General features: G+C 36.9%; 6 protein-coding genes and 1 long non-coding RNA gene across 11 annotated transcripts; 6 read left to right on the top strand and 1 right to left on the bottom strand.

The window, feature by feature from the left end:
• Window positions 1-9,546: 9,546 nt before the first annotated feature.
• Window positions 9,547-11,953, top strand: LOC120272114 (receptor-like protein EIX2). Of its 2 annotated transcripts, XM_039278862.1 has the most exons (3): window positions 9,547-11,463; window positions 11,540-11,610; window positions 11,786-11,810. In XM_039278862.1, the coding sequence occupies exons 1-2, from the start codon at window positions 9,624-9,626 to the stop codon at window positions 11,563-11,565; spliced, it is 1,866 nt and encodes a 621-aa protein (XP_039134796.1). In that variant the 5' UTR covers window positions 9,547-9,623; the 3' UTR covers window positions 11,566-11,610; window positions 11,786-11,810. The 2 variants fall into 2 exon arrangements, with proteins under 2 accessions (XP_039134796.1, XP_039134795.1); XM_039278861.1 differs by having other exon boundaries at window positions 9,547-11,610; window positions 11,786-11,953.
• A 1,093-nt stretch (window positions 11,954-13,046) lies between these two features.
• On the top strand, window positions 13,047-16,261 carry LOC120272116. 2 transcript variants are annotated; one of them, XR_005540156.1, is made up of 5 exons: window positions 13,047-13,325; window positions 13,491-13,647; window positions 13,831-13,894; window positions 14,181-14,262; window positions 15,619-16,261. It is a non-coding gene; the product is annotated as an uncharacterized LOC120272116 (long non-coding RNA). The 2 variants fall into 2 exon arrangements; XR_005540155.1 differs by lacking the exon at window positions 15,619-16,261 and having other exon boundaries at window positions 13,048-13,325; window positions 14,181-14,469.
• Window positions 16,262-18,785: 2,524 nt separating this feature from the next.
• Window positions 18,786-20,489, top strand: LOC120272115 (ABC transporter F family member 3-like). Of its 3 annotated transcripts, none has more exons than XM_039278865.1 (2): window positions 18,786-19,854; window positions 20,027-20,489. In XM_039278865.1, the coding sequence occupies exons 1-2, from the start codon at window positions 19,648-19,650 to the stop codon at window positions 20,078-20,080; spliced, it is 261 nt and encodes an 86-aa protein (XP_039134799.1). In that variant the 5' UTR covers window positions 18,786-19,647; the 3' UTR covers window positions 20,081-20,489. The 3 variants fall into 3 exon arrangements, with proteins under 3 accessions (XP_039134799.1, XP_039134798.1, XP_039134797.1); XM_039278864.1 differs by having other exon boundaries at window positions 19,974-20,489; XM_039278863.1 differs by having other exon boundaries at window positions 19,966-20,489.
• A 6,360-nt stretch (window positions 20,490-26,849) lies between these two features.
• On the top strand, window positions 26,850-27,617 carry LOC120271757. The gene has a single exon (XM_039278434.1). It carries the CDS (start codon window positions 26,850-26,852, stop codon window positions 27,615-27,617), a length of 768 nt encoding a protein of 255 aa, XP_039134368.1.
• A 278-nt stretch (window positions 27,618-27,895) lies between these two features.
• LOC120271756 lies at window positions 27,896-28,645 on the top strand. The gene has a single exon (XM_039278433.1). It carries the CDS (start codon window positions 27,896-27,898, stop codon window positions 28,643-28,645), a length of 750 nt encoding a protein of 249 aa, XP_039134367.1.
• A 3,676-nt stretch (window positions 28,646-32,321) lies between these two features.
• On the top strand, window positions 32,322-36,080 carry LOC120272112 (receptor-like protein EIX1). The gene is made up of 2 exons (XM_039278858.1): window positions 32,322-34,581; window positions 34,804-36,080. The coding sequence occupies exons 1-2, from the start codon at window positions 32,499-32,501 to the stop codon at window positions 35,919-35,921; spliced, it is 3,201 nt and encodes a 1,066-aa protein (XP_039134792.1). The 5' UTR covers window positions 32,322-32,498; the 3' UTR covers window positions 35,922-36,080.
• Window positions 36,081-50,443: 14,363 nt separating this feature from the next.
• LOC120272113 (receptor-like protein EIX2) lies at window positions 50,444-53,379 on the bottom strand. The gene is made up of 2 exons (XM_039278859.1): window positions 50,691-53,379; window positions 50,444-50,586 (listed from the first exon to the last, which is right to left on the bottom strand). The coding sequence occupies exons 1-2, from the start codon at window positions 53,344-53,346 to the stop codon at window positions 50,573-50,575; spliced, it is 2,670 nt and encodes an 889-aa protein (XP_039134793.1). The 5' UTR covers window positions 53,347-53,379; the 3' UTR covers window positions 50,444-50,572.
• Window positions 53,380-63,582: the final 10,203 nt, after the last annotated feature.

Below are 63,582 nucleotides of genomic sequence, written 5' to 3'. Positions count from 1 at the left end.
ACAAAATTTCTCACATTAGTAGATTCTATAATTTGAGCATGCTTGCTTATGCATTAATTTTGTTGTTTGAAAATAATTGGTTTTTTCATTTATTTATTTTTTAATAATATGGATAAACCACGAATTTATTAAAAGAAAAGAAACACAATAAATAGGCAGAAAACCGAACAGACAAAAAAATAAACAACTCAAACAAACAAGTAGAGAGAACAGAATAAACCAATAGGAAACAAAAAGAGCAAGCACTATAAGGAACACAACAAAGAGCAACAGTCACCAGAGGTGATTCATGCCTATAAGAAACACTGCAAAAGAAAGGGACAACACATGAGTAAAGGACAACTGAAAATTTCTTTATAAATAATTGATTTCTTTATATAGTGCATTTTACGTTAACATGTTGGACAATACTGATGCCTAATATTATGCTTTACTTTGAGTTTAATTAATATGATTTAGCAAAATGAGAATTTGTGAATATTTATGATTATTTTTAGTATTATTTTTCATTTTAAATATAAATACTTTTCTCTAGATTCATATATATATATATACTGAGTTTGGACATTATTAAAAGATTTTTTCTTAAATAAATAGATTTTAGAGTGATTTCTTCATTATGATTTACTTTGGTTAGAAAAGAAATAATTTTAAAAATATTAAATAATCAAAGTAATTATTTAAGTTAATTTCAAAAAAAAAATTCAATAAATTGTGGATTATCTACTTTATTAAAAAAAAAGTTAATCTCAAAAAATTTATTTTAAAATAACTTTCATCAAAATTGATAATTCCACCTTAACTATTAAATACAGCCTCAATATTTTATGTTTGCAAATCGTTAATTCTAGTAAAGGCTTAACTCAAAAGCTCATTCCAGTGCCATTTAATATAAATGATCCTCTTTGATGATTATTTTCAAAGTATCACCATTATCTTTTATTTTTATTTTGTTGGGATGTTCTAATGCCTTTAGTTATCTATCTCCACTTCTAGTAAACTATTTTTGCTGTAAATCTTTTACACTCTTTTTATTTTCAATAAATATGGTTTATTCATATATTTTTCTAATAAAAAAAAGTTTTTGCTTTCTTATTATTATTTTTTTTTATTTTTTTATTTTTGAAAAGGTGGATAAACTACATGCATTAAAATAAAGAAACCAAAAGGTACAATAACCCATCCACTAGCTGTGGAAACAAAAGACGAGAGAAAAGAAAAAAGAGGAACAACAGGTCTCCTCCTGACCCAAACAGTACACAAGAGCTACTCCTCACCGCCTACTTGATCCACATCAATCGTGGGGGTGACCTCCACCCCCTCAGAGAGAGGTTCAGCGAACTCTAAGCTGCGCCTGATGGAGGAGATAGGATCAGCAAGCTTCACTCTCAAACCTTCAGGAGCTGCAGAGAACCAAGATAACATCAAATGAGCAGTCTTCATCATGACAGCAAGGGGATTATCACATTTCTCAGCAAATATATAATCGTTTCGCGTAAGCCAAATAGACCACACAAAAGCTTTAACAACCCAATCCCTAAACACCCGAACCGCTGGGCGTAAGGCAGATCTCCAGTCGCTCCACAAGAGAGCCATCGACAGGGGAAGCGCTGGTAACTGAAGGAACCTACTGATGTACGACCAGACCTCCCGTGAGAACTGACACTTTAAGAAAAGATGGTCTACCGATTCTACATCAGAATGACATAACACACCTGTGTCTGTCGGTAGCCTATTACATCTATGCCTAGCAAGGTTTTCCAGAGAGAGAATCTTGTTCTTCCAATCTAGCCTGTTAAAGATGTTAACCTTCCTTGGGCAGGGACCTTCCCAGAAGGAGTTTGCAAGGGGGCACTGTAGTCCTCCCTCATTCAAGAGGCAATAGAAGGACTTGATAGAGAAGGACCCGTTGGCCGTCAGTCCCAAAACCTTTAAGTCACTATCACTCCTCGTCGCCAAGTTTAGGCTAGAGATACGCTGCTCAACCTCGGGTAATTCACGAATGGCGGTCTCTCAAGTAACAAAGCCAACTCCCGAACCGTTCCATTAGGCAAAGGAGACACAAGGAATTCTTCTGGTCAGATGTACATCGGCGCAAAGGAGACGCAAGGAATTCTTATTTTGTTTTGCTTTATCTTGTATTATTTTGCTAGGCTAAAACTGCCTCCTCCTTATGTAGCAAGTTTGTTATTTCTCCTTTTTTTTTTATAAATAAATAAATAAATAACAAACTCTAACCAAAGTTTATTTTCTTTGATTATTATTTATTTATTCTCTTACAAGCCGGAATCGACTCAACAATCAACATGAACCTGGAGGAGGTTTAACCAAGTGTCAAGCGTTGCGACACAACCAGCTAATTAACTGGTCAGCCAATTAGGTTCAAACCCAACCGCGCTCGTTTGCCAGCCAAACCGGCTCATAAAGCCAATCGCATCTCCTCGAGCTTCTAAAGCCTCGTTGAGCTATCGCTGCAGCGGAGGAGCCGGAGAAGAGGCGCGGCGATGGCGGAGGTTGCGAGTTCGGTGGTGCACGAGGTGCTAGCCCGTTGGATGGTGGACGTTGATAAGCCCATCATCGAATTACATTATCAACGTTCCTAGGCGGCGAGGGACTTCGACTTCGGCGTCGATGGCGATGGTGCTTTCGAGGCCGTCGATGACCTCCTCGTTGATTCCGGCTGTGTCGAGGACTACGAACAAGGCCGATTGGTATATCCTTGCCCATCTTGGATCTTGACTCTTAATTTTTCGAGATTCGTGATTTTTGATTTCCCTCGAAAATTTAATTTTTTTCCCTCTTGAATTACGTATTAGGGTTTTAGAAATCCAAGAATTGGAGGTTTAATTTCGTTTTGGCTGTTTGGATATGTAGCTTTGGGACAAAATTTCAGAGAAGTTTGGCAAACATGGGTTGGTGTAGCTTAGTTTTGCTATATGTTCACGCCTGTTGTCAAGACATGCTGTAGTTTCTACACGTTAGAGGAGAATGAAAGATGGAATACTTTACAAGTGGTGCTATAATAAGGTGCTTTGATTTTTTCTGCCGAGAAAATTTTGCACAATGTTCTGTTATTTGCCCTTGCCGCTGATGTTCTGAGCGCTATGTTCTTCCACGCTCTCAAATCCAAAGTCTTGGTGGGTGTTCCCTTGAATCATACCGATAACACTTGTCACTTCCAATATGCTGACGACCTTCTAATTTTCTCTACTGGAGGACAAGAAGATCTTTATATCATTAAACTAATCCTGTATCTTTATGAGGGATCCTCTGGCTTAACCATTAATTATTCGAAAAGCTGCCTGTACTCCTCTAACTACGGCTTCCAACCTCATCATTCCTCAGCTAGAATCCTAAACTGCTCTCGAAGCTGTCTCCCAATCACCTACTTAGGAGTGCCTCTTTTACGGTCGTGAGACCCAAGCGAAATATTTGGGCAAAACTCATTGACATGATTCAGCTCTAGACTCACTTCTTGGAAAGCAAATTACTTATCACTTGGTGGGACGCTTAACACTCATTAACTCTGTCCTCTCTCACTTTCACATTTCTTTGGATGTCGGGTTTTTAAGCTCCCCGCTTGGGTGATTAAAGAAATTGATAAAAATCCGGAGAGATTTTTCTTTGGAAAGGCCCCGATCCGGGGACCCAAAGGAGTCGATTGATAGCACTGGAGCAGGGATCACTAGACCGCGGGAAATGGGAGGCTGGGGAATCCTTAACCTTCAGACCTTCAACAACGCTTTACTTGGAAAGTGGTGGTGGAAATTATCTTGCAATCCTAATAGCAGTTGGGTCAAAATCATCCACGCTAATTATTCTATAAGTGACATTAATGGAATTCTATCTCACATTCCACCCAGAAATAAATCATTTTTTTGGGCAGGAGTGACCTCCACTTTACTCTCCTTCCGATCATGTATCACGAAAACTATCAGAAGTGGCTCTAACACTTCACTTTGGTCTGATCGTTGGCACGCTGGACTTCTACTTAAAGATTGTTGGCCCGATCTCTACAATGATTGTACTGTCCCTTGGATTACCATCGAGCGATTCTCGGGTTTCTAAACAACCACGAGCTTTTATTTCCCACATCCACCCCGATATGTTATCTCGCTCTTCTTGAAATTATCACTGATTGCTCCCATATTCAAGATGATACTCACACTTGGACCCTTGAAAAAAAGTGGCACGTTCACGGTCAAATCATTTTATAAATTTCTCATTGATGGTGGAATACGCAGTCCGCTTTACTCCCTTTTCTGGAAAAATCGTTGCCCAAGCAAAATCACTCTTTTCTGCTGGCTTGCTGGGGAGGACAAAATCCTCACTCTCACTAATCTTTTCAAGAAAGGTTACAATTTTTCAAAAACTCCACCGATACCGTGTCCTTTGCCACAATGCCTGCGAGAATCTTCATCATCTCTTCATCGATTGTGTTTTCTCCAAACGCATCTGGGCATTTTTTTCTCAAATTTTAGATTCAAACTCTCTTCCACAGACAATTCCTTTGCTCTGGACCAATTGGATACCATCCTTAGTCCCTCAGCAATGAATCCTCCGGGACCTCACTTCCCGTGCAATCTTGTGGAATATTTGGCTTGAAAGAAACAATCGCATCTTCGAGTTGATTTGCATCATCGCATCTCAATATTATCTATAAAAGCTGCTAATATGCTTCTTTCTTGGTTCTCTACAGTGGCGATAGGCATCAACTAAATCTCATTGAAGCATCACGAGAAAAATCAAAGCGCTCACTCAACTTCTACGGTAGCTAGAGCCTCAAATCCCTACGGGCGATTCCGACCACAGCTGACTCGGGGAGTAGTTGCTCCTTCTACTTTTCTTGGCAGGGCTCGAGATGCCGACGGTGTCTTCCGCTGCTTAGACTTTTTCTACTTTTTCAGCTTCTCGTTTTATTTCCTGTACTTTTGTCCCCTCACTTCTGGTGAGAGGATTTAACTCTTTGTACTTTCGCCTTTCCTTTCAATATATCAGTGGTTTATCCACTTCTCTTCAAAAATGATGTTAGATCGTTATTTTTAGCTTTTTATTTTTATATAATACATGTATTGTGAAGCTTACATTTTATCTATTGTTTTCTTCGCAGGCATTTGATAATAAATTCCGTTATAATGCTAAACACACCTCTCTTATCCAGTCGAGAATAAAAGGTTTTGTCCCTGTCAACTTGTTTCCATTCTACTAAAATAATTGCATTTGATGGTGCTGACTATATAATCTATTTTTGATTATAATCAAGCAAATTTTAGCCATGTTGATCAGAATGGATGGTTTCCTTTGGTACCAATTCATTCAAATATTGAATAAATTTGTCTTTCTAATAATGCATATGTGTGTGTACAGAATGAGATTAAGGAATTACTTGCTTGGATCTTGTTTTTATTCAGGCATTGGCACATATGGTCATGTAGATGAAATCATCAATGTTCCACAGTGTACCTTCTACTTGCCTTGAGTTCATCTTCCTTATTATGGGAAATGATTTTCTTTATTGATTACTTTATAAATTTCTTATCAAAAATCCAGTATTTGGTTAAACATCACATCATTTTCTTTTGCAGCAACAAATTTGAATTCCTCACCCTGATGAGCAACCTGGTCCGCTTATTATAAGTTTCAGGTTTGATTCTATGTGTTGAAAATGCAAATTTATTCTTTATCACTTCCTCCAGAAGATATTTATGTGCATTGTTACTAGGGCATCCACCAGTCTTGTCATAATTTAGCCAATTAGATTTTTTTTGTTTCGTTTCCAATTACATGAAAAGAAGAGAAACTACTAAGTATTTGAAAACGGATTGTCTTATCTGCGAATAAATTGTTATTCAAACTTCTAATTGAAGTGACTTTTTTACATTGAATTGGTGGGCCTCTGAGCAAGTAACTTCTTCTGCTTTCTTTCTTCTTGTTCATTGATATTATTTGCATGCTTATGGTTGAACTTGAAATTCTTTTTTCTGCTTACTCAATGTCTCTAACTAAGTGCTGATTTGAACTTGGTTGTTACCTCCTATTTGTTTGCAGTGATGCATCATTCGGTTATCCGGGGGAGCCTACCTTGTTTAAGAATTTGAATTTTGGAATAGATCTAGACAGTCGACAGTTGAATATCGAGTACGTATAAGGTATATAGTTTACTTTATTTAAATGTAAAACCGTAAGTTGTACAAGATTTTTAATTTCAATTCCTTTGCCAAAAATATTCACATGTTATCTGTTTGGCTATGTGATACATTAGAATAGTGCCACGGAGTATTGAAGCATCTATCATATTAGGATCTACTGATTGTGGTTCTTATGTTGTGTTCTTATATATATATTCTTACATTCATGTAAAAACTCAAAATGAAAGAAATAAACCTAAAACAAAAATCCGAAATTAGTTGGAAGTGGTTTTACAATATTTACAATGCAGAGGAGTAGCAAACTCTTTTGAGTAAATGCATACATGAGATTTGGTGTAATTATTGTTTCAAAGGCCTAGTGTTGGCAATAAATGGATTTACAAAATTAAAACTTGTATTGATAACTCCATTAACCAATACAAAGCTCGACTTGTTGCTAGATGCTTTACACAAGAATATGGGATTAATTACGAGAAGTTTTGGCTCCTGGTGCTCGCTTCACTTCTATTAATACAATAATACCTTTTTGACAGCAGTAACTAGAGGACATTAGTGGCAACTCTACTAAATGAATGTCAAAATTGCTTCACTATGCAACCTTCCCATTAAGTTGATCATCCCTCTCAACCATTGTGTCAACTTCAAAGGGCATTATATAGACTTTAACAAACACCCAGTGCTTCGTTGGCTGAATGTAGCTCACTACTGCCAGTCTTGGTTTTTCTTCTAGTTCAGATGATCATGCCTTGTTCATTTGACATATTTCAACAGGGACAACTTTCTTGTTTTCGTGTATGAATAATATTGGTCATTATAGGAGATGACTTTGCATTCATTCACATGCTAAAATAAATTTTTTATCGAAAGTTTGAGACGAAAGACTTGGGCAAATTAAACTATTTATTGGGCTTTGAGGTTACTAAAGTGGAAGACAACCATCTACTTTCACAAGCTATTGTAGTCTTTGAAGTTACAATTAAATCTAAAATAAAATTCCAAACTTACCGTTCTGACTAAATTTCTTGATAATATTTTGAGTTAAAGAAAAATATACTAAATGTATATATGCTAATTTTTATTTAACTTTTTTTTGGGAAATTTAACTCTTGTTTATTTTTAATGAAATATACAAACCAAGGTCACTCTGCTTATGCTAGTTTGCTTGTCCCTCGAAAATTAGTATCTTTACCTAGTTAATATGGGATAACAAGATGTTAACGATTAAAAACCTTGCAGGGCAAATATCTTGAGTGGGTACGGTACTATAGGTAATTTTCACTTTAAGCATCAACTTCAATTTGTATCATTTCAGTTGCTCAATTTCAATTTGTATTCATAGGGAAGGCACCAAGGGGTTTTCAGGATGAATTTGATGATGTCACTGTCGGAATTACTTCGTCAACGACAATTCGTTGCCTCATATGCTGACATGTACATGCCACGTCATCAACAATGTCAATGTGGCCACCTATTATATACACATATACATTATTGATTTGCATAATAGGTGGCCACGTGGGTATTATCAATGATGTGGCATGTATTTGTCAATAAATGACGAGGCAATTCTAGCAGTCACATTATCAAATTCCTCCCATAAACTCCTTGGTACCCTTCCAGTGAAATTAAGTTGAACTTAGGTAACTAAAATGATACAAATTGAAGTTAGATACTCAAATTGAAAATTGGCCATAGTACGGAAGTCGCTCAAGATATTTATCCAAAATTTGCAACTAGGAAAAGTATCAAGCTCCCAATTGCCGCATGCAATTTGAGCCACATGGTGTATAAAACCGTGGATCATCTTTTTTTTAATATCCTTTTGCCGATTGTATTTGGAACCACTCCGGGTGCATACTAGGGCTTTCCCAAATGGCGAGCACCTTTCGGGACCTTTGAGGCTCATGGAGATGCAATGCCATGGCCCTGCAAAAAGCAACGTGGACATATCCTATATAGGGCCATTATACGGCTCTACCACCATTGTCAATCCTCTTTAAAATTAATAATCTATTTCTATTATGGATGCTTGTAGCTCCCCTTTCAAAGAAAGCTAAACTAGCTCAGTGAAGTGAAGTTTAATCTTTCTGTGATCCCATCAAGATGATATAGGAGATCTTGGAGAGTGCGGGAACTCAAGGATCTATCTAACTCAGTAGTCTGAGTCGGGCGTGGTGTTTGGTGTTTCCTCCCCACTTTTTATCTTCACATTTTCTTTTCTTTTCTTTTCTTTTTCTTTATTTATTTATTTATTTTTTTGAAAAATTTCTTTTTTCTTTATCAGCGTACGTCTATATTTCTTTACTTTTAATTTAATAACCAATTTTTGTAAATAAATTGCATAAATCCACACAAAAGTTCTTGAGTCTAATCTAAATTTTTTTTTTTTTTGGCCCTTTTAGTGTTTTCACAAAATATTTTACAATTGACACAATTATATGACGTGTGTATATATAAATATTAAAAAATGGATAAACAACCCCACAAGGAAAAAAAAAGAAAAAAACTTATATATTTTTTTATTGAAATATATGTATACACATATATTTACGTTGAAAACTAATGATTAGGAGGGACCAGGAGATTCCAACAATAGAAGGTAGTTGATGTTATATGTTTTGTGCAATGTTTAGTGGATCTTGTTAAAGAGTTAAAATATTGTTTTTTTCAATGTGCTGTGAAACGACGACTCATATGATGGTTTGGGGTCACTGGGGTGATGCACGTGAGGAAAGTGTGAAATTAAACCTAGTTAAAGTTTCACACCAAATACCAAGGACTTAGAAGTTGTTAGTGACCTCGTGAAATTTGAGTTCGCTGAACTTTCACGTTTTTTGATTTTATAAAAAAGCAAAATTGTGGAAGTAGAGGTTTTGACAATTCCAGCTTCCCACCACTTTGATCCTCATGATTTTTTTTTTTTCAATTAAAAGAAATATAAACAAGTAATTGATTCGAACTCTCAATCAACAACTTAAAAGAAAATAATAACCCGGAATCCTTTTTGATAAACCAAACGCCTTTTAGAATCCAAATCTCAATATTCAGTCTAATGCTATTACTTAATTTTCCCAATAAATTGAGGATGCTTTAGACTTGCATCACACTCCCATTTCCATGACTTTGTGACTCACTTTGGTAAAGCGAACACGCCTTGAAAGATTTTTTCCAATTTCCATCATTAGATGACTTTGTGACTTACTTCACTTTTTAAGCAAACACTTTTTGCTAATGCTTCGTTCACATGGAGGAAAAACAGTAAATTAAAATAGTAATTAGCCTTATTTATACCCCAACTTAGTTTCCATCATTAGATAGAGATAGAAAAGAAAAGCTCATTAATTATCTTAACAAAACCAAATATCACAAGTAGAAATGGGTGGTGCCATGTATATGTTGCTACTACTCGTAATACTAGTGTTAGTAGAACTCATTAGTAGATCATCATGCACTGCTTGCATAGAGAGTGAGAGAATGGCCCTTCTTGATTTCAAGAAACACATCCAAGATCCTGACAACAAGCTGTCATCTTGGGTGATGGGACAAGACTGCTGCTCATGGGAAGGAGTCCATTGTGACAACCTCACTGGCAACATTCTTGCACTGGAACTCAGGGGTCCGGATCCAATGTCATGCAAGTCTTATTACCTGCATTACTTGCAGCTGAGAGGTGAGATCTCTCCATCTTTGCTTCAACTTCAACATTTGAATCATCTTGACTTGAGTGCCAACTTCTTCCATGGAGAACATATTCCATCATTCATCAGCCACTTCAAAGAGTTGAAGTACCTCAATCTCTCTTATTCTGGATTTCATGGACTCATTCCTGCTAATTTTGGAAATCTCTCCAGTTTGCACACTCTTGATCTCTCATATAATGATGGAGTTTATGTTGATGATCCTGCTCATAATTGGCTTTCTCATCTTTCTTCACTGCAACACCTTGTTGTGAGTGGTGTCACCTTTAGGAGTAACTCATCAAGTAGCTTGTTTCTAGCCCTGAACAAGCTTCCTTCCATAAAGGAGATGCGTTTGTCTGGATGTCGGCTTGGAAGCATTCCACTTTTCATTCCCCATCTCAACTTCTCGTCTCTCTCCATTCTTGATCTCTCTTACAACTCCATCAATTTTTCAGTGCCTTCCTTCCTGGTCAACCTAAAGAGCCTTCAATATCTAGACATCAGTTACAATTATTTTATTAACATCGGACATGATTATGAATGGCTTTCTAATCTCACTTCATTGCAACACTTGGATATGAGTGGTGTCAACTTGAGCAGCATGTCAATTAGCTTGTTCCTAACTCTCAACAAGCTTCCTTTCATAAATGAGCTGCATTTGTCTGAGTGTGTGATAGAAAAGCTTCCTCTTTCCATTCCTCATCTCAACTTCTCATCTCTGTCTGTTCTTGACCTCTCTGACAACCATATCAATTTCTCGGGGATTTCCTGGTTGTTCAACATCAAGAGCCTACAATCTCTAGACCTCAGAGACAATCTTTTTTATCACCCCACCTTCAACCCTTTTCCAAGAGTGATTAATGAGTTTTTTATGACACTACCTCCCAATGAGATAAGCATGCCTGAAAGCATAGGCAGTCTTTGCAGCTTGCAAACACTAAACCTATCTGAGTTGAATATCAACAAGAGACTTGTTGAACTTGTAGGCGTTTTCTCTGGCTGTCTTAAGAATAGTCTTACTCAGTTACGATTAAGTTCCGCTAATCTTAAAGGAGATATACCAAACTGGATCTGGGAGATGAAGAATCTCAAGTTTCTTGATCTCTCATACAACTCACTTTCTGGTTCTGTTCCTTCATCCCCAGCAAAGCTTTCACAGCTGGAATATATAAATCTTGCTTATAATCAGCTGAGTGGTACTATATCCGAAGAACACTTCACTCCACTTGAGAAACTAGAAACCCTTGATATTTCTCATAATTCACTGGTTTTCAATGTGAGTTCTAACTGGGTTCCTCCTTTTCTTCTCAACAAATTAAGAATCAGCTCTTGCTCAGTTGGTCCAGAATTTCCAACATGGCTCCAGACACAGCACAAGTTGAATGCACTTGATCTGTCCCAAAATGGAATCTCAAGCACAGTACCTGACTGGTTTTGGAACTTGACTACTCACAACCTTATTTACTTAGATCTTTCCAATAATCAAATTCGGGGGATGATACCCGAATTCTTAACTTTCATTCACATTGAACACTTTGATCTTTCTTCTAATTTGTTTTCAGGTCCTTTACCAGATCTCCACATGCATAGCCCGACCCTCTCTGGCATATATCTTTCTAATAACTCCTTTTCAGGTCCTATCTCTCGAATTATAGTAAATAATCATTTTTATCTTGAAATCTCAATTTCAATGAACAAATTAAATGGCAGTGTTCCTGATTGGTTGTGTCAAATAAAGAAGATACGTACAAGCATTGATTTCTCCAAAAACCATTTATCAGGTGAGCTCCCTGACTGTTGGTCAAATTCATCCCTACTATCATATATAAATTTGGCATACAACAATATAACTGGAGGTGTACCAAATTCAATATGCCATCTTCCTTCTCTAAAATCACTATTCTTGAGCCACAATAAATTGTCTGGTGAGTTCCCTAATTCCCTGAAAAACTGCAGTCAATTGGTCGCACTTGATCTCATGCACAACAACTTCACTGGAAGCATACCAAACTGGATAGGAGGACACCTACCATCATTAATGTTTCTCATGTTAAAAGGGAATGCCTTTGTTAATAACATCCCACAAGAAATTTCTCAACTCAAGTATTTGCAAATACTTGATTTGTCAAGCAATCATCTCTCATGCCCTATTTCAAAATGTTTGAGCAACTTGACTGCCATGCAAATATTTCTAGAGGCTTATTATTGGGTACCTGATGTGCTTCAACATGGAGAAACTATGTTATTAAGTCTTAGGGGAAGAGAAGATGAATATGGTGACTTTGGTAGTGTATATACAAAATATATTGATCTTTCCAATAATGAGTTAACAGGGAACATCCCTAGGCAGTTTGTATGATCTTCAAAGTTTAAACCTTTCTGGAAATTATTTAGAGGGTGAGATTCCTGACAAATTAGGCAAAATGCGGCAACTGGAAGCACTAGACTTTTCAAGAAACAAACTTTCAGGAAGCATACCTACGACTTTAACATGTTAGACAACACTTATGCCTAAATGCTTCTTGTTGAATTTTTTTTGTTTTACTTTAAGTAGAATTAATACTTAACGTGATTGAGCAAAATAAGAATTTCTAAATATTTATTATTATTATTATTATTATTATTATTATTATTATTATTTAGTATTATTTTCATTTAAAGATAAATATTTTTTATTAATACAAATAATTTATTCATTTAAAAAATAAATAAATATTTTTTTTCTAGATTTGTAGATCTCTTTTTGTGTGAGTTTGGATATTATCAAAAGATACGATTTTTGAGTAGGCAGATATTAGAATTTGGTAAATAGTGTTTTCTTTCATCACTGTTTATGTTTATTAAATTATATGTATATTTTAAATATAAAATAACTAAAGTTACGTTAATTTTTTTTTATTGAAAAAATTGATAAACCATTTCAAATTAAAGCAAACTCCGAGTTAAAAAAGCAATGTTCATTAGCTGTGGAACAACAATAATAAACTCCAAAAAAACAAAGGATCTCCTGAAAGCCCAGAAAAATTATTTCAAAATGAAATCAGTCACATTTATTTATTTATTTACTCTCTTCCAAACTTGATTCGACTCAACATAAATTGGAAATCTAACAAAGTCTCAACGTTGCGACACAACCAGCTAACTAACTGAGTTAACCAATTAGATTCGAACCCAACCGTGTTCATTTGCCAACCAAACCGGTTCATAAGTACCCAATCGCCATCTCCTGGGGCTTCTAAAGCCTTATCGAGCCATCGCCGCAAAGGAGAAGCCGGAGAAGAGGAGCGGCGATGGATGGCGGTAGCGAGCTCAGTGGTGCACGAGGTGCTAGGCTGTCGAGCTATGGACGTCGATAAGCCCATCATCGAACTACATTATCAACGTCCTCGCTGACGACGATTTCGACTTCGGCGTCGATGGCGATGGCGTTTTGGAGGCCGTCGGTGACCTCCTCGTTGATTCCGGCTGTGTCGAGGACTATGAAGAAACTCAATTGGTATATCCTTAGCCGTCTTGGATCTTGACTCTTGATTTTCAATATTCATGATTTTGATTTCCTACTGAAAATTATCCCCATTTTTTTCTTTTGAATTCTGTATTAGGGTTTTGTGAAATCTAAGAATTGGAGGTTTAATTTCGTTTTGGTTGTTTGGATATGTAGCTTTGGGACAAAATTTTGGAGAAGTTGGGCAAACATGGGTTGGTGTGGCTTTGCTTTGCTATATGTTCACATCTCTTGTGGGAAGACATGGTATAGTTTCTACCCTTATTAGAGGACAATGAAAGATGGACTGCTTTACAAGGGGTGCTATAATAAGGTGCTTTGATTTTTTCTGAGGAGAAAGTATTGCATAATGTCTTGTTATTTTCCCTTATGATAATGAAAGACTTGATTTTTGGCGATTCATTAGTTTTGAAATGATGTTCGTCGTTATTTTAGCTTTTGTTTATATAATACATGTATTTTGAAGCTAACATTTTGTCTATTGTTTTCTTCACAGGCATTTGATAATAAATTCCGTTATGATGCTAAACATACCTCTCTTGTCCAGTCGAGAATGAAAGGTTTCATCCCTGTCAACTTGTTTCCATTCTACTAATTAAAATAATTGCATTTGATGGTGCTGACTATATAATCTATTCTTGATTATAATCAAGCAAATTTTAACTGAAGTGACTTTTTTACACTGAATTGGTGGGCCTTTGAGCTAGTAACTTCTTCTGCTTTCTTTTTTCTTGTTCATTGATATTGTTTGCTTGCTTATGGTTGAACTAGAAATTCTTTTTCCTGCTTACTCAATGTCTTGAGGTGCTGGTTTGAACTTGATTGTTACTTTTGATTTGTTTGTAGTGATGCATCATTCGGTTATCCGGGGGAGCCTACCTTGTTTAAGAATTTGAATTTTGGAATAATCTAGACAGTTGAATAGCTTGTAAGTATAAGGTTTACAGTTTACTTATTTAAATATAAAACTGTAAGTTGTGCAAGATTTTGTTTTTCAATTCCTTTGCCAAAAATATTCACATGTTATCTGTTCGGCTATGTGATACATTAGAATAGTGCCATGGAGTATTGAAGCATCTATCATATTAGGATCTACTGATAGTAGTTCTTCTATATATATATATATTCTTACATTCATGTAAAAACTCAAAAAAGGAAGAAATAAACCTAAAACAAAAATCTGAAATTAGTTGGAAGTGGCTTTACAAAATTTACAATGCAGTGGAGTTGCAAACTCTTTTGAGTAAAAGCATACATGAGATTTGGTGTAATTACTGTTTCAAAAGCCTACTGTTGGCAATAAATGGATTTACAAAATTAAAACTTGTTTTGATAACTCCATTAACCAATACAAAGCTTGACTTGTTGCTAGATGCTTTACACAAGAATATGGGATTAATTAAGAGAAGTTTTGGCTCCTTGTGCTGGCTTCACTTCTATTAATACCTTTTTGACCGCAGTAACCAGAGGACATTAGTGGCAACTCTACTAAATGAATGTAAAAAATGCTTGACTTGATTGATGCCGTCTATATGCAACCTTCCCATGAAGTTGATCATCCCCCTCAACCATTGTGTCAACTTCAAAGGGCATTATATAGACTTTAACAAACACCCAGTGCTTCATTGGCTGAATTTAGCTCACTATTGCTAATCTTGGTTTTTCTTCTAGTTCATATGATCATGTCTTGTTCATTTGACATACTTCAACCGGGACAACTTTCTTGTTTTCGTGTATGAATAATATTAGTCATTATAGGAGATGACTTTGCATTCATTCACATGCTAAAATAATTTTTTATCGAAAGTTTGAGAGGAAAGACTTGGGAAAATTAAACTAGTTATTAGGCTTTGAAGTTCTAAAGTGGAAGACAACCATCTACTTTTACAAGCTAATGCAGTCTTTGAAGTTACAATTAAATCTAAAACAAAAATTCAAACTTACAATTCTAACTAAATTTCTTGATATTATTTTGCGTTAAAAGATAAATATACTAATATATATATGTTAATTTTTATTTTTACTTTTTTTTGGGGAAATTGAACCCTTTGTTTGTTTTTAATGAAATGTACAAACCAAGGTCACTCCACTTATGCGGAAGTTTGCTTGTCCCTCGAAAATTAGTATAATTACCTAGTTAATATGGGATAACAAGATGTGAAAGATCGATAATCTTGCAAGGTAAATATTTTAAGTGGGTACAGTACTATAGCTAATTTTCACTTTGAGCGTCAAACTTGAATTTATATCATTTCAATTACCCAATTTCAATTTGGGTTCGCAGGCAAGCTACCAAGCAGTTTCCAGGATGAATTTGATAATGTAGCTGCCGGAATTACTTTGTCAACAACAATTCGGTTTCTTATATGCTGACATGTACATACTGCGCCATCAACAATATCAATGTGGCCACCTATTATATACGCATGGACATTATTGATTTGCATAATAGGTGGCCACATGGGCATCGTCAATGATGTGGTATGTATTTGTCAATAGATGATAAGGCAATTCTAGCAGCCATATCATCAAATTCCTTCTAGAAACTCCTTAGACCCTCCTAGTGAAATCAAATTGAACTTGGGTAATCAAAATGATACAAATTGAAATTTGATACCCAAAGTGAAAATTAGCCACTCACTTAAGATATTTACCCAAACCTTGCAACTAGGAGAAGTATCAAGCTCCCAACTGCCACATGCAATTTGAGCCACATGGCATATAAAACCGTGGATTATCTCTTTTTTCAATATCCTTTTGCCGAGGGTATTTGGAACCACTCCAGGTGTATACTAGGGCTTGTGAAAATGCTGAGCACCTTTTTGCGCGGGCAGGGAAGGGGGGTTGAACGTCCTATTTAGGGCCATTTTACGTGTCTACTGCCATTCTCAATCCTCTTTAAAATTAATAATCTATTCTATTATGTATGGTTGTAGCTCCGGGGTCAAAGAGAGCTAAGCTGGAGGAGTTAGCTAGCTTGGGGTGAAGTTAAGTTTAGACTTTATGTGATCCCATCAAGGTGAAATGGGGGATCTTGGAGAATGCGGGAACTCATAAGGATTTAGCTAACTCAATAGTTTGAGTTGGGGGTGGTGCCGTCTGAGGTGAATGATGTTGATCTTAGTCATGACGGCCATGGATCTTTATTTGGTGTTTTGTAGTGTTTCCTCTAATTTTTTTTTGTTGAATTACATAAATACACACAGTTTTTGTGTGGTTTATCTATTTTTTTTAAATTGTATAAATCCACACAAAAGTTTTTGAGTTTAATCTAAAGATTATTTTTTGGCCTTTTTAATGTTTTCACAAAATATTCAATACAATTGGCATAATTGATAAACCACATATATTAGAAAAAAGATAAAAATGATGTATATAATTTTTTATGATTATATATATATTTTGGCTGAAAACTACTGATTAGGAGGGACCAAGATATTCCAATAATAGAAGGTTGCAAGATGCTATACGTTTTGTGGTAAAGAATTAAAATATTGTTTTTTCAATGGGCTGTGGGTAGTTGGGTCTTGGACGTGAAAAAAATGGGAAATTAAATCTAGTTTCACACCAAGACCTACCATGGTGTTTGGTTGAACACGGAAAGGATTTTGGCAATTCCAGCTTCCCACCTCTTTTGTCAAGTTAAAGATTTTCTTTTTCATTTATTTTTTTTAATTTTTTTATCTTTTGAAAAAGACGTCAAGTTAAAGTGACCCCCTCATGATTTTTTTTAATAAAAAAATATAAACAAGTCATTGATTCGAAACCCCAAATCAATAACTTAAAAGAAAATAATAACCCGGAACCAAGGATTTAAAAATCGGACCGGTTGGTGAACCGGTTAGCCAACCGGTTCGTGTTTCAACCGGTCCAACCGGTTCGACCGGCCGGTTCAATGATTTCTATTTTTTTAATTTTTTTTAAATAAATAAATTAAGAAAAATAACAATAATATTTCATAAAATTATAAAAAAATCCAAAAAAATCAGAAAAAATAGGAAAATAGTAATTTAATAAATATAACTATAAAATTAAAATTGTATTTCTTTTACTAGCGCACAAGTCACAAATCACAAGCCCTGCATGAATTTTATTTTTAAGATATAAGTATATAACAAGTCTATACTCTACAAGACTCAAGACAAGACTACAATAAAAAACAAGACCAACAAGTAACAAACAAGCCCACCACTACCACAAGGCACAAGCTTGAAGAATTCACAACTTTCACTTTTATATAAAATTTAATTTCTCAACATGAACATACATAGTTATATACAAAAATACTACAAATCTTCAAAGTACAAATAACAAAGCACCAAACAAGTCCACAAGTATCAATTGATTCAATTCACAACTTTAACGTAATAAAATTCAAATTTTCCAATATTAATAAAACATAAACCACCAAATAAATTCAAAGTTCAATTTTTTTAAAAAAAAACGGTTGGTCTGGTTGAACTGACTCACCGGTTCCCAGTCTGACAACGGTTCATGACCGATTCAATTAGAACTCGGTTCACTATATACAAATGAACCGGACTGACGGCCGGTTCCCGGTTCAACCAGTTCAACCAGTTCAACCGGCCGATCTGGTCCGGCCCGATTTTTAAATCATTGCCCGAATCCTTCTTTGATAAACCAAACGCCTTTAATTTCCCCTAATAAATTGAGGATGCTTAACACTTGCATCACACTCCCATTTCCATGACTTTGTGACTCACTGGTCAAGCGAACCCTAACTTAGTTTCCATCATTAGATAGAGATAGAAAAGAAAAGCTCATCATCTTCGCTAAACCGTCACAAGCAGCAATGAGCGGTGCCATTCGTATGCTGCCACTACTCGTAATACTAGTATTAGTAGAACTCATTAGTAGATCATCATGCACTGCTTGCATAGAGAGAGAGAGAGAATGGCCCTTCTTGACTTCAAGAAGCACATAAAAGATCCAAACAACAAGCTGTCATCTTGGGTGATTGGACAAGACTGCTGCTCACGGGAAGGAGTCCATTGTGACAACCTCACTGGTAGGGATGGCAAAACCCGATCCGCCCCGAAGTTCCCGCTCCGATCCGCCCCGATTTTGAGCGGGGTGGGGCAGGTTTGGTATTTGCTTGCCCAGCCCCGTCCCGATAATAATTTAATTTATTATAAATATTATATAATGTATAGGGTAAATGAATTTTTCTTTTAATTTTTAATAAATTTCTTATGAGTTGTTTTTAAAAATATGTGTTTTATAAAATAAATCTATTTTATAAATGTTTTTAAGAATTTTAAATACTTATTTATAACTATAAGCAAGGCGGGAGATTAACGGAAAACAAAAAACGGGACGAGAATAGTGCCCTGCTAGTGCCCGCCCCGGCCCCGCCTCCGCCGGTGGCCCGCTTATTACCATGCGGGGTGGGGATGGTAGAGGCATGCCCCGCCCCCGCCCCGTCCCATTGCCATCCCTACTCACCGGCAACATTGTTGGACTGCAACTCAGGGGTCCGTATCCGTGGTTAGACGAGTCTTTTTACTTGCATTACTCGCAGCTGAGAGGTGAGATCTCTCCATCTTTGCTTCAACTTCAACATTTGAATCATCTTGACTTGAGTTGCAACTTCTTCAATGGAACAAGTATTCCATCATTCATCAGTTAGTTCGAGGAGTTGAGGTACCTCAATCTCTCTAATTCTCACTTTGGTGGACTAATTCCTGCTAATTTTGGAAATCTCTCCGGTTTGCACACTCTTGACCTCTCATATAATGATGGAGTTTATGTTGATGATCCTGCGCATCAATGGCTTTCTCATCTTTCTTCACTGCAACACCTTGTTGTGAGTGGTGTCATCTTTGGCAGTAACTCATCAAGCAGCTTGTTTCTAGCCCTGAACAAGCTTCCTTCCATAAAGGAGATACGTTTGTCTGGTTGTGGGCTTGATAGCATTCCTCTTTTCATTCCCCATCTCAACCTCTCATCTCTCTCCATCCTTGATCTGTATGGAAACTCCATCGATTTTTCAGTGCCTTCCTTCCTGGTCAACCTAAAAACCCTTCAATATCTAGACATCAGTTACAATTATTTTGATATCATCGAGCATGATTATCAATGGCTTTCTAATCTCACTTCATTACAACACTTGGATATGACTAATATCAACTTGAGCAGCATCTCAAGTAGCTTGTTCCAATTAGGTTCGAACCCAATTGCGCCCGTTTGCCAGCCAAACCCGGTTCATAAAGCCAACCGCACCTCCTCGAGCTTCTAATAAAGCCTCGTTGAGCTATCGCGGCAATGGAGGAGCCGGAGAAGAGGCGCATTAATGGCGGAGGTTGCGAGCTCGGTGGTGCACGAGGTGCTGGCCCGTCAGATGGTGGAGGTTGATAAGGCCCATCATCCAACTACATTTTCAACTTCCCTAGCTGACGAGGACTTCGACTTCGGCGTCGATGGCAATGGCGCTTTCGAGGCAGTCGATGACCTCCTTGTTGATTCCATCTGCGTAGAGGACTACGAAGAAGGCCGATTGGTAATATCCCTGGCCATCTTGGATCTTGACTCTTGATTTTCAGGATTTTTGTTTTGGTTTCATACTGAAAATTTAATTTTTTTTCTTTGCTTTCTTTGAATTTTGTGTTAGGGTTATAGAAATCCAAGAATTGGAGGAGGTTTAATTTCGTTTTGGTTGTTTGGATATGTAGCTTTGGGGCAAAATTTCGGAGAGGTTTGGCAAACATGGGTTGGTTTGGTGTTAGCTTTGCTTTGCTATATGTTCACATCTCTTGTGGGAAGACATGGTATAGTTTCTACCCTTATTAGAGGACAATGAAAGATGGACTACTTTACAAGTATTCCTATAATATTTTCCCTTGTGACAATTAAAGATTTGATTTTGGGGATACACTAGTTTTGAAGTGATGCTCATGATTATTTTAGCTTGTGTTTATATAATACATGTGCTTTGAAGGTAACATTTTGCCTATCGTTTTCTTCACAGGAATTTATTGATAAATTCTGTTATTATGCTAAGCGCGCCTCTCTTGTCCAGTCTAGAATAAAGGTTCCATCGTTATCAACTTGCTTCTATTCTACTAAAATAATTACACTAGATGGTGCTTGAGTACATACTCTATTCTCGATTATAATCAACCAAATTTTAGCTATTTTGGACTGAATGGGTGATTTCCTTTGGTAATAGTTCAGTTTTACTTTTACCATGGGATAAATTTGTCTTTCTAATTTGCATATGTGTGAGCTGAGAAAGATACTTGTTTGTATTTTGTTTTTATTTAGGCATTAGACTGAATGGGTCATGTAGATGAAATCATCAATGATCCACAGTATACCTCCTGCTTGCCTTGAGTTCATCTTCCTTGTTATGGGAAATGATTCTTTATTGATTATTTTATAAATTTCTTTATCAAAAATCCACTTTGCTTTGTTAAACATTGCATCATTCTCTTCTGCAGCAACAAATTTGAATTCCCCACACTTGATAATTGACCTGATCTGCCCATAATAAGTTTCAAGTTTTGATTCTAAATGCTTGAAATGCAAATTTATTCTTTTCTCACTTCCTGCAGAAGAGGTATATTCACGTGCATAGTTCCCTCTAGTCTTGTTGTAATTTAGCCGATTGGATTTTTTTTTTCATTTCTAATAACTTGATTAGAAGGCAAACTACTAAGTTTTTGAAAAGGGATTGTCTTATATGTGAATAAACATGTTATTCAAACTTCTAATTGCAGTGACTTTTTTACGTCAATCAGGTGGCCCTCTGAGCTAGTAACTTTTTCTTCTTTCTTTCTCCTTCTTTTTGAATTGTTCGTCAATATTATTTGCTTGCTTATGATTGAACTAGAAATTCCTTTGTCTGCTTACTCAATTTCTCTAACTAAATGCTGATTTGAACTTGATTGCTACCTTCCATTTGTTTGCAGTGATGCATCTATCAGTTATCCAGGAGGGCCTTACTTGTTTAAGAATTTGAATTTTGGAAAAGACATAGACAGTTGAATAGCTAGTAAGTATAAGAATTCGAATTTTGGAATACTTTGTTTAAGAATTCAAATTTTGGAATAGACGTAGATAGTTGAATAGCTAGTAGTTTTACTTATTTAAATATAAACCCATTAGTTGTCCAAGATTTTGTTTTTTAATTCCTTTGCCAAAACATTTGCATGTTGTCTCTTTATGCTATTTGGTAAATTAGATTTGTGCCATGGAGTATTCAAGCATATATCATACTAGCTAGGATCTACTAATTGTGGTTCTTATATTGTGATTACTTTATAATTTTGACTTCAGTTATTGTCATCAGTTTAGCTATTTTGCAGTTAAATTCTGTTTTTTGATTACCAGTCCATGTCAATCTACTTCGTCCTCTAGTTCTTGGCCTATAAAAAGTTCATTAGGCCTGTATTGTTGCGTAGCTACTGTACTGAAGCTCATTAGGGTCTGAAGCTCATTAGGGTTAGTATCTATCTCTCAGATATTCCCATGTGTTGGACCAGGCAACAACAATGACACTCTTCAATGGAAAATTGAAAAATCAGGTCAATGAATGTAACTCATTGCAAAAAAAAAAAAAGCCAATGAATTTTTGTTATATATATATATATAAAAAAAAAGAGGTTTTATTATCTGTGATAGTAGTGAAATATTCGAAGCAAGAAACTTTTATTACTGAGGAACAATACACGAAATATATAATGGAGAAAGACCACAAGAAAAGACAAGCAATTGTGATTTGAGGTCAAGTCAAGAGGAATTATTATGAGGGATAGTTGGATGTTAAGATCACTATTTCAAATCAAGAAATATATAATGGAAAAAGACTACAAGAAAAGACAAGTAATTATGATTCCGGGTCACAATACACGAAATATATAATGGAGAAAGACCACAAGAAAAGACAAACAATACACGAAATATATAATGGAGAAAGACCACAAGAAAAGACAAGCAATTGTGATTTGAGGTCAAGTCAAGAGGAATTATTATGAGGGATAGTTGGATGTTAAGATCACTATTTCAAATCAAGAAATATATAATGGAAAAAGACTACAAGAAAAGACAAGTAATTATGATTCCGGGTCAAGTCAAGAGAGGAATTATTATGAGGGACGGTTGGATGTTAAGATCACTCTCTAATTAATGGTTTGTTTGAATCCATATTTAGTCTATATTTGTTTTAATAAAGAAAATAAAGAAAAAAAATTAGGATGCCAAGTTGTTCGGCATCTCTTCTTTGTAAGAAAACTCTCCTCTATATATTTTTTTTTTAAAAAAATTATAATTGAAATACTCTCCATTAAATAATAAAATTATTCCAAACAATAATTTCAACTTTTTGTTTTATTTATTGGCTCAAAATGAATAATCAAAGTCCATGTAAGGATTAATAATTTTCCATTGTTGAGGAAGCAAACCATATGAAAGGAAAACTAAGGCATATGCAGGAAGAAAAACTTTTTTTAATTGATTTTTTTTTTGTAATATGTATTGGTTAATCTCATTCCATCATATTCATTGTTATTTTTTTTAATATTTAATCTCTTTCAAAAACATTGGAGTTTTATTCAGAGAGATCTATTTCAAATCTGCAGTGACTTTTATGATGGCACTTTAAACTTTGAACGCCTCAACTGGGTTCACATTGCTCTTATAGCCAAAACCAAATCCCCAACTGAAGTTTTCGAATTCGGACCCATCAGCCTTTATCAATTCCACTTGCAAAAATCATTTCCAAAAATCCTTGCATCTAGATTAAGCCAAAAGGTTGGCTTATTAGTGGATTATTCTCAATCCGGATTCATTAAGGGTAGATGTATCGCTGATAATATTATTCTCTGCTCAGGAAGTGATTTTCAATCTTCAAAAAGGAAAAATTCTCTGCCACGCTCTTAAAGTCGATTTCGCTAAAGCCTTTGACTCCTTGGACTGGAATTTTCTACTTGAGATTCTAGAAGCTAGAGGCTTTGGTAATCGTTGGATCTCATGGATACACACTATTCTCAAATCTGCCAAAACTCAAATTCTCATTAATGGTACTACTCAGGGTTTCATTCGCTGCAAAAGAGGCCTAAGACAAGGGGATCCTCTCTCTCCTCTTCTTTTTGCCTTAGCGGCTGATACCCTTAGTGCAATGTTCTACCACGCGATTCATTCCAAAGTTCTGATTGGGGTACAACTTGACCATTCTAACAGCATTTGCCATTTACAATATGCTGATGATCTTATCATTTCTCGGGGGGTGGACATGAAGACCTTAAAATTGTTAAATTAATTCTTTACCTATTTGAAGGCTGCTCCGGTCTCTCTATCAACTTCTCAAAAAGCTGTCTTTACTCCACCTTTTTCGGTTTTCAACCGAATCCCTCCTCTGCAAGAATTCTTAATTGCAATAGAGATTGTCTTCCCATCACTTACCTAGGGGTACCCCTCTCTGGTAAACGCCCTAGAAGAGCTGACTGGGCGATGCTGATTGATTCTGTTCGGTCTCGGCTCACTCAATGGAAAGCAATTTACCTCTCTTTGGGGGGTCGCTTAACTCTTATCAACTCTGTGTTATCTTCCATCCCAGTTTATTGGATGTCAGTTTTCAAACTTCCTACCTGGGTCATACATGATATTGACAAAATCAGGAGAGACTTTCTTTGGAAAGGCCCGGACCTGGGATCTAAGGGGTTAAGATTAATTGCTTGGAACAGAATTTGTCGACCCAGAAGCATGGGTGGCTGGGGCATCCTTAATCTTCAGGAATTCAATAAAGCCTTACTTGGCAAATGGTGGTGGAAATTCATTACTGCACCAGAATCATGCTGGTCCATGATCATTAAAGCCAATTATTTTTACAGTGACTCCCCAACCTTTCTTTTCTCACAACCCCCCAGAAATAAATCGTTCTTTTGGGCGGGAATTAATACCATACTTCATTCATTCCGTTCCTGCCTAACCAAATCAATTGGCAATGGTGAAAAAACTCTATTCTGGTTTGATAGATGGTTAGAGGGCAGGTCACCTAGAAACGTTTATGATTCTCTCTTTCTGGACTGTCCTTACCCTTGGATTACCTTAAAACAATTTATTCTTATTATCAACTCCCAGGGTAATCTCTTTAGATCAGCCACTACAAATGATATCATCAGACTTCTAAATTCTTTACCGGATTGTTCCAATGATAATGATGACTCTTACTTCCGGGTCATTAGAAAAGAATGGAACTTTCACGATCAAATCTTTTTTTACAATTTTTCTAATTGATGGAGGACTTCTTAATCAACTTTATTCCAATTTCTGGAAAACTAAGTCTCCTAGCAAAATCACCTTATTCTGTTGGCTTGCCCGGGATAACAAAAATTCTAACTCTTGAGAACCTATTCAAAAAGGATGCAACCCTTCCGCTAGCGACACTTGTACCCTTTTGCCATAATAACATCGAATCAGGTGGACCACCTTTTTCTTACATCAGATTCTACTCTGAGCGAATTTGGTCATTCTTCAAATGTTTATTCGACATCGAAATTCTACCCTCCTCAAGATATAACATTTGGACCAATTGATTCCCTCATTAATTCTTCCCTCGAAATATTCTGGGACCTCTGTTCCCGAGCCATCTTCTGGAATATCTGGCTGGAACGCAACAACCGTATTTTTAACCAAAAATATTCACAAACTTCTGTTACAATTTATAATACTGGCTAATATGATTCTTTCTGGATTACTGCAGATTCGACTCCCACTCTTTGATTGACTCGGAGGGTTCTCGAAGATCAAGCGTTCCTTAAACTTCCTCGGCCCCGGATCCTCCTGCTGCGACTGGTGATCGGGCGCCGATCGATCTGTGGGAGTAGTCCGCTTCCTCCTTCTCTCGTCGGCCTGTGCCTCCTTATGGTTGACTTCGCCGGCTTCAGATTGCTCCTCTTTTATCTTTCTTTTTGTTTTCCTTGTATTCTGTTATTCTCATCACTGGTGAGGATAACAGACTTCTGCTTAGCTCCTATGCTTGTTGTACTTTCTTTTGTACTTTGTTGTTTTCAGTTTGCTCTTTTTCAATAAATTTGTGGTTTATCCACTTTATTCAAAAAAAAATAAAAATAATATTTAAGTAAAAATTATGACATCATTACTTGTTAGCAAACACTATTTACTCAAATTTTAATCATTTGACTTGGGTTATGTCCTAATTGAGTGTAATAATTTGATATAATTCAAATCACTAACAATTCACAATACTCAGAGGTCAAAATATAACCATCTCAATTGGTGCAAATACATTTCAGGTTCTTGCATGGTTTTTTTTCTTTGATATTTCTTTTGTGATATATGAAAAGCCATTTATGCATGAATTACTCCTTTTAATTGAAAGACAAATAAAAAACCATCTCTCTTTATGACATTAGAATTGGCATACTCGTATAAGAACGAGATCAAGATCAAAAAAGAGATGACAAGCATAAGCTAGGAAAAATTTATTTATTTATTTATTTATTATTATTTTTTTTTGGAAGAGGAGCAGGGCGAACCCACTAGAGACCCCAGGGACGTGCACAAGCCTCGGTGGAACAAGTGAGGACGGGGCCGTGCTCACGTGGACGCTGGAACCATTCGTACACAACCACTATTCACAACTCCCAGAAATGTACCCTCAGCCGAGAATCGAACTCTCACCACTTGGTGAGAGCTCTATCGGTGATCCATGTACCAATAGACCCGAAGGTCGTTGGCAAAAAATTTATTCTATTGTGAAATATGAAAAAGCCACATATCCATCTCTGATTGAAAGTTGAATAAAACACTGTTGCTCCTGTTGACGGTGGAATTGATATGGTCGTGAGAGAGATGGCAAGCATGAGCTTGGAAAAGTCTATTGATTTGGAGTCATACCCCCAAATTTTCTTTGATAGGCAATTAATTTGGCATAGATTTATGTAGCAACTAATTCCACAAGGAAGAAAAAAATTGTCATTATTATGAGGTACAATTGGATACTATTCCTAGTCAAGTCAAGAGAGGAATCATTATGAGGGACGGTTGGATGTTAAGACCACTCTCTCAAATCAAAGATCGACTAAAATTCTTGGTTGATCTATATTTTTTTATTTATGGCTCAAAATGAAAAATCAAAGTCCATTTAAAGACTAGCAATTTTTCATTGTTGAGGAACCGAACCATATTTTATATATGTAAGGAAAACTAAAACATATGTAGGAAGCAAAACTTTTTTTAAAATTGAATTTTTTTTTTTTATATGTATTGATTAATCTTATTCCACCATAGTTAGTATCATTGTTTTATTTTATTTTTTTTTATGAGAGTGAATAAATCATGAAATTTAAGTAAAAATTATGACATTATTACTTATTATCAAACACTATTTTACTCAAATTGTAATCATTTGACTTGGCTTATGTCCTAATTGAGTGTCATAATTTAATGTAATTCAAATCACTAACAATTCACAGTTCTCTGAGGTCAAAACATAACCATCTCAATTGGTCCAAAAATATTTCAGGCCTTTGCATGGCTTATGGCTCTCCTGAAGGATATGTCAGATACCAGCGTGGTTTGCGTCAAGGGGACCCCCTGTCGCTGCTGCTCTTTGTTCTTGTGGCTGACGTGCTCAGCTCTATGTTCAACCATGCTCTTACTTCACACATTCTGTATGGGGTCCCGCTTGGTAATTTTGGAAATGTTTGCCATCTGCAATACGCAGATGATCTGATCATTTTATCAGCAGGAGGGACCGAGGACCTTAAGATTATTAAGTTAATCCTATTTATCTACAAAGATATATCTGGTTTGGCGATTAACCTCCACAAAACTTGCTTGTTCTCTACCGGTTTTGGATCCCTGCCCAGCCAATCTTCCCTGGGCACGCTTAATTGTGCTGCTAGCACCCTCCCGATCACATATCTGGGGGTACCGATTGCTGGTAGAAGGCCGCGATATCAGGACTGGGAGGTTCTCATCCACAAAGTCAAGGATAGGCTCACCTCTTGGAAGGCCAATTACCTGTCACTGGGGGGCAGGCTCATTCTCATTAATTCCGTTTTGTCGGCGTTACCCACTTACTGGATGTCGATCTTTCGTCTCCCTAAGTGGGTGGTCAAACGTATTGACGGCCTAAGAAGAGATTTCTTGTGGAAGGGTCCTGATCTGGATAGGCCTAAATGCGTCTGGTCAACTGGCTTAGACTGTGTCTCCCTAGGAATCAAGGGGGCTGGGGGATCATCAATCTTGCCGAGTTCAATGGTGCTCTTCTCGGGAAATGGTGGTGGAAAATCTTAAAGGTTGATTCCTGGTGTGGGTCGGCGCCCATTCTATTCAATTATTTCCAACAACATCCGAGGTGGAACCTTTGGGTACCCCGCCATCGCCGGAGCTCTTTCTTTTGGCAAGGCCTTCTCCCGTCGTTGGAAGTTTTCAAAGCCTGCCTTCGCTCCCACGTCAAGGATGGACTCACCACACTCTTTTGGTTGGATAATTGGCACGATGGTTGTGCCCCTAAATACCGCTGGGCTGAAGCTTTCCACTCGACTATCTCCCCTTTTGTGACTGTTTGGGAGATGCTCTTGGATCTCCCCACAGGCTCTTTGGGAGACGATCCCTATTTGGCTGAGCTTAGTACTAGCTTCCGCTCTGCGTCTGGGGATCTTCCTGACCTCAAAGTCTGGAAGCTTACTGCTGATGGCTCTTTCACTGTCAAGTCTTTCTACAATTTCCTTATCGACAGGGGACTGAGATGCAGTATCACCCCGAGGATCTTTAAACGCTTCATCCCACGAAAAATTGCTGCTTTTGCATGGTTGGTTGGGGAAAGGAAAATCCTCACGCTTGACACGCTTTTTGCCCGTGGTTGCAACAAGCTGCCCACTGCAACCTGCCTCCTTTGTTGCTCGGATACTGAGTCAATCGATCATTTGTTTTTTAGGTGCCCCTTGGCGAGGGATATATGGGATCGTCTTGCTAGCATTTTTTCTTTCCCATGTATTCCCTCTTCCTGCTCGGACCTCTGGGATGACTGGTACCGCGAGCTTAGCCCTCGGCTCACTTTGTCATGCTCTTTGATTGCTAGAGTGTTTTTGTGGCAAATTTGGCTTGCTAGAAATAACTGTATTTTCAACTCAGTTTTTATTCCTTGGCATGCTTTGTTTTTGAAAATTTGTCATATGTATATCTCTTGGATTCCAGTGGTCCCTGCTAGGGATTTGCACAGGCTTGAGGAGTCTATTGCTGCGGTTCGGCGCTGCATCCAGTTCCCAGGCCCCCCTCACGAGGAGATGGAGCCCGATAGGCACGAGGAGTCCTCTGGCTAGTGGTCCACTATGGTGCTGAGTCTTGGAGGAGTCCCTCTCTCCTCCCCCTATGTCTCGGTGTGTCCTTTCGGTCCATGTTGGACTATTGTTTTCCTGCCTGTTTGTGTCTTTTTGTTTCCACTTATAGTGGATGATTTGTTTGTTTTTGTGTTTTGAACTTGCTTTTTTTGATTAATGCATTGTGGTTTATCCACTTTATCAAAAAAAAAAAAGAAAGACAAATAAAAAAAAAACATCTCTCTTTTTGACGTTAGAATTGGCGTAGCCATATAAGATCGAGATCAAGATCAAAAAGGGATGAGAAGCATAAGCAAGGAAAAATGTATTCTTTTGTGAAATATGAGAAAACCACGTGTCCATAAACTAATATTCTCTTTAATTGAAAACTGAATAAAAGGTGAAACTGATATTGTCATGAGAGAGATGACAAGCATGAGCTTGAAAAAGTATATTGATTTGGAGTCATATCCCCAAAATTTCTTTGATATGCAATTAATTTGACATAGATTTATGTAGCAACTAAATTTCACAGGGAAGAAAACTATAGCCATTATTATGAGGTACAATTGCATATTATTCCAAGTCAAGTGACAAGTCAAGAGAGGAATTATTATGAGGATGTTAAGATCACTCTCTCAAATTAAAGATTGGCTAAAATTCTTAGTTGGTCTAAATTTTTTTTAAAACAAATTTAAAAAAAAAAATGTTAAGTTGTTTGGCATCTCTTCCCGTAAAAAACCCTCCTCTATAATTTAAACTCATAAAAAGAAATACTCTCCGTTAAATAATAAAATTATTCAAAACTAAAATTTTAACTTTTTTTTTTTTTTGACAAATTAGCGACAAGCACCTTTTTATCCCAATGAGAGGTTTCGAACTCGAGACATTCCAAACACAAGTTAGGTAGGAAACCACCATGCTATGCTTTGGTTTTTTTAACTTTATTTTTATATATGGGATCAAAATGAATAAAGTAAATTCATTTAAGGGTAGCAATTTTTCATAGTTGAGGAAAAAACATATTTTATATATGAAAGGAAAACTAAAACATATGTAGAAAGGAAAACTTTTTTAATTGAATTATATATATATATTTTTTTTGTTTTTTTGAAAAAGTGGATAAACCACAATTCATAAATAGAAATTGAATTATATATATATTGGTTAAATCTCATTCCACCATAAACCATTATTATGGTTTTATTTTACTTTTTTAAATGCGAGTGAATAATTCATGAAATTTAAGGAAAATTATGATTTTCAAATTACTAACAATTCACAATACTGTGGGGGTAAAACATAGCCATCTCAGATTCTCAATTGGTCCAAATACATTTTAGGCCTTTGCTTGGCTTTTTTTCTTTTTCTTTTTTTGATAAAAAGTGGATAAACCACTACTTTATTGAAAAAGAAAAAGCGAGCTTTCGAAAAGTACAACTCACAAGGTAAACAAAGTAAAGAGTTCTCACCAGCGGTGAAGAACTCAGAAAAGAAAATACAAGTAAACAAATAACGCAGCTGGGAAAGCGAAGAGATCCGTCTCGAGTCACGGGGACGGTCCGAGTGCAGGGAAAGAGTAGATTACTCCCCGAATCAATGGAGTGTCAAGATTGCCGGTGTTATCTCGCGGTCCGTCTGCGCTCGAAAGTCGAGGGGAGCGCTTTTATCTTCTTGAGGCTTCATTCGGTTCTTTGGTGGGGTAAAGAAGTCAGAGAAATCCAAGCAAGCAACATATTAATGATTTTTGAGTAATACTTTAGGAAAAAGGTAATGCAGAGTGTTTTGAAAGATGCGGTCGTTCGCTCCGACCCAAATATTCCGGATAATTGCTCTAGAGAGTAAGTCCCACAACAATCTAATGGTTGAATGTAATGAAGGTAACCATAAGGTCCAGATGCTTGAAAACTGTGGGAGGTAGAGATTGAAGATCAAGAGTGTTGGAGAAGTAGGACCAAAAAGCAGGGAAGAATAGACACGATCTAAAAAGAGATGATCCACGCTTTCGAAATTCTTGTGGCAAAGAGTGCAAGTATCTCGATGGCGTTTGGGTTACATCCCTTCTTAAAGAGATTAGTGAGTGTGTGAATTTTATTGTCCCAAACAAGCCAGCAAAAAAGAGTAATTTTACTTGGACAAAGAGTTTTCCAAAATTTAGAATACAGTGGACTGCGCATTCCACCATCAATTAAAAAATTATAGAATGATTTAACAGTGAAAATACCATTCTTTTCCAAGGTCCAAGTAATGGAATCATCCTGATCATGAGAACAAACTGGAATTAAGTTTAAGATAGTAGACAAATCATCACGTGTTGCGGAATGAAAATAACTTTCAGCAGAGTTGCTAAGGAGCGAGAATTGTCTAAGGGAAATCCAAGGTTGGGAACAGTCATTGAATAGTGTTTGCCAGAGATCCTTAAGTACTTGTCCCCCCGTCCATCGATCATGCCAAAGAAGAGTATCCTTTCCATTTCTAACAGTTTTGGAAATACATGATCTAAAAGATATTAGGGTAGTGATGACACCGGCCCAAAAAAAGGATTTGTTTCTAGGAGGAGTGTGAAACAAAGTTCCAGGTAAAGTGATGGAGTAGTTGGATCTGATGATTTTAGCCCAACACGAGTTAGGGTTAGAAATAAACTTCCACCACCATTTTCCAAGGAGAGCTTTGTTGAATTCGGCAAGATTGAGAATTCCCCAACCTCCCAAGAGACGAGGCCGACAGATTCGATTCCAAGCGACCAGTCTAGCTCCTTTAGAGTTCAAGTCTGGTCCTTTCCAAAGGAAGTCCCTACGAGTCTTATCAATTTCCTTAATTACCCAAGCAGGTAGTTTGAAGACTGTCATCCAGTAAACAGGTATTGTGGATAAGACAGAATTGATAAGGGTTAGACGACCACCAAGGGAGAGATAAGTAGATTTCCAAGTGGGGAGTCTCGCTCGGACAGTCTGGATAAGTCATAGGTGCATGAATTATTCTTTTTAATTGAAAACCAAGTAAAAAACCATCTCTCCTTTTCACGTTAGAATTGACATGGTCAGATGAGATTGAGGTCAGGATAAAAATAAATGAAGAGTGTAAACTAGGAAAAGTCTATTCTTTTGTGAAATATGAAAAAGTCACTGTGTATAACTTAGTTAAGTGCAGTAATTTCATTTAATTCTTATTAAAAAATAATTTTGATCTAATTTAAGTCAATTCTAACTCAAATATGTCCAAATTTGACCTTGATTCAAGGTGGTACATGGCATGCCTCTTTTTTCTGGGCATATCTCTTTCCTCATTGTGGAAAAATTTGTGCCCCGAAGACTTTTTTTTTTTTTTTTGATAAAAGTAGATAAACCACAAATTTATTGAAAATAAAACATTGCGAAAAAATACAGTAGAAGTACAGAAACTCTCACCAGAGGTGAGGTATAAGATCTTCTAAGATACATAACAAGGAAAAGCAAAGAACGAGAAGATAAAAGCACTATGAAGACGAAAGCACCAATGCAGAGTGCAGGTCAACAGAGTGACAGGGTGAAGAACTCTACTCTAGAGCAAAGATTAGGGATCCGAATCGCCGAAATGTTGGATTCCCTCATTGATGAGAGTTGATTGAGTGACTTGATTTTTCCGAGTAGCCACAGCCAAAGACTGCTGTTGGTTAACATCGGTCGCTGAAAACCAGGAAAGTAGCATATTAGCAATTTTAACCATTAAAGAGTGAGCAGGTGCTGCAGACCTTGATCGATAGATCATAACATATATATATATATATATATAAAGAAAGGAAGCAACTACTTATCCCAACAAAAGTGCTCCTCAGCAAAAAAAAGAAAATACACAAATAATATCTCCCTAACTAGAAATGTCTGTCCTTCTAAGTGTATTGCAGCTGCTGTTGCTGCTGCTGCTATTTGGGCATGCTTTGCATTGCAATGATGCAGCAGTTCTTGTTCCCATTTCTAAATATCCTGCCAATTGCATAGAGAGTGAGAGAATGGCCCTTCTTGATTTCAAGAAACACATCCAAGATCCTTCCAACAAGCTGTCATCTTGGGTGATTGGACAAGACTGCTGCTCATGGGAAGGAGTCCATTGTGACAACCTCACTGGCAACATTCTTGCACTGGAACTCAAGGGTCCGGATCCGAATTCATACGAGTCTTATTACTGGGATGACTCGAATTACTTGCAGCTGGGAGGTGAGATCTCTCCATCTTTGCTTCAACTTCAACATTTGAATTATCTTGACTTGAGTTGCAACTTCTTCGATGGAACAAGTATTCCATCATTCATCAGTCAGTTCAAGGAGTTGAGGTACCTCAATCTCTCTTATTCTGGATTTCAAGGATCCATTCCTGCTGGTTTTGGAAATCTCTCCAGTTTGCACACTCTTGACCTCTCACACAATTATGGTGGAGTTTATGTTGATGATCCAGCTCATCAATGGCTTTCTCATCTTTCTTCACTGCAACACCTTGTTGTGAGTGGTGTCACCTTTAGGAGTAACTCATCAAGTTGCTTGTTTCTAGCCCTGAACAAGCTTCCTTCTATAAAGGAGATACGTTTGTCTCAATGTGGGCTTGAAAGCATTCCTCTTTTCATTCCCCATCTCAACTTCTCGTCTCTCTCCATTCTTGATCTATCTGAAAACTACATCAATTTTTCAGTGCCTTCCTTCCAGTTCAACCTAAAGAGCCTTCAATATCTAGACCTCAGAGTCAATTATTTTGATAATATCGGGCATGATTATCAATGGCTTTCTAATCTCACTTCATTGCAACACTTGGATATGAGTTTTGTCAACTTGGGCAACATGTCAACTAGCCTGTTCCTAGCTCTCAACAAGCTTCCTTCCATAAATGAGCTGCACCTGTCCAATTGTAAGTTAGAAAAGCTTCCACATTCCATTCCTCATCTCAATTTCTCATCTCTGTCTGTTCTTGACCTCTCTTACAACCATATCAATTTCTCGGGGATTTCCTGGTTGTTCAACATCAAGAGCCTACAATCTCTAGACCTCAGTCAAAATGAACTTTATCACCCCACTATCACGGTACCTTCTCCCATAATGTACATGACAAGTATATTTATTGGTCCTAATTATTATAAGAGTCAACCCAGTGAGATAAGCATAAGCATACCTGAAAGCATGGGCAGTCTTTGCAGCTTGCAAACTCTGGACTTGACAAGCTTGAGTATCAACAAGAGACTGGTTGAACTTGAAGGTGGGTTTTCTGGCTGTCTTAAGAATAGTCTCACTCATTTGCACTTAAGTTCCACTGAACTTAAAGGAGATATACCAGACTGGATTGGAGAAATCAAGAATCTCAAGCTTCTTGATCTCTCACGCAACTCATTCTCCGGCTCTGTTCCTTCATCCCTAGCATCACTTTCTTTTTTGGAGGAATTATTGCTTAATGATAATCAACTAACAGGAACATTACCAAAGGAGTTTGGAAACCTTGCACAGCTGGTACATTTGGATCTTTCTTATAATCAGCTGAGTGGTGCTATAGCTGAAGAACACTTCACTCAACTTGGGAATTTAAAAACACTTGATATGTCTAGTAACTCACCGGTTTTCAATGTGAGTGCTAACTGGGTTCCTCCTTTCCTTCTCAATCAGTTAAGAATCAGGTCTTGCTTAGTTGGTCCGGAATTCCCAACGTGGCTTCAGACACAACACATGTTGAAGACACTTGATATGTCCCAAAATAGAATCTCAAGCACAGTGCCTGACTGGTTGTGGAACTTGACTACTCGCAACCTTATTTATTTAGGCCTCTCTTTTAATCAAATTCAAGGGATGATACCCAAATTCTTAACTTTCACTCACATGGAAATCCTTGATCTTTCTTCTAATTTGTTTTCAGGTCCGTTACCAAATCTCCACATGAAGAGCCCCACCTTTTCTTCCATAGATCTTTCTAATAACTCTTTTTCAGGTAATTTACCAAATTTCCACATCAAAAGCCCCATCATTTCTTACATAGATCTTTCTAATAATTCTTTTTCAGGTCCTATCCCAATTATACTAAATAACACATTTTTTTCTAATTTTCTTCGCATCTCAATTTCCATGAACAAATTAAATGGCAGCGTTCCTGAATGGTTGTGTCAGATTAAAGACATTGGAAGCATTGATTTCTCTAAAAACCATTTATCAGGTGAGCTCCTTGATTGCTGGTCGGATTCATCTACACTATCAGAAATTAATTTGGCATACAACAATATATCCGGGCCTATTCCAGGTTCAATATCTCATCTTAGTAATCTAAACTTTCTATTGTTGAACGATAATAAATTATCCGGTGAATTCCCTGATTCCCTAAAGAACTGCAGTCAATTGGTCACTCTTGATCTCAGGCACAACAATTTCACTGGAAGCATACCAGCATGGATAGGAGAACGGCTATCATATTTAACGGTTCTTATGTTAAAGTCGAATGCTTTTGTTAATCACATCCCACAAGAACTTTCTCAACTCCAATATCTACAAATACTTGATTTGTCAAGCAATAATCTCTCAGGTCCTATTCCAAAGAGTTTGAGCAACTTGACTGCCATGCAAATGCTCCCAGACACTATTGGTTGGATACTTCTTGTGATCCAATATAAAGATACCATGCTCTTAAGTTTTAGAGGAAGAGATGATGAATATAATCAACGCAATATTGGATATCTAAATTACATTGACCTTTCCAATAATGAGTTGTCAGGGAACATCCCGGAAGAGCTAGCAAGTTTGTATGCTCTTCAGAGTTTAAACCTCTCTGGAAATACTTTAGGGGGTGAGATTCCAAACAAATTGGGTAGAATGAAGCAGCTACAATCACTAGACTTATCAAGAAATGAACTTTCAGGAAGTATACCTGCAACTTTATCAAACTTGACATTCTTGGAACACTTCAATGTATCATATAACAACTTGTCAGGAAGGATACCATCAGGTAATCAGTTCAACACATTCAATGACTCCTCTATTTACATTGGAAACCATCTTTGTGGATATCCTTTGAGTGACAATTGCACTAAAGATGGTGGAATAATTACTGAAGAGTTAAGTGATGGAAAAGATGAAGATGATGAGATGCTATGGGTGTACATTGGATCTTTGTCAGGGTTTGCAGTTGGATTCTGGACTATTTGGGGTGTCTTAATATTCAAGAAGAAATGGAGGCATGCTTATTTCCATTGCGTAGACAACACATACAACAAGATCTATGTTTTTATTGCAGTCAGCTTTGCCAGGATGAGGATCAAGATGATGTCGGTAAATCATTAGAGTACTCAGAAAGATTATATATATATATATACACATAGACTTTTTTTTAATGTTTTATTAAAATTTATGCACTTTACTTTTTATTTTTATGAAAGCTTATCTGTATCTTTGCTTCTCTATTGTGTATATTTGAATCATGTATGGAAAATATTTTAGTAATCCGTAATCCTGCATCTAGCTGTTTTTTTTTTATATAATTAGGGTGAATAGTTTGTGAGGTATCTTTGGAATTCTGAGAGTTTAAAGCAAAACCATCTTCATCTTTGCTTTGCTTATGGGTCTCTTGCTGCCAGGTCCTGTATTGGAAGCCAACAACACCCAGGTTTGCATCAAATTTTATATTTGAGTTTAGATGGACCTATTCCTTCTATTTAGAAGGCCTGGGTTTGGTTCTATTGTTAGCCTGTGGTTTGTTTCAATTTATTTATATATTTATTTTTGAGAAAGAAGGTTTAGTGTGCTAAGTTTTTGGGAAAAAGAAGCCTTTTGTTTTTATGATTCCAAAGTTATGCCTTTGGCGTGATAAAACTGCATCTTTTGAGTTTAACTCTGGGATAGCTTGCTTGAATGGGTAATTTATTCTTATTATATAAAGGCGATTAGTATACACATTTGTTTTTGAAAAAAAGTGGATAAAACATACGTCATTAATAGGAAAAAGCAGTACAAAAATACGGGACTAGTTTAGACCAACCACAAGAAGTGTGGAGAAAGCAACCACTACAACCAGGACACAAAACAGGGGGGAAACAAACCCCTGCACCCCCACCCCCCAAGAGACCACTCACAGGGAAAACAGAAGCTCAGAAACTACACCACGCCAGGGGAGGAAGGAGGCTCAGGGGGGACAGACTCCGTGTCCCTAGAGGATATGAACTCAAGACTCCGCTTGATCTTCTTTAGCGGCTCCTCCAATTTTGCTCTCTTGGAATCTGGCACTGCATTACACCACAGGAGCACCGTATGAACAACTTGACAGGAAGGATACCATTTGCTCATCAGTTCAGTACATTCAATGACTCCTCCATTTACATTGGAAATCATCTTTGTGGAGCGCCTCTCGGTAACAATTGCACTAAAGATGGTGGAATAATTAAAAAAGAGTCACTTGATCGAAAGGATGATGATGGGATGCTATGGGTGTACATTGGATCTTTGTCAGGGTTTGCAGTTGGATTTTGGACAGTTTGGGGTGTATTAGCATTCAAGAAGAATTGGAGCATGCCTATTTCCGATGCATGGACAATATGTTGTCAGACAAAGTTATATATATATATATATATATATGCATTTCTAATGCTGTATTTGTGTTTCTCTGCTTTTTATTTTTATGAGAACTTCTCCATATATCTATTTTTACTGTTTAAATTTGAATCATGAGTATTTTAGTAATCATCTAGGCTCTAGCATCTAAATGTTTTCTTTAATTTTTATAACTGGGGTGAAAAGTGTATGAGGTTATCTTTGAAGTCCTTAGCGTTGAAGGCAAAACAATCTTGGTCCCTACTTCGTTTGTGTCCCTTGCTGCAGTCGCGTTCTGGAAGCGAACAACACCCAGGTTTGCATCAAATTTTATTGGTTCTATCATTAGCCTTTTGTTTGTTTTATTTATTCATTTATTTTTATTTTTATTTTTATTTTTTTTTTTTGAAAAGGTGGATAAACCATACGATTGAGAAAGGAAAAGATAAACGGATACACCACTGAGCAACCCAAGCGAACAGACAAAACCACAAAAAGCGAAAAAACAGTCCACTAGAGGTGGAAACAAAAAGGTAGCCAAAAACAAATAGTCAAACACACCCCTGGCCAAACAGCTGACCAGGAACAACAAATAAACTCACTGCCCCAGATCCTGAGCTGGGTCCACGCCACTAGGAGTCACTCCATCTGTGGGGTCAACATGATGCGCAGAGAACACCAGACTGCGACGCAAGGTAGAAGCATGCTCACCAAAGCTCGCTTGCTGAGAAGGAGGGGCTGCAGAAAACCATAGAATCAGAGCATGAACAATCTTCGAAATCACGGTGAGAGGGGACAAACAACCAAAGATTAAAAATGCGATCATTCCTAACAAGCCGGACATGCCAAATAATCGCTTTCACAATGACACCGCCTAAGGGTCGCATGATTAGGGCTAGATTAAACCACCAAGATCCCCACACTTCATCTAAGGAAAGAGGAAGCGCCATAAAACCAAAAAGGTTTAGGAAGAAACCCCAAATTGGTTGAACAAACCGACAATTACGGAAAAAGATGGTCCATGATTCACAGATCGCATGGCACGGGACACAAGTAGTGGTAGGAAGTCATCTGCAGTCAGCCCGAGCTAAATTTTTCCAAAGTAAGGATTTTTATTCTTCCAAGCAAGCCAATTGAAGATATTAACCTTCCGTGGACACGGGGAATTCCGGACAACCCACGGCCATTGGGCATTTAATCCCTCCATCAACAAGAAAGGTGTAGAAGGATTTATGAGAAGCGCCTGGTCGGGAGTTAGAGCCCACCATTTTAGATCATCCTCGATCGGATCCTCGCGGAGGGTGAAAGTCTCCGAAAACTCACCACCCTCGGCATCCTCCAAAAAAAGGTGTAATATCTAGAATGTGAAAAAGATCCTTAACAGTGCCGTTAGGGGTTTACTCGACTCGAAAAACAAATCGAGGGCCAAATATTCATAGGCGCCCGACGGTTTAAGCCATTTATCTTTCCGAATAACGTCGGGAACCATCGAAACGATTTGCACGAGTCAACCTCTTAGAGCCGTGAAGCGATCGAGAAGACCGCTCCAAAAAGAAAGAGGTCCTTCCGTGACGGTGAATATGCGAGGTTCCATCGAAATCCCATAATTATAACGCACAATCGGCCACTCGCACCAGCTCGCATCCGAGTACAATTTCCACCACCATTTGCCAAGAAGGGCCAGGGTTGAAAAACCTTCAAATCGAGAATGCCCCACCCACCTAACTCCTTTGGTCTGCAAATACTCTTCCAGCTGACCAGACGACATTTGGGTTTATCTAGATCGAGGGCCCCGACCACGAGAAAAGTCCCTCCTAAGTCATCCACCTCCCCCGATCACCCATCTGGAGTCGAAAGATAGACATCCGATGACGTTGGAATTGCGGAGAGAACCCGAATTTAACAAAGTAAGTCTACCACCGATAGACAACTGGCGAGCTTTCCAAGAGGATAACCTCCCCCGGACCTTGGCCATGAGGATTTCCTAGTCCCTCTACCTTGCCCTTTTTCCAGAAATAGGTATACCAAGATATGTAACCGGGAGGCGGCCAACCGCACAGCTAAGGGTCAGGGCCTCAGCATGACTCGGAAGTTGGTCAGCGCGAGAAGAGAACAGATAAGTTTTTAAGAAGTTGGTTTCCAGCCCTGACATCCCTTCGAACAGATATAGCAACAGCTTAACGATACGCAAGTCCTCCAAACCCCTCAGAAGTTACGATGAGTAAATCGTCCGCGTAGTGCAAATTACACATCTTACCCTGGCTGCCCAACGAGACCCCCACCAACACACCAGAGTTTAAAGCATGAGAGAACATGGTCCCCAACACATCCGACACCAGAGCGAATAGAAGAGGGTGAAAGAGGGTCCCCCTGCCGCAATCCTCGACGGTAACGCACAAACCCACTTGGTGAACCATTGACGAGGATATTGGCCTTAGAAGAGAAAAGAAGAGCTCGCATCCAGCCAACCCAACGTCTGCCAAAGCCCCTGGCTTCCAGAAGGTCAAAGAGAAAGTCCCAATCCACCGAGTCAAACGCCTTTGAGAAATCAACCTTTAGGATATGGCCCGGAAGCCTACGCTATGAATGCTAAAAATCAATTCTTCACCGTAGGGCGATAGTTGTCAACAATGCATCTGCCTTTGACGAAGGCCGACTGCGAATTGTCAACAAGATACCCAATCACCTTACTCAGTCGAGTAGCTAGCAGCTTGGAGATGATCTTGAGGGTAGAGTTGATCAAACTGATAGGCCTATAATCCGACAACAACTCCGGGCATTCCACCTTAGGAATTAGGGCAATAGAAGCCCAGTTTATGCGTTCTAAATTGGCCCTCCCAAAAAAGAAATCTTCACATAGAATCACCAGTTCCGTTTGGATAATGTCCCAAAAGCGTTGGAAAAAATGAATAGGAAAGCCATCCGGTCCCGGTGCTTTATCGCCCCTCAACGCGAACACCGCCCGCTGATCTCATCAACCGTGAACGGAGCCTCAAGGTTCGAAAGATCCACAGGGCGATTTTGAGGGCTAGGAGATGATGCCAATTAATTTGAAACCTAAAATCACGTTGGCATCCGAATTGAGTCCTGAACACCGAGGTGAACATACCGCCGATGTCCCGGGGATCGAACACGCTGGAGCCCTCATGAATAAGTCTGGGAATAAAGTTTCTATTCTTCCGACCATTCGCTACAGCGTGGAAGAATTTAGTATTCGCATCCCCCTCCTTCAGCCAGTTCGCTCTAGAGCGTTGTTTCCAATAAATCTCCTCCTGCCTACGAATAACTCCCAGCTCGTGAAGGAGATCCTGCTCCTTAGCTAAGTCTGCCTCACCCAGCGGACTGGTCTCCTTGGCCACATCAATCGTATCTAAGTCGCTCAACAGAGCCAACCTTTTGAGTTTGATAGAACCAAAACAGGTCCTGGCCCAAATCCTTAGCTTCTTCTTAAGCAAAGCAACTTTTTTAGCCAAAATAAAGGCCCCACAACCAACAAAGGTTCCCTCAGACCACCAGAGTTGAATTAGGTCATGGAACCCATCAGCAGAGCACCACGCCAGCTTAAAACGAAACGGCCTAGGATTAGGGACGTGAGTCCCCACTTCAAGGCGAATCGGAACATGGTCCGATCCAAGCCTCGATGAAAGCGGTGTCGAATAACCCTGGGGAAACGCAGTCCCCAATCAGAATTGATCAAAAAATGATCCAATTTAACCCAACTCGGATCCGAATGACCATTAGTCCAAGAAAATCTTCTGCCAACTGCAGGAGGTTCATACAAGGAGAGGTCATTCAACAGGCCACATGCGTGGTGGATATCATCCAAACAGGGAATCCCCGAATTTTTGTCATTGACCAAGAAAATCGCATTAAAATCTCCACAGATAACCCAAGGAAGGCCTCCCCCGCCACCACTCCTCCGAATCTCCTCCCAAAAGCGGGTGTTTGAGATGGCGGGCATTTGGACCATAAATGCAGGTGCACCGCCACTGAGAATGATCCCGTTTATCATGGAATTCTACAGTTAAGCAGAACTCCCCGATAAAGAGCACCGAACCAGTTAAAATCGAACTATTCCAACCAATGACCATGCCCCCACTGACCCTCAGCAGCACAAAAAGCGAAAGTCATCAAATTTAGAGCCCCCACCTCCCTCCAGATTGCATTGGGAAAAATCCGCGTTTAGACTCTTGAAGACAACGAGACCTCCAGCGCGATAGACAAAAGAAAGTCCTTAACTAGAAAGCGTTTGGCTGGGTCGACCTGCACTCCCTAACATTCCAGGAAATAATATTCATAAATAAACTATACATGACAGGCGGACCTAAGAGGTCTCCGCAGGTGGACCCAAACAGGTCACCCCTATAATTCATTTATTTGAAAAGAAGATTTTTTTTTTAAATAAAGAAGCCCTTTTTTCCCTATAATTCTAACTTTTTAGATTTATAAAATTGCTTCTCTTGAGATTGATTGTGGGATGGCTTGCTTGGATGTGTAGTTGATTCTCATTATAAAGATGATTCGCATGCAAATTTGCTTGCATGCGAGCAGTGAAAGCTCCTAAGAATGGTTCTTTGGACTTCAATAAATTATAGCATAGCACATCCTGTTCCTCAAAAATAATCAATTTAATACAACAGATATGATTTACTTTTTTTTCTTTTCTTTTCTTTTTTTTTTCTTTTTAATTTTGGTCCAGCCAAGTAAATTGCAGAAACCACAATGGTTTCAGTCCTTTCTATATAATATAAATTTTGCTTTAATAGGCTTGGTATAGCAATATGACAATATGTGAACATTCAATACCTATTGTATTCATGCTAGATGTTTTTCTGCAAAATCAGATATCTTTCCTTTGGAATTGAGCCAGTTTATGCTGAAAACATTTTGCAATTATAGCATGGAATGAATTTTTTTAGTGGATAAACCATAAATTTATTACTGAACATGCAATTAAATTAACAATAAAATTTATTATGATAATAAAATAGTATTAGAAGGATCTGGTCTAGGATTAAGTGTGCTAAGCATTGTCCTAACACTGAATTAGGCATTTTCGTATAGATACAATGATTTCACTCCAAGGGCTATGATATACTTTCTTTCAAGTAAAACAATTTCTTTGCATAGCATGTTCAGCAAAGAGAAGAGTTTGAGAAAACAGAGATAAAGATGAAGTATAAAATAAAGGGAGGTTTATATAGTGGTAGATCAACAATTAAAAAATTATCCATTGGGAAGATTGAGAAAGTAAAATAATAAATGAAAAAATACCAAAAAGACAAAGTAAAACCAAGCATAGTCTCTCTTAAAGCACTTTGCACAGTAATTGGGACAAAAAATCTATAAAAGATAATGAGAACTTTTCTGAAATGGGACTATAACTTTTCTATAGAACTTATGAGAAACAAAGGCTAAGTTTGGGTGTGTAAGAGATGGGCTTGGGGTGGCTCATATCCAACAGTTTACAAAATTTCTCTCATTATTAGATTCTATAATTTAACTATTGGGACGCAGTGGCTCAGGACCATAGTCCCACATCGCCTGTGGGAGACGCTTCTCTCTAGTTGATATACCACCACCAACCCTTCCCTGTAACTGCGGTTATGAAGAAGTTAGGGTGGTGGGTCCCTGTCTTAACATTAACCATGCTTGCTTATCGCATAATTTTGTTGTTGAAAATAATTGATTTCTTTATGTAGTGAATTTTACTTTAATATGTTGCACGATACCAATGGCTAAATGGTCCATGTTGAATATTTTGTCTTTGAGCTTAAGTAATATGATTTAGCAAAATGAGAATTTGTGAATATTTATGATTATTTTTAATATTATTTTTATTTTAAAGATAAATACTTTTCCATAGATTCATATATTTTCTTTGTTTTTGAGCGTGGACATTATTAAACTTAGAGTGTTTTCTTCTTTATGATTTAGATTTGTTAGAAACAAAACGATTATTAAAGTTTAAAATAATCAAAGTAATTATTTAAGTTAAATCAACCATTGGATAGTTTAGTGGTATGACACCAAAGTGTAAAGGGGGAGGTCATAGGTTCAAATCCCTCCCCTGGCAGTACTGTTTATATACTGTTTATACATTGTTCATACACTGTACATCCGGGCTCTATTCATTAAAAAAAAGCGCTTGTCGCCTATTATTAAAAAAAAATTATTTAAGTTAATTTCAAAAAAATTTCATCAAAATCAATAATTTCACCTTAACTATTAAATATAGGATCAATATTTTTTGTTTGCATAATGTTAATTTTCGTAAAGACTCAACTCCAAAAGTTCATTCCAGTGTCCATTAATATATAAATGATCATCTTTGATGATTATTTTCAAAGTATCACCACTATCTTTTGCTAGTATGTTATATTCTACGAAGACTTGCATTCACCGCTAAGGATTTTCAAGACTTCATCATGCATTGCTAATAAGTTAGTTTTGGCTTTCTTATTTTGTTTGCCTTATCTTGTATTATTTTGCTAGGCTAAAAGCCTAAAACTGCCTCCTCTTTATACAACAAGCTGTTATCCCTTTTTTAAAAATAAATAAATAAATAACAAATTCTAACTATTTTTTAGAGGGTCGTTGTTTACTTGTTTGCATAGTTGCATTTTTTTTTTTTGAATAAAATGGATGAACCACTGATTTATTGCAAAAGAAGAAATACAGGGGAATACTACGGTAAAAGGTACCATCAACAAAAGTTAAGTAGAAAAAGTTGCATTTTTGTTTTGTTTTGTTTTGTTGCTTTTATATTTCTGTTTTGTTCTCGTTTGTTTTTTTTTAATAAATTTGTAGTTTATTCAATTTAATATATATATATATATATATATATATATATATATATATATATATATATATTATTTATTTACTTTTTTATAAGCGAAATCGACTCAACATGACCCTAGAGGAGGTCTAACCAAGTGTCAACGTTGCCACACAACCAGCTAATTAATTGGTCAGCCAATTAGGTTCGAACCCAACCGCGCCCGTTTACCTACCAAACCCGCTCATAAAGCTCCTCGAGCTTCCAAAGCCTCATTGAGCTATCGCCGCAATGGAGGAGCCGGAGAAGAGGCGCGGCGATGGCGGAGGTTGCGAGTTCGGTGGTGCACGAGGTGCTAGCCCGTTGGATGATGGAGGTTGATAAGCCCATCATCGAACTACATTATCAACGTTCCTAGCTGACGAGGACTTCGACTTCGGCGTCGATGGCAATGCCGCTTTCGAGGCCGTCGATGACCTCCTCATCGGTTTCGTCTGCGTCGAAGACTACGAACAAGGCCGATTGGTATATCTTTGGCCATCTTGGATCTTGACTCTTAATTTTCAGGATTCGTGATTTTGATTTCCTACTGAAAATTTAATCCTTTTTTTATCTTGAATTCTGTATTAGGGTTTTAGAAATCCAAGAATTGGAGGTTTAATTTCGTTTTGGCTGTTTGGATATGTAGTTTTGGGACAAAATTTCGGAGAAGTTTGGCAAACATGGGTTGGTGTAGCTTAGTTTTGCTATATGTTCACGTCTGTTGTCAAGACATGCTGTAGTTTCTACCCTTATTAGAGGAGAATGAAAAATGGAATACTTTACAAGTGGTGCTATAATAAGGTGCTTTGATATTTTTTCTGACGAGAAAGTATTGCACAATGCCCTGTTGTTTTCCCTTCTGATAATAAAAGACTTGATTTTAGGGATTCACTAGTTTTGAAGTTATGCTCCTAATTATTTTAGCTTGGATTTATAATCACACGTATTTTGAAGCTAATATTTTGTCTATTGTTTTCTTCACAGGCGTTTGATAATAAATTCTGTTATAATGCTAAACATTCCTCTCTTGTACTCTGGTTGAGAATAAAAGGTTTCGTCCCTGTTAACTTGTTTCCATTCTACTAAAATAACTGCATTTGATGGTGCTGACTATATAATCAATTTCTTGATTATAGTCAAGCATATTTTAGCGATGTTGATCAGAATGAATGGTTTCCTTTGGTACCAATTCATTCAAATATGGAATAAATTTGTCTTTCTAATAATGCATATGTTTGTGTACAGAATGAGATTAAGGAATTATTTGCTTGGATCTTGTTTTTATTCAGACATTGGCGCATATGGCCATGTAGATGAAATCATCAATGTTCCACAGTGTACCTTCTACTTGCCTTGAGTTCATCTTCCTTATTATGGGAAATGATTTTTGTGAGAATAGGAGAAATAATTTGTATATCTCATTAGTAAAGGAGTACAAGGATATATATAGAGAAATATTAGGGTTTTGTGGTATGGGCCCAGTATGGCCCATTAACCAAATATAAACTATAACATAACTCTAACACTTTCCCTCAGCTGGAGCATATATATCGAGCATGCCGACTTTTGTTACATAGATTAATAAAGACTTTAACATTTAAACCTTTGGTGAAGATATCCGTCGATTGCTCGAGACGATCGGGTATCACAGGCGTAGAGATGACTCCCTTTAGTACCATATCACGAACATAGTGACAATCAACCTCCACATGCTTGGTACGCTCATGGAATGTTGGATTATTTGCAATGAAGATGGCGGCTCGGTTATCACACAACATCTGCATAGGGTATTGTGATAGGGGAATCCTAACTTTCGGATAGAAAATACTGCACCCAAACCATCTCACAAGCCGCTCATGACATCGATCGTACTACCTGCTCGCACTTGATCTCGAAAACCACATTCGTTTCTTGCTTCGCCAAAGTAAACCAAGTTTCCACCGACATACGTCTGAAGCCCGACGTAGACTTTCATGCTCCTCTATCACCAGCGATAACCCGAGTCGGAATATCGCTGCAACGTCTAGGGTGACCATGATTTTTTAGTAGAAGACCTTTGCCGAGCTCCTTTAACATATGCAAGAACCCTCGGAGCACCCACTGCCGATAAACTCTCGTGGCTCGTGCATAAACCCGACTCAGGAGTCCAACTGCGTAACATATATCAGGACGAGTAACAGTTAGATAAATGAGCTTGCCAATCAAACGTCTGTATTGACCAGGATCTTTGAGAAATGGGGAAGATGTCTCCCAAAAAGGGTGGTGGCTCGCTCAATAGGTGTATTCTCCGGTTTACAACCCAATAAACCCGATCTCCTCAAGTAAGTCCAACACATACTTCCCTGTGAGGCGTCGTCTTTCCTTTGGCATATGCAAACTCAATACCAAGGAAGTATCGGGTCGTCCGATGTCTCGTGTAGCGAAATGCTTCATTAAATGCTCCTTAGTTCTCTCAGATTCCACGGCGATCACTGCACCGTCAACAAGATGTCATCGACATATACATCAAGTACAACACTAACCCGGGATGAAGTGTTCTTATAGAACACAGAATGATCCACATTACACCTGCGAAAACCATCTACAACTGCAATTACACTAAATTTGTCAAACCATGCACGAGGACTTTGTTTCAGACCATAGATCGCTTTCTTGAGCTGGCAGACTAGATTCTCCCCTAAGCAACATACCCGGGAGGTTGCTCCATAAACACTGATCTCAACTAAGTCTCCATAGAGAAAGGCATTCTTCACATCAAGTTGACGAGTGTCCATGATCGATTCATAACTACCAAGCAGGTAGAATGCGAATGGAATTCGAGACGAGCAGCGGGTGAAAAAAGTCTCGGCATAATCAACACCATAAGTTTGAGTAAAACCACGGGCCACTAACAGGGCTTTTTAGCGATCAAGCTGCACCATCCGCTTTGTAGCTTGACGAGAAGACCCATCGTGAGTGGCGATCTTTGGGCATCGCAGGCGAGGCACAAGCGTCCCATGTACCACGAGATCTCAAGGCTTCCATTTTTCTCATCCATTTGTCGTTTGCCATTGTGGAAAGCAAAGCGCGCATCTCGTAGAGTCCTGCGAATTGACTTTCGGCGAGACAGGGAAAGAGCAAATGTGCTGAAGGACGGGTGAAGATTATCATAAGAAATAAAAAGGGAGATGGGATATTTAGTACAAGAACGAATACCTTTGTGAAAGGCAATGGGAAGATCGAGAGCGGATCGCATGGTCGGGGAGAGGACCGGAGGGGCGGAGTGGCTGGCGGTACACGTTGGCGTCGATGATAAACCCGTCCAAAACGACCAACATCATATCCAATGGAGGAGCGTCGCACTAGGCATAGGCGCGGGCGGAGGGGACCGAGGGAGCAGGGGATGGGGAGAACAATATCGAGATGAGCGTAGTTAACATATCGTGAGCCCGAGATCGAGAAAAAAATGATTGAGACTCAAAAAGCGTGACATCCGTAGACACAAAATACTTCGAGCTAGTCGGATGAAACAACCGATATCCACGTTGGGTGCGGGAATAACCAACAAAAACACATTTAAAGCGCAGCAGGGCGTAACTTGTCCAAACTAGGGTTAAATCTGAACAAAAACCAACACAGCCCGAAAACACGAGGGGATAAGTGAAACGACTTTCGGTATTAGGTAGAAAAGCGACGTAAAGGAACCTCTCCCCTAAGGGTGCGGAAGGCATACGATTAATAAGATAGACTGCGATCGAGATAGCATCGAGACCACAAATACATAGGAATATTACGCTCTACCAAGAGAGTGCGTGCAACATCCAAGATGTGACGATGCTTTCTTTCAGCTACTCCATTTTGTTGAGAAGTGTGTGGGACGGGTGGTTTGATGAATAATCCCAAAGGGCTGACATAAAAGAATTTCTGCTGAGAAGAGACAAATTCTAAAAGCATTATCGGTGCGAAGACATTTGAGAACAATGGAAAATTGATTTTTTATTTCCAAAATGAATTTTTTGCGTCGAATAATGGAAAGTTTGCTGAAGACGACTAAGAGAAGGGTGAATATTTTGTAAAACACGAAAAGGGTGAAAACCTTCAGTTTACATTAAACAACTTTTGTCAGTATTTGTGAATTTTTTTTTGAAAAAATTGGATAAATTACATTTAAATTAAAGTTAGAGCCATAAAAAAAAAGTACAGAGATATACTATGGTTGGATGTAATTCTAAATGCAGTGGATTTCTAATTACAATGTAATTAGAAATACTTGGTTTTCAAAATACAGTGCAATCAAATCTTGTGTTTGGTTAGATGTAACTGAAATTACTGTATTATAAAATTTTATATTTGTTTGAAAGGATTTGTAAATCTGTAATTGGAAAATGCATGTGTATATGTGTGTATATATATATATGTATATGAGTATATATATGTATAAATATACATATATATATACATGTGTATATATACATATATGTATATGAGTATATATATATATATATTTGTATAAGTACATGTATATGTGTGTGTATATATGTATATAAATATATATTGGTATAAGTACATGTATATGTATGTATATATATGTATATATATATACATATATAAGTATATATATATGTATAAGTATATGTATACATATATGGATATATATATATATATATATATATATATATATATATATATATATATATATATATATATATATATATATATATATGTGTAAAAATATGTATATGAGTATATATATATATATATATATATATATATATATGTATGTGTATATATACGTATATGAATATATATATATATATATATATGTATAAGTATATGTATATCTACATATATGTATATGAGTATGTATATGTATATGTGTAAAAGTACCTGTATATGTTTATATAAATATATAAATGTATGTGTATGTGTATATGTATGTGTATGTATGCATGTATTTATATATATACATTGGTTTTCAACTCACAGGATTTGGTTTTACGCCCAATTTGGGGCGTAAAAGCCAAAACACATCCAAAAACTATTGTGATGTAATCTCGATTACATCGAGGATTTGCTAAATACACTCAAACAAACAATGAATTTTATAAAGTAAAGTATTTGGTTTTACATGTAAAACCAAATACACCCAAACAAACACACCCTAAATAAAGAGCGGCAGCCACCATAATGATGTATCACAGTGTTTGTATTGGTGTCCTTTTTAAGTAACTCAGATTCCATTGATGTCCTTTTTGAGTAAGTCAGGTCATGGTAATTGAGAATTTTTCTAAAACTATGGTCAAAGATCCCCAATCATAGCTATGTGTTGCTGGTTTGATAAAACAAAAATTTGAATCTACCATGTACACTATGCATATAATATATATTTGATTTGTGTTGAACATAATTTCCAGACTTGATCAATTGATTTTACAAGATCAATACAATAAGATGCAAAGATACAAACCCGGATCTCTCATCCTATCAATTTAAGCTTTTGCGTCGAATCAAATCAATATAATACACATTAGATTTGCATCGAACATAATAAAACTAAACCATACATATTCAAGATATATGAAATAAAATCACATAATTGGCCAACTAGTCAAGGATAACAAGTTTTAATTATTTTGACATCATCATCATTGTTATGGGTAGGAGCATAAGACAAGAGATCAAGCATAAGTCTGGGTAAAAACCCTTCTGGAACCACAATGTCGATCCGCATCATTGGTCTGTAAGCATCAGGTATCTGCACACCTGCTTGCACACATAGCAAGCAAATTTGTATGTGAATCATGTTTATAATAAGTGATCAATTAATTACACATCCAGGCAAGTCATATTGTAGCCAATCTCAATAGAAGCCAATTTTATGAATCCAAAAGCACAACTTTGGAATCATAGAAAAGGCTTCTTTAAAAAAAAAAAAAATAATAAAATGAAATAAGCAAAAGTCTTCTTTTTCAAAAAAATAAACAATTTAATTGAAACAAGCAAAAAGCTAACCACAGAACCAAAACCAAGCCCTCTTAACAGAATGAATCCCTCCATCTAAACCCAGAAAATAAAATTTGATGCACACATGCATGGGTGTTGTTGGCTACCAAAATAGGACCCTGCAGCAAGAAAAAAATAAACATAGTGGTGATGAAAATGGCTTTGCTTTCAACTTTCAAGATTCCAAAGATATCTCATATACTCTTCACCCCAGTTATAAAAACTAGATGCTAGAACCAAGAGGATTACCAAAATACTCTTATACATGATTTGAATTTACACATTAGAGAAGCAGAGATATGTAGAGAAGTCTTCATAATAAATAGAAAGTAAAGGGGAGAAATATAAATACAACATTGAAAACGCATCTGTGTAATCTTTATGACCACTCTATTGATTTGCGATCATCATCTTGATCCTCATCCTTGCAAAGCACAGTGCAACATAAACATAAATCTTGTCAAACGAGTTGTCCACGCAACGGAAATAGGCATACCTCCACTTCTTCTTGAATGCTAAGACACCCCAAAGAGTCCAGAATCCCATTGCAAACCCTGATAAAGATCCAATGTACATCCATAGCATCCCATCATCTTCATCATTTCCATTACTTGGCTCTTCCTTAAATATTATACTATCTTCAGTGCAATTGTCACTCAAAGGAAATCCACAAAGATGATTTCCAATGTAAATGGAGGGGTCATTGAATGTGTTGAATTGATTACCTGATGGTATCCTTCCTGATAAGTTGTTATGAGATACATTGAAGAGGCTCAAGAAAGCCAAATTTGATAAAGTTGCTGGTATACTCCCTGAGAGTTCATTTCTTGATAAGTCTAGTGATTGTAGCTGCTTCATTCTGCCCAATTTGTCTGGAATCTCACCTTCTAAAGTGTTTCCAGAGAGGTTTAAACTTTGAAGACCATACAAACTTGTTAGCTCTTCAGGGATGTTCTCTAACAACTTATTACTGGAAAAGTCAATGTAATTTACATATCCAATACGATTTTCACCATACGCATCTTCCCTTCCCCTAAAACTCAAGAACACAGTTTCACTATTTTGGAGCAAAATGGGTAACCAATTAGTAGTCTCTGGAAGCATTTGCATGACGGTCAAGTTGCTCAAACCCTTTGGAATAGGACCTGAGAGATTATTGCTTGACAAATCGAGTATTTGCAGATTCTTGAGGTGAGAAATTTCTTGTGGGATGTGATTAGCAAAGGCATTCCACTTTAAGATGAGAACCATTAAAGATGACAGGCATTCTCCTATCCATGTTGGTATGCTTCCAATGAAGCTGTTATAGCCAAGATCAAGAACGATCAATTGACTGCAGTTCTTCAAGGAATTAGGGAACTCGCTAGACAATCTATTATGGCTCAACAGTAGTGAGTTCAAACCACGAAGATGACATATTGAATCTGGTATAGATCCAGATATGTTGTTGTATGCCAAATTTATATTTGATAGTGTAAATGAATCCAACCAGCAATCAGGGAGCTCACCTGATAAATGGTTTTTAGAGATATCGATGAATTCAAGTCCCTTCACTTGACACAACCAATCAGGAACCCTGCCATGTAATTTGTTCATTGAAATTGAGATTCCAAAATAAGGAAATAAAGTGGTGTTATTTACTATAATTCGAGGGATGTGACCTGAAAAAGAGTTATTAGAAAGATCTATGTAAGAGAAGAAGGGGCTATGCATGTGGAGATCTGGTAAAGGACCTGAGAACAAATTTGAAGAAAGATCAAGGTTTTCCATGTGAGTGAAAGTTAAGAATTCAGGGATCATCCCCTGAATCTGGTTATCAGAGAGGTCTAAATCAACGAGGTTGTGAGTAGTCGAGTTCCACAACCAATCAGGCACAGTGCTGGAGATTCTATTGTGGGACATTGTAAGTACTTCCAATTTGTGTTGTGTTTGAAGCCATGTTGGGAATTCCGGACCAACTGAACAGGACCTGATTCTTAATTCATTGAGGAGAAAAGGAGGAACCCAATTAGAACTCACATTGAAAACCAATGAATTACCAGACATAGCTAGTGTTTCTAATTTCTTTAGTCGAGTGAAGTGTTGTGCAGATATAATAACACACATCTGATTATGAGAAAGATCCAAATGTACTAGCTCTGCAAGATTTCCAATCTCCTCTGGTAATGATCCTGTTAGTTGATTAGAAACAAGAAATAATTCCTCTAAAAAAGAAAGCCTTGCTAGGGATAAAGGAACAGAGCCAGAGAGTGAGTTGGTTGAGAGATCAAGAACCTTGAGATTCTTGATGTCCCCGATCCAGTCTGGTATATCTCCATCAAGATTAGCATATCTTAATTGTAAACGAGTGAGACTATGCTTAAGACAGCCAGAGAAAATAGATCCAAGTTCAACCAGTTTCTTGCTGATATTCAACCAAGATAAGTCTAGAGTTCGCAAGCTGCAGAGACTGCCTAAGCTTTCAGGTATGCTTATCTTGCTATATTGTATCTTAGGAATATAACGACTTTGCACACCGAGACGTGGGATCCTGGTGACGTGATGAACATTGAAATTGAGGTCTAGATATTGAAGGCTCTTGATGTTGAACACCCAGGAAATCCCCGAGAAATTGATATAGTTGAAAGAGAGATCAAGAATGGATAGAGATGAAAAGTTGAGATGAGGAAGGGAAAGAGGGAACTTTTCTAACTCACAGTTGGACATGCGTATCTCATTTATGGAAGGAAGCTTGTTGAGAGTTAGGAACAAGCTGCTACTAGATGAGTTATCGCCAAAGGGTACAGCACTCATATCCAGGTGTTTCAATGAAGTAAGATGAGAAAGCCATTCATGGTGTGCAGGCTCAGAAATAAAAAGATTATTGTGTGAGAGATCAAGAGTGTGCAAACTTGAGAGATTTCCAAAACTAGCAGGAATGAGTCCGTAAAATCCAGCATTAGAGAGGTTGAGGTAACTCAACTCCTTGAACTGGCTGATGAATGATGGAATGTTTGGGTCACTGAAGAAATTCCCACTCAAATCAAGATAACTCAAGTGTTGAAGTTGAAGCAAAGATGGAGAGATCTCACCTCCCAGTGGCATGTAGAAATCTTCTGATCCCTGCTGGCCAAGGGCCAGTCCTATGATGTTGCCAGTTGTGTTGTCACAGTGAACACCATCCCAAGAACAACAGTCTTGTCCCACCCAAGAAGATAGGAGGTTGCTTGAATCAGTGATGTGCTTCTTGAAATCAAGAAGGGCCATTCTCTCACGCTCCGTGCAATTAGCAGGATGTTCAGCAGCACTGGGAACAAGAAGAGCTGCTGCATCACTGCACTGCAAAGCAAGTCCAAATACTAGCAGGAATAGCAGTCCCCCAAACACAAGGAGGGCAGACATTGCTGGCTAGGGGATATTATTAGTGTATTTTCGTTGAGCAACGCCTGTGTTGAGATAAAGAGCTACTGCAATTCCTTGCTTTATATATTATATTATGTTAAGGTCTTTGCATTGCCTACAGTAAGTCTTCGCGTGAGGATTTTTCCACCATCAAGACAGCCATGTACTGCCAACCCCCACCAGCAGGACGAGATGGTATTTTGTTCAGCTTTCAATTAGAGAGAACAATTCATGCACCAGTGGTTTTTTCATATTTTACAAAAGAAATATCAAGCAAAAACAAAAAAAAGCCAATGTAGTTAAACTGATTGAGATGGTTATATTTTGAGCTCATGTATTGTGAATTGTTAAAGATTTAAATTATATCATAATTACTGTACTCAATTAAGACAAACATTTTTTTTTTTTTTTTTTTTTTTTTGAATAATAGACGACAAACGCCTTTTTTTTAATGAATATAATGTACAGAATAATATAAGAATCATAGATGAACAGTGTATCAACAGTACTACCGGAGGAGAGATTTGAACCCATGACCTCCTTTTTTACACTTTGGTATCATACCATTAGGGCTATTCAATAGTTGGCAAAACAAACAAATTCAGAAAATAATTTCATAATTTATCCTCTTTAGTAAAGAAGAAGAAATAAAACAATACAATTTTAATAAATTGGGATTTCTCTATTTTATTTATAAAAAAAAAAAATAAAACAATAATAATGATTATGATATAATGGGATTATGCAATTCATATATATCTTAAAAATTTAAAATTTTTAAAAGAAGTTTTTCTTCTCTACGTCTTAGACTTTTTTTCATATTAAAATATGATTTTTTTTATTAATGATGAACAATTAATATTTTTTTTAAAACAAATAGGCAAACAATGAACAATTCTTAGTTACATGGACTTTGGTACCCATTTTGACCCAAAAATAAAAAATAAAATAAAATCAGAGTTAGGAATTATTTTATTATGTAGTGGAGAGTATTTTTTTCTTGAATTTTCATGATTTATTTATATTTTAATACTTTTAAAAGAGATTTTTCTGATAAAAAAAGTTACACAATTTAACATTTAATATTTTTTTTTTCTTATTTTTCAGTGAAACACAATTACAAATTGAACAATATATTTACCCTCACCTTACGTAAAAATTCAAAATCATTTTCTTAACGAGGTATGAGTACCTTAAATATTTTTTTTAATAAAATAGATAGACTATAAATGCATTTAAAGAAAAATTCAAATATAAAAAGGGCCCACAAAAGATAAAACTACTCCACTCGAGATGGTGCAAACACAACGGAAACCACAACACAAGGCCCCACGGGACCTTAAATGTTATTGACTTTTTTATTTTTTTTCCCCTTCAAATCCTTCTACTGTTTTCTTAAGGATGGCGGCGTCAGATGTCCAGCTGCGGATTTCTTTTGGCGCAAGCCTTGTCCCCAAAAAATTACTTTTGCTTAATTGGCTATGTAGTGAAGAATAGGGTCCCTCACTTTGAGAATTTAGCGGAGAAAATGTAATAGTCGATCGCGCTACTTGTGTCTTTTTGTCATTCAATCGATAAACGCTGGATCATCTCTTCGAAATCGTCTCTTATGTTCGTAGAATTTGGGGTTACTTTATTTTATTGTTTAAGCTGCCTGAACTTCCCTCCTCGGTGGACAATCTTTGGGTCGCGTGGAGGGGAACGGTGCAACCCTCGCTGAGGTTTTTTTGGGGATTTATTAGTGAAAAGCACTTGTGTAATCGTTGTATTGGCTACTGTAAATGATATTGTCTTTAATGCCAATGTTGTGCATGATCATATCCTTATCATCAAAATTGATCGTTTGTTATTGTCCTGGAATTTTAACTGTGCAGAGGGAAACAAGGGGAAACTAGAGGAGGCCATGGGGAACGTTCACCGTAGCCTGGACTTTCTGGGTTCTCGATCTGAGGCGGGTCCTGAGGAGCCGTCGGCCGAGGCGCCAGAGCGGTAGACGATCTTGTGTTTTTTTGGATTGCTGGGTGGCAGGGTGTGAGGAGGCCTTCTTTTTCCTTTTTTCCCTGTGGTGTTTTGTTTTGATTTGTGAGCATGGTCTTCACATCCAACTGAATTTAATAATAATTCCTTCGTTGATATGAGTCGGAGTCCAATTGCTGCCTCCATAAGTTTCTCTCTCTTTTTAAATAGAAAGTTCACTAGTGCTACTACATAAATCAATTGAAAAGTCAGGTCAAATTAAGTGTCTATCAAAGAAAAAGAGCCTTATGTTTTGACAAAAAATCCATTGACTACAATGATAAAAATTGTTGACTTTTCTATTTCACTGGCTATGTTTATTTTTTTCAAAAACCAAAAATATTGACTTGACTCTTTTCAATTTATTGACTCTATTTTGAAAAGGTAAATGAATCACTTCCAATCTTCCAATTTTAATTTTCCATGACGATCCACGATGGGGCCTCTACTTCACTCTGATTAGATTCATGGCTAAATGGCTTTACCTACAAGGACATCTGGCCAACCCTGCTCAACAACTTCTATTAAACAACTTTTTGTAGGCTTCCCCTCTCCAATGATCTTTTTCTGTGCTGCTTCCATTGTTGACATCCTACCACTTAAGTCATCTTTATTAACTCTCTCCAGCAACAATGAAGTTGTGGGATCTTGGCATCTTGAAAACAACAGCACTTTTTTAGTTCACTTTCTTTACCATTTCCATTTCCTCGTGGATATATAGGGGCTTTTGCTGCCCCTAAAACCTTTCTTTTGGAAATCAGCTTGTACAAATAAGATAACCATCTTTTGCTAGCTTACTTGGAACAATAAATTCTTATACATAGTACCCTTGCTAAACAAGGTTGTAACTGATGCGCCACTGATACATGTGTTCTTTGCCATCAAACTATAGAAACAATGGAGCATCTCTTTCTCCATTGCAGCTTTGTAGAACGTATTTGGTCCTTTTATGAGCAAAATTGCGGGCTGCATAGTCTCCCACGATCCATCTCTAATATTTGGACTACCTGGCTATACAATCCTCTTTAAACCAATATTTTGGGCATTTGGCTTGAAAGAAATAGAAGAATATTTAAACAATGTGTGCTTGATCTTATTCCCGTCATAATCAACAACACTTACATGCTTCTTGTAGCTCACAACCCTTAGCACCAGCATTTCCCCGAAGATTTAGTCCACACTCAGGTGCTCCTTAGATTTTTTTAGCGCTAGCATTGATGGTATTACTCTGCCTCGGTGGTCTGATCCGTGAGCAATCCGTCAAGCAAAAGAATCAATCCTATCACCCCATGATGGTCAACACCGACACTTGCTCCCCTCTGTGTTTTGTTATGTTTTTCTATTTTGGAGCTTTTGGGTGATTTGATCCGCATACTTTTGTAGTTGGTTGTCTGTTGTGTTTCTCTTTCAATTGGATTGTCGTTTTATTTCATTTTTGATTTTTTTTTTTGTTGTTTGTCGTCCTTGTATTTTCCCGGATTTTTTTAATAAATTAGTGGTTAATCCACTTTATTAAAAAAAAATCCGTATCTATTATATTATATTATATTATATTATATTATATTGAGAGTTTCAGTTTTGCCATATATACATAATACCAACTTCTAAGACTACATTGGCTTGTGAAAGCAGTAGACTGTCTTCGATTTTAGTGCCTTCAAGACCCAATAAATAGTGCAATTTGCCCAAGTCTTTCATCTCAAACTTTAAATTAAAAATTATTTTAGCTTGTGAGTAATGGATGCAAAATCATCTCCTGTAATGACCAATATTATTCATATACAGAAACAAGAAAGTTGTCGCGATTTAAGTATGTCAAATGTACAATACAAGATCATCTGAACTAGAAGAAAAACCTAGCAAAAGTGGAGCTAAATTTGTCAAAGGAAGCTCTAGGTGTTTGTTTAAGTCTATATAATGCCCTTTGAAGTTGACATGCTGGGTGAGGGATGATCAACACCATGGGAAGGTTGCATATAGAATGCCACAATCAACCCAAGCATATTTGACATTCATTTAGTAGAGTTTCCATTAATGCCCTGTAGCTACTACTGTCAAAAAGGCATTAATAGAAGTGAAGTGAGCACTGGAAGCAAAAACTTCCCATACTTAATCCCATATTCTAGTGTATGGCATTTAGCAACAAGTCGAGCTTTGTATTGGTCAACGGAGTTATCAAATAAGTTTTAATTTTGTAAATCCATTTATTGCCAACACTAGGCTGTCATAACAGTAACTATACCAAATCTCAGGTATGATTCCTCCGCTATTGTTAATTTTATGAATCCACTTCCAACTAATTTTGGATTTTTGTTTTAGGTATATTCCTTCTTTATGAGTTTTTACATGATTGTAAGAATATATATATATAAGAACCACAAACAGTAGATCCTAATATGATAGATGCTTGAAAACTCCATGGCACTATTCTAATGTATCACATAGCAGAATAGATAACATGTGAATATGGTTGGCAAAGGAATTGAAAAACAAAAGCATGCACAACTTATGGTCTCATATTTAAATCAGTAAACTGTAAACCTTATACTTACTAGCTATTCGACTGTCTAGATCTATTCCAAAATTCAAATTTTTCAAACAAAGTAGGCTCCCCCGGATAACCGAATGATGCATCACTACAAACAAATAGAAGGTAACAATCAAGTTCAAATCAGCACTTAGTTAGACATTGAATAAGTGAGAAAAAGAATTTCAATTTCAACTATAAGCAAGCAAATTATATCAATGAACAAGAAGAAAGAAAGCAGAAGAAGTTACTTGCTCAGAGACCCACCAATTCAATGTAAAAAAGTCAGTTCAATTAGAAGTTTGAATAGCATTTTATTTGTAGATAAGACAATCCCTTTTCAAATATTTAGTATTTTCCCTTCTTTTCATATAATTAGAAAAGAAAAAAAATCTAATTGGTTAAATTACGACAAGACTGGTGGATGCCCTAGTAACAATGCACATAATTATCTTCTACAGGAAGTGATAAAAAAATAAATTCGCATTTTCAACACTTAGAATCAAACCTGAAACTTATGATGGACAGACTAGGTTGCTCATCAGGGGTGGAGAATTCAAATTTGTTGCTGCAAAAGAAAATAGTGTTATGTTTAACCAAAGGCGGGATTTTTCATAAGAAATTTATAAAGTAATCAATAAAGAAAATTGTTAGATTTTATATTTTTGGTACTAGTGGGTCCTATATGGGTTTTATATGGGCTTAGGGGTCTTACATCAAAAAGCCTCAAGACTTAGTGGCTTAATCTCTATACCTATATATAAACCCATTACACTTCTATTACACAACCGATGCGCAGACTATATTTCCAACATCCTCCCTCAAGTCTCAACTCCTACGAACTTGCACGCACTCATGACACCGGAGGTTTGCTTTATATGACTCAGACACTACTTGTGTCTCGTGAGGTCCCACACACATGGAGTCATACATATACTGGACTCAGTACTCACATCGGTGGCTCCACTATATTTCTCTGATACCATGTTAGAATAGGAGAAATAATTTGTATATCTCATTAGTAAAGGAGTACAAGGATATATATAGAGAAATACTATGGTTTTGTGGTATGGGCCCAGTATGGCCCATTAACCAAATATAAACTATAACATAACTCTAACACAAACAATACGATTATATAACCGATTTTGTATGACTGAAATATATATATCTATATATATACATGCATGTACTCTATGAGAACTAATGACTAATGACTAAGAGCCACTAGGAGATTTCAATAATTGAGGGGATCTTTGGTATGGGAATTAATCTAAGATTTTTGAAAATATAAGTAAAAAAATTTGTTAGTGAGAAAACATTATAGTTATTTTTACGTTGTTCTAATACGTAAGAAACAAACATTATAGTTATTTTTTTAATTCCCGAACATCAAGCTTTTACATTTTATAGTTTGATTATTTTTTATTCAAACCTTCACGTTTATATTTTTTTATTGAAAGTATGATTTTATTTGTGATAAAAATCAATGCTTGATTAATTATGTAGTATTTGATCATTTTAGATAAACAAAAGCATTTTGAGTTAATTTATGTGTTTTTATAATTTTGTATTTATGAGTTATTTCAGAAAATTATTTATATTCCCAAACAAGAGAATAAAATATTCCTCAATATTCTTATATTGTACATATAATGTACATCCGGGTTCCAGTACTGTTCGGTACTGTTTATATTCATAAAAAATGGTGATTGTCGCTTATTATTCAAAAAAAAAATATTCCTCAATATTAATAATATATTCCTCATAATATTTTTTTTAAAACCAAACAAAATAAATATATTCTTAAGAATTTATATTCATAAGAGAATATTTTAAACATTACAGCAAACACTCCTTGAAGGTAGTAATATACTATATATTTTTTTTAATAAATAAAAGACAAGCACCGCCCCATATTTAAAGAACGTTAAGAAATATTATACGTAAAAAATTTGATACCAATAGATCAAAAATGTCATTATTTTGAGTAATGTTTCGTGGATTTTGCTAACGAATTAAAATATTTTTTTTAATGATATTTGAAACTACTCGTTGTTGTGGGGTTCATTTGGTAGTCTTCGGGTTGTGTTGTGGGGGTGGACGGAGGAAAGTGTGAAATTCAAGTTTCACACCAATATATGCCTACCTGGGTGTTCTGTTGAACACAGCAAGGACTAGCAAGTTTGTGATCCTCATGAGTCTAATTTCACTGTGACTTCACAGGTAGCAAGATGCTATACGTTTTGTGCAATGTTTAATGGATTTTGTTAAAAGAAATAAAATTTTATTTTTAAAATGAGGTGTGAAACGACACCTATGATGTGCTCTTTTGGAGGGTAGACTTTGGGGGTGATAGGGGTCATGAACTTGGCCATGGGGAACGTGTTTGGCTGAACACACAAAGGACTTGGAAATTTGTGACCTGGTGAAATCTGATTTTGCTGAACTTTGATTTTATAAAAAATAAAAACGAGGAAGTAGAGGCTTTGGCAATTTCAGTTAATTCCCACCTAATTTTTTTTTAACGAAGTTGATAAATAACAAATTAAAGAATAAATGAATATGGAGATAATTTGATTGACATCATAAGTAGGGGTGTAAATGATACACCTCTACTCGCAAGCTACTCGGGCTCGACTCGGTGAAAACTCGAACTCGGCTCGGTCACGAGTCGAGTCGAGCTCGAGCTCCAGTAGTCGAAAGCGAGCCGAGTTCGAGTATTATGATACTTGACTCGAGTGCTCATGAGCCTAATCGAGCATGTATGTATATATATAATATTAGATTTATTTGATAAAAAATCAGGGGAAAAACTTTCGAGACTCGAGCTAGATAATGCTTTATGGTTATTTTTCACTTTTTCGAGCTTTAATCGAGCGAGCTCGAGTAGCTCAATTTATGTACCGAGTCGAGCTCGAGCTATAAAATAAATACTCGATCGAGCTCGAGCCGAGTATCGAGTACCGAATTTTCAGTCGAGCTCGAGCTCGAGCTCGCTACTGCTCGGCTCGAACTCGATCGATTACACCCCTAATCATAAGAGACCTAGAGAATGAGAGATATTCTTTATCCAAACTTTACTAGAAGATTTGGAGAAAATATATTGTAATCTAAAAGACTTGAATAAAAGACCCCTCAATCATAGTTACGGATAATTATTAGTGGGCTGGCCCATGATTCTTAATTCCCACCACTTTCATCCCGTGGCTGTGACTGCCGCTCATGATTTTCTTTTTAATAAAAAAATATAAACAAGTCATTGATTCGAACACTCGATCAATAACTTTAGAATTCAAACACCTTTAAGAATTCAAATCATAATATTCAGTTGATGCTATTACTTAATCTTCCCAATAATTTGGGGATGTTTTATAAACTCGCATCACACACCCATATCCATGACTTTGTGAGTGGCACACTTTGTTCAACCGAACACGCCTTCCAGATTTTTCCAATCAAATCAGTGCTTCTGCCACAAAAATTTCTTTTGCATGTGCATCACATTCTTGCTATTGATGGGAAAAAATTCCAATTGAGAAAGTTACAGATGCATCAATTCATCAACATGAGACTACACACTTTTTCCTAATGCCTCGTTCACATGGAAGAAAAAATGTAAATCAAATTAGTAATTAGCCTTATTTATACTCTAACTTAGTTTCCATCATTAGATAGAGATAAAAAGGAAAAACCTCTTAATTATCTTAGCTAAACCATCACAAGTAGCAATGAGTGGTGCCATTCGTATGCTGCTGCTGCTACTCGTAATACTAGTGTTAGTGGAACTCATTAGTAGATCATCATGCACTGCTTGCTGGGTAGAATGCAGCAGCTGGAATCACTAGACTTATCAAGAAACAAGCTATCAGGAAGTATACCTGCGACTTTATCAAACTTGACATTCCTAAATCACTTCAATGTATCATACATACAACAACTTGACAGGAAGGATACCATTTGCTCATCAGTTCAGCACATTCAATGACTCTTCCATTTACATTGGAAATCATCTTTGTGGAGCGCCTCTCGGTAACAATTGCACTAAAGATGGTGGAATAATTAAGAAAGAGTTACGTGATCAAAAGGATGAAGATCATGATGGGATGCTATGGGTGTTCATTGGATCTTTGTCAGGGTTTGCAGTTGGATTTTGGACAGTTTGGGATGTCTTAACATTCAAGAAGAACTGGAGGCATGCCTATTTTCGTTGCATGGACAATATGTTTGTTTGACCACATCTATGTCTATGTTGTGGTGAGCTTTGCAAGGATAAAGATCAAGATGATGATGGCAAATCATTAAAGTGGTCAGACAAAGTTATATATATGGATTGAACGAAATAATCGTATTTTCCAATTGACTGTTTTACCGCTTTACAATATTTTTATTAAAATTGCTAATATGCTTCTTTCTTGGTTTTCAACAAATCGATCGATAGACAGATCATCTTTTAAACGAAGCTTTTCCCGGAAAAATTAAAGCGCTCTCTTAATTTTTTTAAGCGCTAAAAGTCTCAAATCAGTTCTGGAGATCCCGACTCCAATCTTGCGCAGGAGTAGTTGCTTCTTTTTGTTGGTCCCAGGCGGGGCTCGAGGGACTGAGACGGTGTCTTCCGCCTTCTCGACCTTTTTCCCTCGCTTTTTATTTCTCTGCTGCTTGGTTCTTTTCCTCACTTCGAGAGGTTTTATCTTCCGTTCTCGTTACTCTTTTTTTATTCAATAAAGTTGTGGTTTATCCACATTTATTTCAAAAAAAAAAAAAGTTATATATATATATATGCATTTCTAATGTTGTATTTGTGTTTCTCCGCTTTTTATTTTTATGAAAACTTCTCCATATCTCTGTTTTTACTGTTTAAATTTGAATCATGAGTATTTTAGTAATCATCTAGGCTCTAGCATCTAAATGTTTTCTTTAATTTTTATAACTGGGGTGAGAAGTGTATTTATGAGGTTATCTTTGAAGTCCTCAGAGTTGAAGGCAAAACAATCCTGGTCCCTACTTTGTTTATGTGTCCCTTGTTGCCGTGTCTCGTTTTGGAAGCCAATAACACCCAAGTTTGCATTAAATTTTGTTGGTTCTTTCGTTAGCCTTTTGTTTGTTTCTATTTATTTATTTATTCATTTATTTGAAAGGAAGTCCTATTTAAAAAAAAATAAATAAATAAAGAAGCCCTTTTTTCCCTTATAATTTTTTTTTTTGAAAAAAGTGGATAAACCACATGCATTAGAAAATCAAAAGAACAGTATAAAAACCGATAGCAAAAAAAGGAGCCACAGCTCAACAAAAGACCCACCAGGAGTGGGAAGAACCAAGAACAAGAGAAAAACATCATCAAGAAAGAAAACCCTTAAAGGGAAGAAATCCCTTGGGGGAATCTGCTGAACAGCAACACCTAACTCACGCCTAAGGCGGAGGGACCCCAGCAGAGTTCTTTAGCACCGCATCACTGGCTGAAAGGAACTCAAGACTTCTCTTGACTTTTGACATATGTTCTTCTAACTTTGCTTTTTTCGAATCAGGAACTGCAGCTAGCCAAGCAAGCAACATATGATCAATCTTCAGAATAATGGAAGCAGGTGAAAGACAAACAGAATTAAAGATGCGTGCATTTCTTTCAAGCCAAATGTTCTAATTAATAGCTTTAAGAAGTAAATCCCAGAAGATAAGCAAAGATTTTGGCACCATTC

Source organism: Dioscorea cayenensis, chromosome 11 (assembly GCF_009730915.1).
Source record: "Dioscorea cayenensis subsp. rotundata cultivar TDr96_F1 chromosome 11, TDr96_F1_v2_PseudoChromosome.rev07_lg8_w22 25.fasta, whole genome shotgun sequence".
NCBI classification, from domain to species: domain Eukaryota; kingdom Viridiplantae; phylum Streptophyta; class Magnoliopsida; order Dioscoreales; family Dioscoreaceae; genus Dioscorea; species Dioscorea cayenensis.
This window is presented reverse-complemented; position numbering and strand designations above follow the sequence as displayed.

Coding starts and splice junctions, on each gene's coding strand:
- LOC120272114 (XM_039278861.1), top strand. CDS start 9,624: ATGGCCCTTCTTGATTTCAAGAAACACATCCAAGATCCTGACAACAAG. Junction 11,611..11,785: donor CTCCAAAAACCATTTATCAG/GTGAGCTCCCTG, acceptor GAAAAACTGCAG/TCAATTGGTCGCACTTGATC.
- LOC120272115 (XM_039278863.1), top strand. CDS start 19,648: ATGGCGGAGGTTGCGAGCTCGGTGGTGCACGAGGTGCTGGCCCGTCAG. Junction 19,855..19,965: donor ACTACGAAGAAGGCCGATTG/GTAATATCCCTG, acceptor ATTTTGTGTTAG/GGTTATAGAAATCCAAGAAT.
- LOC120271757 (XM_039278434.1), top strand. CDS start 26,850: ATGGCTTATGGCTCTCCTGAAGGATATGTCAGATACCAGCGTGGTTTG.
- LOC120271756 (XM_039278433.1), top strand. CDS start 27,896: ATGCTCTTGGATCTCCCCACAGGCTCTTTGGGAGACGATCCCTATTTG.
- LOC120272112 (XM_039278858.1), top strand. CDS start 32,499: ATGTCTGTCCTTCTAAGTGTATTGCAGCTGCTGTTGCTGCTGCTGCTA. Junction 34,582..34,803: donor TTCTAATAACTCTTTTTCAG/GTAATTTACCAA, acceptor ACCATTTATCAG/GTGAGCTCCTTGATTGCTGG.
- LOC120272113 (XM_039278859.1), bottom strand. CDS start 53,346: ATGTCTGCCCTCCTTGTGTTTGGGGGACTGCTATTCCTGCTAGTATTT.